General features: G+C 42.9%; 6 protein-coding genes across 6 annotated transcripts; 5 read left to right on the forward strand and 1 right to left on the reverse strand.

Moving 5' to 3' along the window:
- The first annotated feature begins 244 nt into the window (after positions 1-244).
- Positions 245-19,879, forward strand: chrnb1 (cholinergic receptor, nicotinic, beta 1 (muscle)). The gene is made up of 11 exons (XM_079185107.1): positions 245-448; positions 2,693-2,826; positions 4,875-4,919; positions 5,482-5,591; positions 7,834-7,942; positions 8,600-8,744; positions 9,134-9,319; positions 10,644-10,867; positions 13,930-14,105; positions 18,014-18,161; positions 18,410-19,879. Exons 1-11 carry the CDS (start codon positions 388-390, stop codon positions 18,554-18,556), a joined length of 1,485 nt encoding a protein of 494 aa, XP_079041233.1. The 5' UTR covers positions 245-387; the 3' UTR covers positions 18,557-19,879.
- A 2,359-nt stretch (positions 19,880-22,238) lies between these two features.
- On the forward strand, positions 22,239-33,641 carry chrnb1l (cholinergic receptor, nicotinic, beta 1 (muscle) like; the record flags this gene model as incomplete). Its single annotated transcript, XM_079184627.1, has 11 exons — positions 22,239-22,326; positions 24,044-24,177; positions 24,546-24,590; positions 25,088-25,197; positions 25,547-25,655; positions 25,836-25,983; positions 26,120-26,305; positions 26,614-26,837; positions 26,923-27,107; positions 33,155-33,293; positions 33,488-33,641. 11 exons carry the CDS (start codon positions 22,239-22,241, stop codon positions 33,626-33,628), a joined length of 1,509 nt encoding a protein of 502 aa, XP_079040753.1. The 3' UTR covers positions 33,629-33,641.
- A 9,902-nt stretch (positions 33,642-43,543) lies between these two features.
- Positions 43,544-48,242, forward strand: cldn7a (claudin 7a; the record flags this gene model as incomplete). Its single annotated transcript, XM_079184492.1, has 4 exons — positions 43,544-43,766; positions 45,967-46,131; positions 47,309-47,393; positions 48,074-48,242. 4 exons carry the CDS (start codon positions 43,544-43,546, stop codon positions 48,240-48,242), a joined length of 642 nt encoding a protein of 213 aa, XP_079040618.1.
- Positions 48,243-51,293: 3,051 nt separating this feature from the next.
- Positions 51,294-55,595, reverse strand: LOC306714976 (uncharacterized protein). Its single transcript, XM_079185179.1, has 3 exons — positions 55,322-55,595; positions 54,645-54,997; positions 51,294-52,970 (listed from the first exon to the last, which is right to left on the reverse strand). The coding sequence occupies exons 2-3, from the start codon at positions 54,829-54,831 to the stop codon at positions 52,891-52,893; spliced, it is 267 nt and encodes an 88-aa protein (XP_079041305.1). The 5' UTR covers positions 54,832-54,997; positions 55,322-55,595; the 3' UTR covers positions 51,294-52,890.
- A 5,064-nt stretch (positions 55,596-60,659) lies between these two features.
- Positions 60,660-64,580, forward strand: LOC306714458 (placenta-specific gene 8 protein-like; the record flags this gene model as incomplete). Its single annotated transcript, XM_079184493.1, has 3 exons — positions 60,660-60,759; positions 60,920-61,074; positions 64,416-64,580. 3 exons carry the CDS (start codon positions 60,660-60,662, stop codon positions 64,578-64,580), a joined length of 420 nt encoding a protein of 139 aa, XP_079040619.1.
- Positions 64,581-67,534: 2,954 nt separating this feature from the next.
- LOC306714581 (cornifelin homolog A-like) lies at positions 67,535-68,637 on the forward strand (the record flags this gene model as incomplete). Its single annotated transcript, XM_079184628.1, has 3 exons — positions 67,535-67,628; positions 67,868-68,022; positions 68,515-68,637. 3 exons carry the CDS (start codon positions 67,535-67,537, stop codon positions 68,635-68,637), a joined length of 372 nt encoding a protein of 123 aa, XP_079040754.1.
- Positions 68,638-71,680: the final 3,043 nt, after the last annotated feature.

Genomic DNA, 71,680 nt, shown 5'->3' on the forward strand with positions numbered 1-71,680 from the left:
TGGCCCTCGGGGTACCTGTTTTGATAGAGAAGGAGCACAAAGGGACACCTGTCACTTGCAACAGGAAACTGAATGAGGAAAAGGGGCGTGGTCTTTGTGTTGGACCAATAGTGAGTCTCCGTCTGAAGCCCGCGAGGGGGTGAACAGTGACACACACGCGCCCCCCCCCCCCCCCCCCAAGGTTGTAATTGGAGCAGACAGCAGTTGGCCAGGCCGGCCTGACTGACAGACAACAACAGTCCACTCCGACCAAACCACAGCTTACACTAAGGAGTTCAAGTGAGCTGGAATTGAAAAAGAAGAAGAACCAAAAAAAAAAGAAGTTTGGAGTTCTCGACTAAGTTTCTGCTCTGCGGAGGAGAGACCTGTTTGGTTCGGGAGGCCGCCATGAAAAGCCCGGATCTGTTCCTGCTGGCATGTTGTGTGGGCAGCCTCTGCGCATTGGGAGGTAAGGACTAGCTGACACAATACACCATGTTATTTGTATTATACTGTATTATTACTATGTTATAGAACTCCATGTCGGGATGGAACAACGGTACTTCTTAAATACACAATGTCACACGTGGAATGCCACAATGAACAAAATAAAACAGCTGTTAATACCAGCTGTCACTACACAGACACTGTATGGGTACATTAAACACATTATAACAAGACTACAAGTCTTAGGTCTGTAGCATCTCTGCGCTTAACGTTAGCTAACATCAACATGCTAACAAGCGGCTTGTGTGCCAACATGCTAATGTTTACCAGTGTGATAGCATGCTAACATTAGCTAATTAGCGCTGAACAGAAAGCACAGCTAATAGGCCCATGCTAATGCGATTTGTTTTTCAGGTATTTGGTCATAAATTACTTTAGTAATGTTATTTGAATTGATTCTGGATATCTGTCGGCATTAAAGGTAAAGTCAGGGGATCTTTAAATCTTTAAGGACTTATGTCATCATTCTGTCAACCAGCATGTGAACAAATAAATAACTCCTGAAACGAGATGTCATCAGAGACAGCCATAAACAATCATTATTAATCAGGAGGCCTTCAGAGAATTCAATGTCTTTCTTCTATTTCTGCTAATAATTTGGAAACCACGCATTGGTGCCTGGACCAGCGCAGTGCACTCAAACCACTCAGAGAAAGATGTATTTAATGTTGAATCATGTCCTATCACTAATAAACAAGTGCACTCACTGGTGTTGAGTGACGTTATGGTGCAGGATAACAGCTGGAAGCACATTTTAAGTGCCTTTTTTAAAGTAGGAGGACTAGCTTGCTTCTTCTGGCTTTTATCAAAGTGACTTTAAATGGCCATTCAAATTTGCTCTGTATTTTACTGCCGTCAGTTACATTGATGGCAAGCATCCTTCAAGTCATCTGAACTGGGCAGAGATGGGGAAGAGAATGCAAAATGTTCGCCTCCTACACCCACTTCCCAGCCTCGCCCGTCAGCAGCCATGCTTGCCTGTGCCGATAGCTAATGGGGGGTGCCTTGCTCGGTGATCGTTGTCATTTATTCCTGTCGGGTCCGATCCCGCTGGGGCCTCAGCTATGCCAAACGTGATGAATGCTGCATCGCCAGAGCTGCTGATTATAAATGTGTGTAACCTTCCAAACACTGAGGAGGAGATGGGTGGAAATGAGGCAGGAGTTATGTATGAAACTGCTGCGGAGTGTTATCGTTTGGGTTTCGGTACGTTCACTAAAAGTGCTACTTTAAACACGGGGATTATGGTCTAAGGGGAATTTATGACATGGATTTTGACTTTTAATAGAGCTTTCATGTGGTGAGCTTTATCTGTTGAATGGCCGGTGTGTAGGATTTGGTGGCATCTTGTGGTTCGGTTGCAGATCGCAAGCAGCTAGAGACCCCTCTACCCACTCTGCATGTAGATATGAAAGGCTCATTTTGAGCTGATCTCGGAACCCATCGGGGGGCTTTATTTCTGGGGCTCCAGTGTAGGCAGCGGATATCCGGGCCGAGACGTCCTTTTCTTTGTGTGCTTGTTGTTTACACTCACAAGTAGCCAGTTTACAAGCTAATCCTAAACCAATAAAAAAGCTAAATCATTGTCGGACCACAGTCGGTGGGTTCCGAGATTGCAAATCAGCCGATGTGTTTCGCCTGTTCCGCTCTCCACATGGACTGGGGGGGCAGAAGGCGGGACTCTGTCTAGTTAGGAAGCATCGGGAGGATGTTCCATTGATTCCATTGACTAACGCCTAACTTACAGTGGCTACAACTAATCTGGCTAATTCTGGGAAGCATCCACTCACTGCGCTCTTATCGACCACTGAGCTCGAGGGTTCTTTTATTTGGTTGCACAGCACACCTTGCCTGCCAAATCAAGTGAGCTTCGTCCTCACTTGTCACCAGTGTGATGGATTTTTGCACACAGCACCCAGCATAAACTTTGGTTCACAGTGTTTGAGTTCATTTTATGAATGTTAAGCTCTGAGAGAGACAGACAGCGGTTAATAGAAAAGGAAATTATTTCACAAAAGTAGCCACGTCAGTACTATTATCGTCTGCCGATGGATTATGAACAGCTACCAATAAATGAACGATGCAACGGCAGACTCATTTGGCTGATGTCTTTCCTGACTGTTGAACGAAAATAACATAAGCAATGCATTCTTCATAGTCCTTTCTTTATGAAGTCATATAAGTCGTCTACCTATTTGTCCTTCAGGTGCGTCTGAGGTGGAGAAGGCTCTGATGAAGCAGCTCTTTACCGGCTACAACCTGAAGGTGCGGCCAGCCTCCAAACCTGAAGACAGGGTGGTGGTGCGTGTGGGTATGATCCTTTCCTCCTTCGTTGGACTGGTGAGGCACGAGACTCTTGACACTTAACGCATATTTACATACATGTACACGCACGACAAGAATGTTCACAAAACAAGTGTACAGGATATGACAAGAAACAGTCCAAACCATCCACCAGCTCTCCGACTCTAAAATTTAAAAAATGCTCAACACCAAATAAGTTACATTCTTGTCTCAAGGAAAACATGTCGATGCCGATGTTTTTGCATTTGGTCACATCTGCCTTCATTTTATCCCCTGGTTTACAGAAATGCCCAAAAAAATTTGGGCGACTGGTTTTCACGTGACAGTCAAGACACTTAATCTCCTGGGCAGCACCTATTGTATGGCCGTCAATACTGGGCTTCCTATGCCTCTGATGATGTCTCTGTAAAGGTATTAAGCACAGTGGTGGCTCCCCATGCTGAGGACCACTGTACATGACAGGATAACAAAACACAGTTTTTAATTCAACACAGTGAATATATCTGAGAGCCATCTGGTTCTGGATTCAGCGCTTGCCGTCCTGCTGAGTCAAATGGCACACAGAGTTATGCTACTGATGCGCAGCACTGGATTTCTATTCACCCAAGCTGGTAAATAGGGTTTTAGCAGCCTGCACTGACTGGGCTCCTGTCTCTATGTAACAATTGTACACACACACACCAGGTCACTTTATCTGTTCATTCATTTTTCTCTGTCGCACTGGCCGACACACACATTCACACAGTGTCACATTTACATACACATTGACTACAGCGAGCACGCTCCTTACACCTCCGCTCAAGGTCAGTGTCGCTCAGGAGAGGCGGTCACACGGTGGAATGATTGTGAACACTGACCCACTTCGATGCTCTGTCCCTCATATGCCCAGAACTAATCAGCTGCATAACAGCGGTGTTATTATTATTAACACCCCCCCCCCCCCCCCTAGAGTTACCTCCGAACGGTCACAGGAGTAATAATCGGTAAGTGATAGGTCAGTGATGAGACGTGTCTGTGTGAGGGTGAGAGAGAGCGAGATGGTTCAGCCTCCCTCTACGCTCTCCCCCCCCCACCCTCCCTGTTTCTGCCCCAGCTGTCTCCCTGACATTCCTCCCAGCGTCTAAAATAGCAGGCCCAGCCCAGGGAAGCTCCACCTTCCTGCTGGATAGACAATCACACGCACACATGCGTTCATCCGTTGCCTGTAGTGGACACGAGCACGAGCTCTGTCCTGGGTGACTATGAGCTGTTTAGTCTGTGAGTTATGTAGCCATAATGTCTTTGTTTCATAGTCATGGTATGACCGTTCAGCAGCGGTACTGAAACTATATGTCTACATACTGCATGCACATCAACTGGGCATGAAAAGGCAAATCTGAAACATTATTATTAGCAAGAGTTAATTGTTTGGTATTGAAAATATCTCACAGCTCTGGTTCACTTCCTGAAACACATTTTAAACAAAACCTTTCAAATAATCCCAAATAGTTGAGCCAAAAGTGCACGTTGGAGTCCAGTGAGATGACTATTTAAGGGACATTAACAGTCCTTTATTTTAAAATCTACATTCTCGAGCCCCTTTTAGACGTGCAGCCCTTTACATTATTCTGATGGTCTCATGTCTGATGAGGCACCCTGCTCACTTTCACATCATAATCCCTGACAGTAATGTAGTTACATTTTCATATCGCTTCAATACCATCAGACTGATGTAAAGGCTGCAGCAGCACAAGGGGAAGCTCGCTGAACGAGAGGACGAGATACGTGGGTCTTGTTCCGCCTTCTCAGATCACTGGAACATGTTTAATACCTCATTCATCATCTCTTATGCACGCAATCTGCTTTAAACAGGAAACACTGTGAGATAGACCACTTTAAGCTGTTTGATCTTGTCACATCAGATCAGTCTAAAACTATTCCCCGATTCCCAGTGTTCAAAATGTTGGAGGTAAGTGAATAAACTGTTGTCAGAATGGCCAAAAGCATAAGACTGCAGTCGAAATCATCACATAACTGCTTGGAAGATGCCACGTTGTGACAGTGTTCTGTTGTATGAATGATCATTTTCCACATTTTTGTTCCAGAACATGAAAAATGAAGAGATGAGCACCGTTGTCGTCATGAATCTGGTAAGTGTGTGAGTGTGGCTCCTCTCACTACACCTCATGTCTCCCTGTGTGCTGAGGCTGCAGAAGTGGAGTTTCTACATTTTTGCTGGTAGATTTCAAGCCTTTTCTCAGCACACGGTGCATCACAGCGCTCGGTCAGCAGTTTGTTGCTCTACTAAAACACAAAGGTACATGCATTAATGCACAGCGGTTGGAGGTGAATGACTTCCTCGCATCAGTTTGACCAACTCAACTGTGACTGCAAATACCTGTGTTAATGTAAGACCTCTTTGTGTTCAGCTCAGTGTCCGTACACCACGGAAACAACCAAGAGGGAACGCTAGGAGTCGTCCCAATAAGACAGAGCATGTGCCAAATGAAATATTATGTAAATGTTATTTTGTTATGCGAGGACAAATGCACCAGGGAATAATCCCTGTGGAAACTAATTACAGCAGTGATGAAAAATAAAACTGATGAAATGACAAATTTGTTACATGTGTAAATGTAAAGTCCCCCCCCCCCCTTATGTCCCTCTCGTCCTTTTATATGTACGACACATAAACAAACTCTTTCCCGACAGGAGTGGACGGATCATCGGTTGTCATGGAAACCCAAGGAGCATGATGGGATTGAGGTGATGCGTATCCCCGCTGGGAAGGTTTGGCTGCCGGACATAGTCCTCATAAATAAGTGAGCACAAGCGCTGCACTCAACGTTGGCATGAATTAATCAGCGACAAGAGAGTCGGGAGGAGGAAGCGTTTGGTCACTTTCCTCCTTTTTAAAAACTGTTTCTTTAGTTTGTGTGTAGGATGCTTTCTGCGTAGGCCCTGAGGGGCGTTTAGTCTTTACCTTCACACACATGGTGTGGCTGCTGCTCCCTCTGTGAGAGACAATATGACAAACGTCTTGTGAGGACAACCTTTGGCACAACCTCAATAATTCCTTTTTTCTTTCTGCTGACACTGAATTATGATCATGTTTGTCTTATTTATTCAGTCTGAGTCGAGTTGTGCACTCAAGGTCATAATACATCATTTCAGGTATTTTTAGTCTTTTGGTTGAAAGACAAGGTGATGTTGAAGACACTTTAGCATCTTAAATCTGTTTAAAAGATCTTAACCCCCCGTTTTACCCCCATGACTCGTCTCAGCTGGGTCTGCTGGAGACAATACTCCAGCTATCATGACTGGAGTGTCTTTTTAGCAGAGAATCGTGTGCTCATATATCCCATAATCCATCTCGTCAGGCTGGAAGTTATGCGTTTGTGTCCGGTAAGCCAGTGCACGGACCAATCAGTGACCCGTGAGGAGCTACTGACAGCTATGGCCGTGGTTTAGGTGTGTGTGACGCGACACAGAGAGACGGCTAGTTTGTTCTTTCAAAACAAAAATGGCGGCTCCTAAAGAGGTGAGGATAGACGCTGTAATAGCATCAGTTATATCAGAACTGGAGAGTATTTCTTCATTGAAAGAGAGAGCAAAGAACGACACTCTGAAGGCTTTTCTCCATGGAAGAGATGTCTCAATGGACTGGCTTCAGCAAGAGTTTGATTGACAGGTGGTTCATCCAATCACCTGCCAAGTATTTTTGGAAAGTTTCTGCCCTTTTCTAGATAGTTTCCAATGTCGGCTTCTCAGGAGGTTCTGTGTAACAAACCATCTGACGGGCCAGGTTAGCATTTTGCCAGAACCTGCTTGCATTTCTGAAGCACAAAATTAATTAGTGAATGTATTTCATTTAAATGAGTGTAGATTTGAATAGTTATTGACTTATCTTTATGGATATTTCATAAACATGTGTTTTTCTTAATCCTTCAGAGTGCAGGATAAGGATTGCGACAATTCTTCCTCCACTATTAATATCAATATAGAGAATAAGAACAAGACAATGTGCGATTTAAGTCATTAAAACAAGATGATCACAGATGATCTGTTACTGTGCTGATCGAGGAATCAGCAGCAGATTGTTTGTGGTGTGATGGAGTCAGAGCACCACGCGGCTGCAACCAGTGGACATTAGGTTAAAGACCCAGGTACAGTACAGCACCTCTGTAATGGAAAACTCTATGTCACAGCATTAAATTAGAAACTGAAGATACTTGGAGCAGCCCAGTGCGGTCTCTCTTTCTTACGCCCTCGCACACACTCCCATTAACACCGCTGTAAATATCCCCACTGCTCCATTCATCGACACTTTATAGGCAATTAAGCAGCATGGCTCCCTGAAAACTGAGCCGTCGGAACCGCTCACACACACACACACACACACAAATGCAGAAGTGTGTGTATATCCTTCTCTGTGTGTGCGTGTGTGATCAATGCTGATCACAGGGACAGGGTTTTAGGAGGGCCCGGCTTTAAAGACACAAGCCTCTCCTTGTTAATGCAGCAGGGCCATAAAAGCCAAACACTGCACCCTGACAGACGGCTAAATCTGTGTCTAAATGACTTGATGTCTTTGTTGTGCATCGTGTTATGAGCTCGATGGCCAAAACAGCTCTGTATACATCCAGCTTTAGTGCTGTACACTTTGAAGTGTCCTGTGAAGTGTGTTCCTCCGTTTCATCCGTGCCAATTAAAATGTTTTTTAGTGGGTTTCGTGCAGTACGTATCATTTCATAGAGGCAACTTGTGACGAAGTAACTGTGGGTCAATAAGGGACAACGTGCAGACTCTGAACAGAAAGAAGCACAACCTCAAGACAGGTCAGAGGTCCCACACGCAGTCAGTCCGCCTGCAGCGAGAATTCTTCGCCCCCCCCAGTCTATGCTGCCATGCTGTCATATTTAAGCAGCGAGGCAGTGATTTACAACTTATCCAAAGCTGTACGGGGTTCAAGAAAGACGTTTTCCAAGTGCAATCCTATTGTGACGGTAACGTACAGGTGTAAGAAAAGAAAAGTTTCTAATAGTATTTCATTTGTGTTTGCAGTAATGACGGGGTGTTTCACGTAGCGCTGCATGTCCACGTCCAGGCTTACAGTAACGGCAGAGTAACCTGGACTCCCCCTGCACTCTACTGCAGCTCTTGTGGAGTTAAGGTAAACGCATCCACACAAACTTAAACTTGGAGACACTGGGCTTCGTGCATGATTCGATCTGAAATTGTGCGTGAATACAATGTAATAACTTTTGTGGCATTCATTAATACTTGCGACCTTCTTCTGGCCTTAATGACCGATACGCCCCCAAACACACATAAACACGCACCTGTCCAATCGTTAGTTATGACATCACACACAATATGTTAGGATTCTTCACAGTACATAAAGTAGTACGAAGTGGCAATGGCTTATTTTTCCGTCTGCTCCCTGCATTGAGAGGAGAGGAGATTTAAAGATGGAGCAGATTTGTTTGCTGAGAGTGACGAGTGGCTCATAAGCCGTTTTTCGATTACCGAGGCAAATTGCCCCGGCATCCGATTTAAGATCAAACGCAATTCATCTCATACTCAGGTGGGTGAGAACACATTTGGCCGTTAACTCACGTTTCATGAATCCCACGTCGGATTTTCATATTTTCCTCCTTATTGCTTTTTGCAAGAACAAACATAAGAGAAAAAATAGGAAATCATTCACGAGTGAGGCCCAATGTTCTCCGTCTATTCTCCTGCTTTGCATTCAATTGACTGTTTGTTTGTTTGTTTGTTTGTTTGTTTGTTTGTTTGTTTGTTTGTTTGTTTGTTTGTTTGTGTCTAGGTCACGTATTTCCCGTTTGACTGGCAGAACTGCACCATGCAGTTCCGCTCCTACACGTACGACTCGACAGAGATCGACATCCAGTACGCACTGGACTCAAAAGGCAAGGAGATCAAGGAGATCCAGCTGGACGAAGCTTACACTGGTGAGAATTTGGTTGGGAACGGATGGACGGATGGATGGATGGATGGATGGATGGATGGATGGATGGATGGATGGATGGATGGATGGATGGATGGATGGATGGATGGATGGATGGATGGATGGAACAGTGAAGGGAATAGGAGGCTTTTAGGAAGCAAGGGAAACGTTTGATGAGACATTAAGTGAGGGGCTGGTATATTCCTTTGCATGATACAGTGAATGACTTCGCTCTTCTTTTTTTAGTTTTCCCTCATTAGGCCCTTTTGCATCTGCCTAATATCTGAACCAGAGTCACTAGAGTGTTTTTAACGTATCTGCTTTTGGGGTATGGAGATTAGCTGCCGACATTTCGCTGATCAAAAGTTTGTGAAATGTTGAACGTTTCCCCAGAGGGCGGCGAGTGGCACATCACACACAAGCCGTGCAGGAAGAACATGAACGATGATCTGTACGAGGACATGACCTTCTACCTCATCATAGAGAGGAAGCCCCTGTACTACGTGTTGAACATCATCCTCCCCTGCATCCTCATCACCATCATCGCCATCTTTAACTTCTACCTGCCTCCTGACGCAGGTATGCAAACGATGCCAGTAACGCACACAGCCTTCCACTTTGATCTAGCTTTGGTTCGGATCATTAGCCTTATCGTCGCTCTCTAAAACGGCTTCTACCATCTCCTAATTGTGTTCGTGGGGTCTGGTTGAATTGGGCAATCACACATTCGTCCAATTACTGTCACAAAGGGATTCCATTTCAGATTAGATAGCTGCTTCCCGTAGAGCACCGCTGAATCAATAACCTCTAAAATGTAATTGTGGTAATCAGCTTTAAGACTGTACTTTGTCATAGACTTTGCATTCATTGGCTATTCAGTGTGTAGGTGTTAAACTGACCGACATTAAGCTGGCTACAACATACAGTAGAGTTGTGATTTCTGACCAAATAGCTCACAATACACAGATGCTCTGGGGCTCAAAGGGCTGCAGAAAATGGCCAAGAGGCCCAGAAGTACAGCTCCTTAGCCCGTATATACCCCCAGGTGGTCTGTGATCAGCCGCAGACGCAGCAGCAAATTGCACTAGTGGAGGCCCAAAGAATCAGAGGAGCAACACAGGCCATTTCATCCTGCAGTGTGACTCCAATAAGAACCTGCTGAACCCTTCACACACACACACTGCCTGATGTGAAATGACTCATTTCAGCTCATAGAGGCATATAGAAACCATACAGCCTACAGCTATGGGGAATTGGTAATAACATCAGGAAGAGTTTACATTCTACAATTTCACATAAATAACACTTTTTTAAAAGTTGATTCCAATGCTGTTTACATATTATCTTTGATACTGCTCCATATTATTGTATAATATATTTTTATTTATTTAAATATATATATATATATTTTTTTCTTTTACACTGTACCTCCCAGAGATCACCTGGCAACCTAAACTCTCGCATTCTGAGCTTGAGGTGAAGAACACGCCTCTTGTTTTGACAGTTGCTCAGTGAGGGAGCATGCACTGCCCTAATCAGTTTCTCATTACCCACCAACTCCAGCCAATCTGTGGTAAACACAGTTTGTAAGTGACCACTAAATCCACCTGGGAGGCCCGGCTCTACTGATCAGAATCACTTAGAATGGGAGATGAATTTTCTATTAGAGCCATTACTGGTGAATTACATGGACCAGCTGCGGCTAAAATAGTACATCAGCTGAAGGAGGAACAAACCATGTGCTGGTAAAACTAGAAAGGAACGTGTTGTAATTGTAGAATAAGAGTGAAAACGATTAGCAGCCCAGTCCCCAGGAACAAAATGTTGGGCATTGTACGTTTTTTGCAAACCACAATGTGTCGTCCTAATTCGTAAGAAAAGTCTGCTTTTTCCCCTCCACCAGGAGAGAAGATGGGTCTGTCAATCAACGTGTTGCTCACCCTCACTGTGTTCCTGCTGCTGCTGGCGGATAAGATCCCGGAGACCTCGCTGGGCGTCCCCATCATCGTCAACTACATCATGTTCACCATGATCCTGGTCACATTTTCTGTCATCCTCAGCGTGGTCGTCCTAAACCTGCACCACCGCTCGCCCAGCACCCACCTGATGCCCATGTGGATCCGCAAGGTGAGGTCCCCGGATTAGGGTACACCCTTCCTCTCCATAAAGAGACCATCAAGGCTTCATAGTGTATGCTTGCTATACAATGTCAAATTTAAAAGCTTTGTTCACCGAACTGTATTCAACAAAACTAAGACTGGTTATTAATACCAACAAGACCTGAATAGACTCAAGGTAATCCAACTAATTATAGCACCAGTGACATCTAATGTATACGTTATTGTCCTGTAGGGACCTTCTTATGAGCACGCAAGCATGTGCAGACATGACAATGTGCTCGTGATGAAGAGGAATAAGTGAATATACCAGAAAATAAATGAAATAACTTAAGCACAGCATTCATTATTAATGTAGTAATGGGGGGCCTTTAATTAATTAATGCCATGTTAATTACTATGATCATTCTGAGATGTAGGCAGTAGTAGTTTGGGTCCAGGCAGTATTAGGTCGACAGTCCTCAACAACCTGAATGTCATGTTCTACCATTGGCCCCCATCAGTGGTTGTTGCCCTCGATGTACATTATGGGAAGCTAATTACAGGCCTGAGCAGCAGCTCTATGCTTTGCTCCAAGTTCTGTCACGCTTTCAGGGAATGCTCACCTCCGAAAGGCTTGTATCATACACAGGTGATTCGCATCGTTTAATGAAACTAAACCGCTCGGTACTGGATTGATGGGAGAAAAGAACATGACAGGTTCTGCTTTTTTTCACTCCTCCTCCTTCGGACGACCGGTGCCATGACATGTGAAAAGGAAAGATTTGTGCACAAAACAGACATTTTAAGAATGTTCAGGTGTGTGTGTCTTATTCCTGACCCCGGAACTCATTGTAATCCAAGGCGAAAAGGAGCAACAAGTAAGAGATAATATGCACACTTTAATGTACACTGTTAAAAGAAAAGTGCACTCAGCAGAGTGCAGACCTCCGCCAGGTGTGTCTGCAATGACCACTGCTGTAATGGCTACCCCTGGTTTATTACTACACAGACTCTCCCTTCCCTGTAGCCCAGGAGATGGGAAGCAAGACACCAGAAGTTTATGGGTATTTTTTGCAGTGTTTATTCGTGGGCAAACTGTAATCAACCCTGTGAGTTTACGGCCACTGGACGACTTCGCTGCTCACCTGTTCTTCTGCTCCAAATGCCCCCCGGCTGTCTGCCACGAGCACAGTCTCCCTCTCACGCTCAACCACACACTCGCTGCGCACATTTGACCCACAATCATGTGCCTCAGTGTTGATGGAAAAATAGAGCCGTTTATACCGCTGATAGCTAAGAGCGCACATTGAAGCAGCTGTTGATCACTAAGAGGAGTGAGGAGTCAGCAGTGTATAAAACGGACAATTAAATAGATCAAGACCAGACACTTAATCTGGTGGAGATAATAATAATCTAATGGCATCTATTCATACTCCTAATGCAATAATTATGATCTGAAAAGTAATGGAAACATTGATTTTTCTTCTCTTAGCATTCTTTTATTCCAGGTATTGTACTTTAATGGCATCACTTAGAAGCTGGTGCTGCCATTTTTCAAATGAATCCTCAAAGCCAATTATCTTAAATAAGGGATGTCTTTCTAGATGAAGGGGAGCTCTCCAGAGGGAAGTCTTATAGTCAATGATGTGACGAGCTTTGGGAAGTATAGCAGGTGGTCACATGGGGTCAGTGAGGAACGTGTATGAAAATGTTTTCATCCTAATGGCTGCTGTTTGTGTTGTTTTTCAATCACATAGTCAGTGTGAAGTGACATTCCCTGGATCCTCTCACAGTTGAGCGGGTGTCACAAGCGGAATATTCCAAAAGCAGAGCCAATGTTGGGGATACTGGAAGGTGCTCTGGCTCACCATTCATCAGTCAGATGAGCTGGTCTGGCTGGCTTTCCTTAGAATGTGGGGAGAATCAGCCAAAAACTCACCAGGACCACAGCCAGGAGTTTGCACATCGTTTGTAGTGTTTTAATTCGTCCTTCAAATATATTATCCTCTTTTATCCATTGTTGATAGTCCAATTTTAACATGCAGAGTATCCTTCAGAAATATCCGTTAAGTGTAGCCATGCTAGCATCGTATAATGTCTTGGATCTGCCTCTGTTTGGCTGCTCTTTGTTGCTGCGATCATGTCACTGTGTGTGACTCACTGCCCTGCTGTCTGAGGGATATACGACAGGTGTTGCAGAGTGCTGGGAAACGGGAGGATACAAAGAACGGTCACATAAGGACATGGCCGTGTTTGATTCTGAATGATGGCTAAGTCATGCTTTTTTTCTTTGAAACGATAATGCAAGTCAAGCGGCCTCAACTCCCGTTTACACTCTCCACTGAAGCTGCAGTGCAGTATGGTCCTCGCCGATGGGCGTTTATTGACATCCATCTGTCAATACAGGCGAGCCAAGAGTTCTTTCAAAAGAAGGATATCCAATCACGTTAACAGTGTAGATAAAAGAGCCGTTAACGGAGCCAAACAGCGTTTATGATATTGATCAAAACAAACATTTGGCTCAATGATTTAATGTTTTATCTGATTCCATTGAAGAGCAACTCCAAGTCTGACAGCCAGGGAGTACTCCGGTTTTATTAAACATGTATCTCTGTTTTAATAACATCTGGGAGCTTCCCGGTACAACTGAAGCAGAGCTCGGTCTTTACTGAAGAGCTCCACTGGAGTATCCAGACTTCACGTTTCCTCCTTTGCTCAAAGACACCTTGAGGGTCGACGTTGAGGAATTGGAAAGCATTAGCGATTTGGTTCCCCCACCCACATCGTTCAGCAGCAAACTGTTCTCAAAGGTTATCTCACTGCTAAATTCAACATTTTCACTCATTCCTCAGCCTTAATAGGCAAATACAGGGCGAGTACATTCCAGCTGCCCAGTAAATCACCAAACAGGAATCCCAACAAATCTGTTTTTATTACCAGACCAAGACGATAGCGTTTGGAGGTCTGGGAGAGCCAACAAGCTATTCACTGAAAGTGGAAAGCACAGTTAAATAACACAATCAGAAGAAGTGGAAGCTGTAAGAAACTGATTATATTGTAAGTTGTTGAGCCAACGCTCTGTCTCCCTAGATCTTCATCCACCTGCTGCCTCCTTACCTGGGCATGCTCAGGCCAAAGGTTGAGACCCCGCTATCCCTGGAGATGATGCCCCGTCGAGAGAAAAAGGTGTTCACCATCAGCAAGGCGGCTGATGAATACTTCATCCGCAAGCCCGACTCCTCCATCTTGTTCCCTAAGCCCAACAGGTGAGACCGCAACCCGCTGTGGAGCCTCAAGTGTGTGTGTGTTAGTGGCTGTGCAAGTTCCATCCATGACGGAGCCTTCGGTTCGGGACGCCGTTATTGGCAGTGACTGACGTTTGAGCTCAGTGCAGAGCGGTGGCCGCGAGCTAGCCGCTGGGGCTAACAGCACGCACGGGTAGCCCGGCGATGTAAACAAAGCAGAGAGAAGCTTGGATTACAACACACAAAGAGGGAGCGTGACTTCATTCTCTGCTCAGATGGACATGACTCCACTATATATTTACATAGTGAACAGTTGTCTGCTGCTATATTAATGATCTAAATATGGAATTTAGTAACCAGACGCAACTTCGATGCTCAGACTGCGATTGGGAGTTGAATCAGGGTCCTTAGGTTGAATGGTCCATTACTACTGAAACTACCTTTCTATAAGTAATAGATGCACATTTGTAACGATATGAACTGTCAGATTTCTAAGACGTGTCATTATTTACACAAAGCTCTTCCAAATATAGAGAGCCATTCTTTTGCTTTCCTCTTTTCTTATAGAGGACCTTCAGCCATGACCTCCTCTATGACCTCAGCCCATGCAATAGCATCGCACCGAAAAGCTTTCATTTCCATGCTTAGTATATCCACTTGTAATACATAGTGCATATCTGGATCTCTTCAACATGGGTTGTATGCAAAAGGAGTGACACTAAATGTGTTGGATAGCAATCTGAAATTACATTCACGCGTTTACGCATCGCCTTCTGTGTTTAGGAGTTTCAGGTTGAGGTCTGCGTAGGATGTTATCTTTGAAGTCAGCTGGCCAGCATTTCCTGTTTTCTGAAAGCTTGCATTTTTCCTCATGAAATCGAGCTCTCAGTCTACATTAATAAACATTATTATTATTATAGCAGTTACCGCAAATATGCAAAGACGGGAGTTTTAGTGCACGATGCCACACTTCCTGCCTGTACTGCAGTCGTTGTTTAGATTTAGAAATGGAGATGCACGAAGAGCTCTAGGGTTAAGGTTGCACTGAGGTCACATATCACAGGTCCTGTGTGCTAATAGCACTGTGTCATGTTGTATATGCTTGCAGTCAAGGCTGCACTTATTGCCAAAATTTAGGCTGCCAAATAAAATTAGCCTCATTTTTGGAGCCATTGCAAAGTACGTTAGCTCTTAGCTTTCTGATCTTTGGTTTTAAATGTGAGAGGTGTTTGCACCAGGGCAGTGCTTAGATTCATATGTAGGGAGTACCATGCTAAATAAAGTGTATATATAATTTAAAAAAGCTATTTTTCTTGTGTCAGATCCAGCTGTAATTTTAGTTTGAAAAAACGTTGAAGGTACGGGCCTGTCTATGCTTTGACAGACAGGCAGAAACCAGAAAATGACTTATATTTTTGTATTTCATAAGCGCTCTTATCAGCCTAGTCTCTATACCTGGTTCTCAGGTAACGGCTGACCTTGCTCAGGTGAATTTGGTAGAACGAGGAGCTGTACTTCACTGTAAATCAGCGACTATGTGACACCCTTAACTATCCGGCCTCCCTGTTGCTCCATTAATACCTCAAAGCTCCTCCTCACAGTGTGTAGCTGTCGCTCCCTCTCCATCCTTCGCCTCCCGTGAGAAGTGAAATATGCCTGGAGGGAAAAGACGGGAGGCGGCAAAGAATCGTTGCTAAAATAATAATGACCCCTCACAAATCGACTCTTGACGCATCAGAGCAGGACGCTGCGTGTCTAGGTGAGAGAAGGAGGGGGAGGGGAGGGGTGGGGGGGGGGGGGGCTCTATTAGAGCAATTTGATGAGACAGCAGTATCTCTCTTGAGCCCACACATTCACACTCTCCTTCTTAATTGGGTTTAGTGCATGTCTTGGCACCAGACGCAGCCAGTTTTAGTTGAATTAGTCTCCTGAATAGTCATTTACTTCTCGCTGATGAAGTCCTACTTTGAGCCACGCAGGAGGAAAAAGTGAGACGGGGTTAAAAGGCCAAATTGAGTCTCTCTCTTCCTCCCTCTCTTATCTCGCTCTCTCTCTCCATCTGATGAGGCTCCACCTCTCTTAGGTCTCAGCCTCTTCACGTGCCACACTGGCAGCAGCAGCAGCAGCAGCAGCAGCAGCGACGGCAGCGCTGCATTGTAAACCACCAAACTGCTGCACTGAATACCAAACAGCTCCGTACTCAGTCTGTCAGGTTACACGTCTTTAATGATTTCTAGTGAGAGAGATGGCGCCCTACTGCCCTCTGGTGGTGCGCTGCCGGGCCTGCAACTCATTTCATCTGAGTGTTTTTGTTCCTCATAGGAGCGAGAACATGTGAGGTGTTTCATATTTGAGGTGTTTCATAAGGAAACGGCAGCTGTTCCTGCAAGGAGAGTAACGTTACTTGGTCAGAGTGTTATGCGTTTGGACAAAGTCGTGGCAAGGACCGAGAGTAGATGAGTTTTTAGTGACTTTATTAAAGGGGAATACTGCTGGAGAAATAGAACATTATTTACGGTTTAATTCATATGACCTTTACAAACAGTATATGCAGGTTCACAATCAATGTCTCATAATGTTCATTTGTGCGCATATGAACCACGCGTTTGTGTATTTCTGATTCTTTTGAATCTAATGTGTCCAGAAATGTCATTACATTCATTTAATTTCATTTCTTATAGTCTTATGTTTAAACCCTTGATTCTATGCGCGATAATAACGTTTGTAAATTAAAATAAAAACGTCTGAAATGCCGAGCAGCACATGCAGTTAGACAGGTTTTTAACGATCCCATAGCGAACCTTAAATGGAAGAGAAAAGGGAGATGAACTGTAAAATCATTACCTGAACATTTCAATGTGAACATATCACAGGCCGACTTAAAGACCACCTTTCTGTTTTTTGTTTTACGCTTCGACAGTCACAGCGTAGAGAGAGACAGGAAACACGTGACATGAGACCGAGTAAGCTGGAGAAACTAAACCGACTACACCTTTATAAGCCACAATTATCCTTTAGCGGCGACGTCCTGCACAGCGAGTCGTGCTGTATCACTTCTTCAACTTATTTTAGTCTTGACGCTCGACTGGAGGCGACCAAAATGAAATCCGTGTGTCATTTCTCAAGGACACCCTGTACAACTATGAGCTCAAATTCAGCAGGGAAATTGCCAGCAGAAAAGGTTACAGCTGGGTGTAAAAACAACACTACAAAGATTTTGACACAAGAAATAACCTCCTTAGAAAAAAAGTTAAATTCATAAGCAATCAGTTGCCCCTTCGCCTTATTCAGTACAGTCGGGTGTTTTTAGCTGCTACTTGGTCGGGTATGCCCGGTAGCTAAGCTAATGTTCTTTGTGATGATTTTGGTAACGAATGAAAACAACTTTGGCCTTCTGTTAGACCTGTCGCGTGAAAAGTTGTGAGTGACAGCAGAGCTGCGCAGACAACCACAGCAACCGCTGGCACGCCATCGCAGCTGACGCTTGGTAACTGAGGGCAACAAGTAAACACAGCAGCACACACACACACACACACACACTCGCAGGGTTTTGTCAGCCGGAGCTGCCCAGTCAGCAGATGCAGAGCGGCGACTCCCACGCTGGCAGAGCGAGTCCGGGGAGCTCCTCTGACCTTCTCTTTATTCCTCTCTGAACGACATAAAGTAGACGTGCAGCCTGCCCCGTAAACGCTTTACTATTCCACAGCTTTTAATTAGTCTGGACCGACATCTGCTCGCGCGTCGCTCCGTTCTGCACTCTTGTGTGTGTGTGTGTGTGTGTGTGTGTGTTCAGTTTGGATGGCGACACTTCACGTGCACTCGCTACATACTCTCCTGAATCAATCCCGAGACCTACGTGTTGTACCAAGTGTTCTGTGCTCTGTGGATGTTTTCCTGTGACATGACTGCTGATGCGTGCCTCCATCTAGGTATCAGCCGGAGGGAATGTGTACAGATCTGAGGAAGTTCATCGACGGCCCCAGTAGCTACCTCACGCTGCCTGACGAGCTCAAGTCAGCCATCGAGGCCATCACCTTCATCGCTAAGGCTCTGCAGGCGGCGAAGGACTACGATGCGGTAGGTTTGCCGTCCCGTGTTAGCTGTAATGCTCCTCAGTCTTTTATCACTTCTATTCATTTTGTTTCTTGGTTCTTTTGAAGAGCAATCATGCGGTTTCTGAACTCTTCCCTGTTTTTCTTTTCATCCCCTCTGTCTTCTCCCACGCTCCACACCGCTCCTATCTTACATCCTCACTCCCTCACTTCCCATCCTCTCCTTCTCCCCCCCTTGTATGTCCTCCCTTTCATCCATCCGTCCATGTCCAGCTGAAAGAGGACTGGCAGTACGTGGCCATGGTGGTGGACCGCATGTTCCTCTGGATCTTCGTCGTCTTCACCACCGTGGGCACCTTGGCCATCTTTACTGACGCTAGCTTCAACCACACACCCACCGACCCCTTCAAAGCCCCCTGAAGCAGCGGGACATTTGTTCTCCTTGAGCTATACCCTTCCTCATTCACCGACTCAACAAATAGGGGCGAAGAAATCACTGTATTCAACTGCCAAATGATTCCCTGGGTGTAGTTCAACATCCCTCTTGTATGTACGTGTTTATCAAGCGCTGCCAATTTACTTTACTTTCTCTGACCCTAGATGTTCATTTGCCTTTAGTGTAGCCAGTGTCAAGTGTTGAAACACGTTGTCATTCTTGGCAATATGGAATGATTTCAAACTCCCAAGTCTTGGACCCTTTAAGCATAAGTCCTGTGCAACCGGTTCTTGACCCTTGGCCTCGTGTATCTTTCTGTATCTACCCTTAGAGGACGGCATGTTGTTTGCTGTCAAGAATTCCTGCATTCAACCTCATTTTTGCAACAGGCAGCAACCTCCGGTTCTGAAAAGTGAAGCCAACGCCGAAGTGCCTTAAACCTGCGTTCTTTCTACTGGCGTCTATGAGACAATGACCCTACTCCTAACTTGATTTATTACCTCAGTAAACGTCGTAGTTTCAAGTCTTCTTCAACACAGCGTGGTGCTCATTTAGTAACTTACGGTCCCATTTAGAACAACATGAAGCTGGAAATGCTTTCGGGCGTGGCTACCATGTGATCCACAGGTCAACACTCAAGGTGTCATGGGTGACGTCATGGTGTTTGAATGCAGCTGATTTGCAAGTAAATGAATTGAATGAACTTCTCACCCTCTGTACTGTTGCCTTAATCATTTGGACATGGATATTCGGACACATCTCTTGGCATAAATCATTTATTAAACTAAATCTAAACTGCGTTATGCGTATAAGGGCATTGATTGCATGAAATATTCTAACCAAGTCAATGTTAGCGCATCTGGCGTGTGTGTAAAGCTAAGCTACTGGTGTGTTGCTTTTGTGTGTGTGTGTGTGTATTAGCTACAGTAGGAATCTAGGTCTGAGTGTGGAGCCAGAGTTGGATATTCATATGTGGTGTTCACACATAAACACCAAGACAAACCAGATGCTATAATGAGCAAGCTGTATGCCTTTCATTTCCCCCCGTCAGAAGGTGCCGGAGCGCGGGTATTTCTGCAGCCGTAGTAATCCTCTTTGTATTTTCGGCACCGGCGTATGTGTGCGTTTGCACGGCGGCTATTCTTATGCCGAAGTGCGGAGCAGCGTGCCCACTCAGTTCACCAGCTGCACCAATAGCCTGTGGAATTCCCGTTATATAGGAGACCTGTGCCTCTCGGTGTCTCGCTTTCTCACAGCACACGTCCGTTTCATCCCACGTGACGTAAACACAAACCTGCCCTTTTAATCTTTTGTCTCATTTTGTGTCTTGTTTATTTAAATAAAGATCTGAAGGGAAGATATCAAAGGCTCCATCTGTTGTCACAATGCTGCCGTGAGAGTTGCCGACCCTCTGCTCTGCTACACACACACACACACACACACACACACACACACTCTGGTGGCGGTTACCGGACCCGGCTGCATGGGCTTCCCTGATATTTCTATGTGTGTATTAACACTCATGCATATCTGCGGTGTGAGCTGAGCCGTTTGAAGGGTGAAAGTCTGCAGTCAGTCTCGACAGCTCATTGAGCCGACGGTGCTGATTGAGCCTCAGTGTTACAGACCTGGCAGCATTAGCGGCGCAAATTGTGTTGCATTTAAATTGCACTCATTTCTATCTTCTATCTTAATACTTTGACCTTGCAGGAAACTGTAGCATTGAGAAGACAGATACACAACAACACACGTTGGTCATTCTGACTGGTGGCTTGCAGGAGGGCGAGGTAGAGACGTTTTCTGATGTAACACCTTTATGTGCAGAGAGGATAGTATGACCTCAGAGGCAACAGAAGGAGGGAATAGAAAGTAGAAACAGAGAGGTGATGCAAAGAAGGTAAGCATTTACTTATCTTGTGTAACAGACAAAATAACTCCACGACCCTCGAAATACAGACACAACCTTCATAAAAACCAACATGAAGGATCCAAGAAGCAGCAGAATCCAGAGTTCGTTCTCAGGCCTTCACCTCATCGATCATAACACTCGTATTCTTCTTGTCTCAGAACTTCCCTCACCATTTCTATGGCAACAACATCTCTCTCTTTATATCGTATTCAAAATGCTTCTCTCTCCTTGCCTCAAGCTCACCTCACACTCCAAATCAGCGAGGCTGAGGTGTTCTTTCTCAGCTCGAGTCAAGTGAATCCAGTAGAACCCCTTCAGCACTATTGACAACACCTCACTACCAAGAAGTTTGGTAACTCTGGACTCTACTTCGGCAGCTTCTTCCTGGAAGTTCTCCCTTCGCAGCATCTGTGGAGCCGAGGCTTTCAGCATCCTTCATTTAAACTCCCATACATATATTAGCCGTAATGGCTTAGAGACATATTGAGTCACACCAGCTCTGCTCTTCAGAATGATGTCTTTTATGCTCCTGCAATTTCTTCACATCTCCCTTTCTTTTACCACAGCTCTGATATAGAATAACATCAGGGCTGTTACTTAAAGTCACATGACTGAGTCCAGTCTATGTGCTGCTTTCAGACCATTTATCTCCGTGTCCCAGGTATCAATATAGACAAAAGAAAACCGAACAATTAGCATCAAAACTTCAGTCAAACAACACCTGCCTTCAATTTGTTTGTACCCAGATCTAGAAGACATTGTTATTATGTATGGTTTTGCTCGCAGCCAATTGCTGCTAGCGTTCTTCGATTAAATGTGACGTGTGATTGGCCCACTACCACAGCTGCTAATACGATACCCGCACTAATCCTGAAGATAACTGTTCTTATAGCTGTATAAAGGACTTCAAATTGGTAGATTGAGTTCCTTCGGTAAACTAATATGACAATCAAACCCACAACTCATCAACTCAATTCTGTTCATTTGTTCATTCTGTTTGAAATAACACACAGCATGAATTCCACCATTGTCGCCAGACACAACGCAGCCCGTTGGGAATGATGTCACTGCACCAAAGGACCGAGGCAGGAGACCAATGTGTGAAGGGATGAAAGGTAGAGGAGATTTGATTTATCAGGGAAGGAATGGGGGGAGAGGTCAACTGCAGGATGAAGAAGCCATGGAAAGTGAAATAAGCAAGAGCACCACCCATTAACCACTGCAGCCCCAAACCGCCTCCAATCATTCCTTGGCCAGACAAAGTGAACTCCGCCAACTTGTCCCCCCCCCCCCCCCCCCTAAAATATCTCCATTGTCACAGCTCATTGACATTCCTCTACCCCGTCCCACCCCCTCCGCTACCTCTTCCTCCCACCCACCATCCCCACAGTGCAAACCGCAGATTGGCGAGCACCAACAGGTGCTTGCCCCGCAGGCTTCCCAGTACAAACACATTCCGACCCTCTCGTCACTCCCAGCGTGCGCACCCAATCAGGCTGTGGTTTCACCCATGGAGCCATGGCCCCAAAGAGACGACGGCGACAGGAGAGGGAGAGCTGAACAGTGTGTGCTGCTGAAGGTGCCAACTAGCTGCAATCCTGCTGAAGGTGTGCGTGTAGCTGAGAGACAGAGAGGTGTGTCTTTTTTAGGACCCATTGAGATTCCAGGTGAGGGTCGCGGAGGGGTCAAAGGGCCGATATAGCAGAGAGAGGGGCTTCTGACTGAACATAAAAGTGTAAGATGTCACGACTGTCATGATGGGACAAATGAAGATGAGCACGGTCATTCATGCGAGGATGAACGCATTCGTCATCGTATGCAGCTGCCTCTGTCTCACTTTTGCCGGTAAGGACATTTCATGGAACGCTCGCTGCATTTGTGTGGATTTTCCTTCACGTGAATTTGGATGTGAGGCATGGTAGCCTTTGTTGGCACTAATATCAACTTCTTTTTACCTGTAAACAAGCAGAAATATGCTGCTGCTGTGAACTGCACAGTGGCAGGAAGAGATGGCGAGAAAGGGGGAGAAAAGAACAAATATATGTCTCACTGCCTTTGACTTTGACTTCTGACCCTATATCGGGCTTGAGGAGCTGCCCTGTGCTTGTTGGCTACCTGTCCTCCCATTCCCCCGTCTGTCCTAACACCTCGACCCAGAGGGGAATCTTTTCCACCTCCGATTTCAAGCATACACGTAAAAATGTAAGCATTTCTGCACTCAGGGTAGCTACAGTCATCAGATCAGATAACACGCGTTTGAAAACCCACTGCACTGTCAGCTCAGTGAAATTGGTATTGATTCCACCTCCCCTATTTGTTGGTTTTTGTGTGGATAAAATCATAATTAGAATCGAGTTGGGATGACTAGTTCTTATCAGTTGATGGGCTTTGACTTTGACCTTTCGCCCCCTCAGTGGGAGTGTAAAGGAACCCTTCCGGTTGTTGACCTCCACGGGGGTTGTCGTGTGTTGTTCCTCTCCGTTCGTGGGGCGATTTTATAACTATTTCCCCAAAGAGAAGGAGCAACAGCAACAGAATAGAGAGAAGAGGAACACGGGGGGGGGGGGGAATGCCATGGAAGTACCAAAGAAGTCCATGTTTAACTTGATTAGCTGGAAAATCAACAAAAAAAAAACAAGACCGCCTTATTCCGGAACATATAATGAACCATATTAGCACACCATTGTTTGTTAATCAGAGTCTATTTCTGTCCCCGATGGAGCCGGTATCCGAGACATGCCTTTGATGCCGTTCCCCTGCTGCATATCAATTACATTAGCTCAGTCACCTTTGCTACCCGTCGTACGCCACCAGCACCTGGCCTGCTGACTGCTTCTACCGCGTGTCCTGTCTGTCCTTCTCTTGTCTTTTCCACACGTCGCGCTGTCCCATGTGACAGCCCGTCATCAGTAGGTACGAACACACATTTTTGGAAGCGGAGTGCGAAATACCAAATTCTGTTGCTGAGGTTCCTCTGCAAGGTGAACAGAATCGTACTGAACAACACATTTTGTTTTCTCTCTTCTCTTCCACATATCTCCAGTGTTTATTTCCATATCACAAAGTAATATTATATACACTATGCTATTTGCGCGACACTATTAGAATCAGTCCACCCATACTAAGTATACATGAGCATGCAGTATATTTTTAGCAGGCATCATCCCTGTAGGAATTGAACCCCTAACCACTGGAGGCCTGGCCCACTGATCCGCTGAGGACACACATGCTCTGGTTGAGCTGGACTTCATCCCATTTTAACAGCGTTGGTCTTTTACCTTCATTTACTCTTGTCATAGCTCTTCTGCTTTAATCCACTTTTTGTGTGAGGTGTATTCATCAATCAATCAAACTTTATTTGTACAGCAATAATAAGACAATTTGACATGGTAAAGATATACAATAAAACAATATGAGACACTTGCACACACAAAGAGTAACCTCATACAGATGTGGGATGTGAAATGACAGAATTATAATTACGGGTGGTGGTGGCACTAGATTCGTTAGGTATCGCTTTCCCCTCATCATTTCTGTCTCTTTGCATCGTCCTTTCATCCAGGAGCCTCCGAAATGGAGAGGAGGCTCCATCAGAAGCTGTTTGAGAACTACAACATGAAAGTCAGACCAGCTCCTAACTGGGAGGACAAGGTGATGGTTCGAGTGGGGATGACCCTCTCACAGCTCGTCAGCCTGGTAATCACACACACACACACACACACACACACACACACACATGCACGCTCATACATGCAAATACTTCTGTACAAATTATTTGAGTCCTTGGACCTTTACTGTATATATCAAGTTGTTTTTATGAAGTCATGTTATGAAAATGCAGTGCTACCCTTCAGCAGTCCAATCCCACACACACACACACACACACACACACACACACACACACACACACACACACACACTATTGGCCAGATCGCTGCTGGGTGCAATTAGTTTCCATAGAGCAGGATTGAAAGTAACAGCACTGTCATATACAACAAGGTATGGTGGCATCACTAACGTATCTCCGCGTCTCTCTTTCTCTGTCTCTCTCTACGTCGCTACAGAACGAGAAGAACGAAGAGATGACAACCAACGTGTACATGAACCTGGTATGAGGATGAAAGCATTCGTCTTCATCACTGAGCCGCTGCTCTGCCGCTGCAGCTCCCGCCTCCTCTCTCTCTCTCCGCTGCTCGCTGTCGCTCTGGTCCTCAAATGGACTTGTCACTTTTTATAACCAGAAATAATTTCTTGCTTTATCTCTCTTATTCTCGGTCTCGCTCTTTCATTTCTGTCCCTCTCCCTCACTAATTACAATTCAGGACTGCTTGTGTGTGTGTGTGTGTGTGTGTGTGTGTGTGTGTGTGTGTGTGTGTGTGTGTGTGACCGCGGTGTGTCTGTCTAGATCAGTGGGATTTAAATGACTTACCAAAGACAAGATAAAATAGGATGTAGATGGCGGGGACATCGGGGCACCGTAGTAATGATTTCACCTCTTGTCTGCTCCTTTTCTCACTTTTCTTTTTTTCATTTTTCATGCTCTCTACTGCCTCCCTTCCGTGCTGCCTTTCTTCCGTCCTTATGTCCTTCTTTCCTTCCTTCCCAGGAATGGATAGACTACAGGTTGTCATGGAAGCCAGAGGACTATGACAACATTCAAGTTTTGAGGATTCCTCCCAACAAAGTGTGGCGTCCGGACATCTACCTTATAAACAAGTGAGTGTCCCATTTACATCGTGAAGTAACTCACAGAGGATTTGCCAGCAATGCAATAGCAGCGTGTCTCTAGAGATGTCAGTGTCCGTCTGACAGTCGGTCGCTCCACCACTCGGTCACACTCCAGATTGAAATATTTAAAGGACCAGTGTGCCGGATTTAGAGGGATCTACTGGCACAAATGGAATAGCACTTTAACAATATCAGGTTTTCACCATACGATTATCGTGTCCTATATAATTCGCGATATAGATAAAATTGCAATATCTATAGAAAACGTTGTTTATTGTGTGTGTTCATTCATACACTTAAAATACGAGTGTATGAAGTGCTTTGTCTCTCCCCACAGTAATGACGGTCAGTTTGACGTGGCTCTCTACGTCAACGTCTTGGTTTACAATGATGGGAAAGTCAACTGGCTTCCACCAGCTATCTACCGCAGCTCCTGCTCTATAGAGGTACTGTCTCTAGTTGTATGGCAAGCTGGGAAGGACAATTTATGGCCCGATTGTACTACAATAATACCTCAGGTTTAACTTCATCTCATATTTTAATGAAACTTCATCCAGAAGTCCATGAAAGTGTGAAAATGCCCCTTTAGAAAATGATGAAGCGTTTGCTAATGTCCACTCCCACAGGTGTCGTACTTCCCGTTTGACTGGCAGAACTGCACCATGGTGTTCCGCTCGTACACCTATGACGCCTCTGAGGTGGAGCTGCAGTACTTTCTGGACGACGAAGGCAAAGAGATTCAGGAGATCGTTATAGACGAGAACGCTTTCACTGGTTGGTGCCTGCATCGATTTTATCCGGAAGCTATAGCCCTGTTTCTTAAAATGTCTTTATCACCATATTAATGCATGCTCAAAATATTTATAGTAATAATAATAATACATAGTATTACCCCCCCCCCCCTCCACAGAAAACGGAGAATGGGCCATCTGTCACAAACCCTCCAGAAAGAACGTGAAGGAGGACCTGTACGAGGACATCACCTTCTACCTCATCATAGAGAGGAAGCCTCTTTTCTACATCATCAACATCATCGTGCCCTGCATCCTCACCGGCGTGTTGGCTATATTTGTCTTCTACTTGCCTCCTGGAGCAGGTCAGCACGTCGGACATGTTCTGATACTGTGACTCCACATCACCACCGAGATGGAATGTAGGAAAGGGGCGACTGCCCGTTGATACAGTGTCTCATGTCACGTCTAATACAAACGAGGCAGGGCAGCCTATATACTATAGATTGAACATTTGAAACATTTTTAAAGACAAAGCCAACTCATCAATGGCCACAGCAAAAGGTCTTGTAATCATGTCTTAAAGTTCCCCCTTTGTCAACATGAAATAGAAGCCAGCAGAGTAATATTTGCTGCTTCACTGTTCTAATGAATTCTCCCTTTATGTCTGCAGGAGAGAAGATGACTCTCTCCATTTCCGTCCTCATCGCTCTCACTGTTTTCATGCTTCTGCTGGCTGACAGGGTCCCCGAGACTTCCCTTGGCATCCCAATCATTGTCAACTACGTCATGTTCACCATGATCCTGGTCACTTTCTCTGTCATCCTCAGCGTGGTTGTCCTCAATCTGCACCACCGAACGCCCAGCACGCATATCATGCCGACCTGGGTTCGAAAGGTGAGGCTAGGTTTTAAAAGGATTCACTGTGCACCCGTCTTTGAGAAACCTTGATGTCTCTGAGTTCTTTACCTCAACCGCACAGGTGTTCATTCACTTCCTGCCCAAGTACATCGGCATGGCGAGGCCAAACCCAGAGGAGCCTCTGTTGAAGGAGGAGGAGGAGTCTGGTGATGACTCGCCCATCCGAAGCTTCAATGGCCGGCAGCCTGGAGGAGAGTACTTCTTTCGAAAGATCAACCCTGATCTCGTCATACCCTGGAGGGGCCGGTAGGTCAATCGGCTTAACCATTCCAAGTGTCTCGTTTGATCGAAATGAAAAAAAGTACATCGGAAAAGCTGCGAACTGGCAATTTGTTCCGTCGATAAGGTGTTTTCCAATATCTGACTAACTGGGGAAAAGTTATTCTGGTCATCTGAGGAAAGAACTAAAAAACAAACAAAACACATAGAACAAGTAGAATTCTATACAATTTAATTTACAATTTACAATTTAATACACATATTTAAATATATAACAAATTTAAACTAAATTTTAATTGTGATCTGATGATATTGAACCTCTAAGGCTCCTGAGACCAAGTCTGACTGAAGGCCGTCACACTAACAGGAAGACTACAGCATGCACGAGGGTGATACGCAGACACAGATGTAATATAAAATGCGTTTTGCTCTGCCTTCGTAAAAGCACGGTAATAAATGTGTCACATTCATTTATCATTCCTTGTGTGCGCAAAGAAAAGAAAATCTGTATAATAAACCTCAAAATACTGAGAATAAGCAAAGGCTCCAAAGATGAACCAAGCTCTTGGGTTGAGTTATTGGGAGACGTTAACTGCCCAAAAGGTTATAGTGCCTATATTCTTACCTGCCAAGACCGTTAAACACCACCGACCTGAAATAAAACCCATCAGAGTCATTCATCCGGATTCAGCCGCTTTCCACCGCTAAGATGTGCTGATCCTGACGTTACACTAGCAGAAAGACATTTCTATTAATGTTAATAAAACCCAGCGCTGGGCATGAATCTTCTTTTTAGAGTGCGCCAAAGTGTGAATGTTGTATCCGATGCCAGGTTAGCTATTATAGTAAGGTACACGGTGTGCTAGACCTGAAATACAGCCATCTACAGCTCAGGCAATCTGTAAAGACGGTAACAGTACGTGACCTTCCTTCAGCATCACACATTGAATACAGCCGAATACAGAAGGTTTAATGATTCATCTGCATAACACAAGAAAGAAAGTTAATAATTATCGTTAATAACTATTTATGTTATTATTCATTTGTTTTGCTATACCCAGATTTCTGAGTTCTAGTGTTGGCCCAGGATGTGTAGGATGTTTGAGGTGAACTTAACGCACAGAGCTTATTTTTCATGCTAGAAGCGTGACAACAATGTTGGACCGTCATAAGTTGGTTCACCACTTCTATTATTTGATGGATTGCCATGACTTTGCTGATCCTCTGACTGTTCCTCTAGCACCGCCATGGTGCGGTTGACATCAGTGGTTTGGAATGAAATGTGTATTTGGTCCAGCGTGTTTAGTGCCAATTAGCAAATGTTAGCATGCTAACGTGCTAAACTTGGTAAACATTGTCCGCTAAACATCCGCATGTTTACATCGTCATTGTGAGCATGGTAGCATACTGACATTAGCATTTAGCTCAAAGTGCAGCCGTGCTAGCGAGGTTTTCTTTCGTTTTTTTCAAGATCGGCTGTTAATTAAGCAGCGTGTGCAGGATGTCTTTTTTACTATTTTCTGTTCATGGAATTGGAGTTTCTGTAGCTGGTGATCTTTCTTTGTCTGTTCTCAGAGCCTGGGTGTTCAGAGCAACACATCTTAAAGGAACAGCGTGTAACATTTCGGGGGATAAATGGGCAGAAATGGAATATAATAGTCATAACTATGTTGTAATCCGTGTATAATCGTTATGTTTACGTTAGCTTAAAAAACGCCATTTAATTATACATGGAGTATACAAGACGAGTGGATCGTCCGCCATGTTGCACTGCCATGTTTCTACGGCAGCCCAGAACGGACAAACTGAACACTGGTTTACATTATCTGAAGGTAGAGATGTGAACTGAAACCCGCTATTAAACGGGTCCCGGCGTATTGATAAGCCCTGACGTTACTGGTGTTTTTAGTAGTACTAGAGCTTCTCCAGCTACACACACACACATTGACACAAACACACACACAAGGCCGTGGTGGAGACAGTCAAGTGAGGATTACTGGAGTTACGGCAACTCCGCTCATTACATTCGTTAGTGAAGAGCCCAAACTTTATCAATACATCTGTTCAACACGCATGAGCATGTAAACGATGGCTGAGACCAAGCAGCCGAAATATTATTCATTTCATTTACATTTTAGATTTGTTTCCACTGAGATATTAATGACTTTATATATCGTGACTCTGCTGTCGTAAACAAATACTGTTGTTGCTTTTTAGACAATATTTAGTTTTATTTAAAATATAAATAAATTATAATCCTGTTCTGAATGTATTCATTTTTAGAATTATATAGATGTTTTTAAAAGCAATTACTTGGTCATGAGAAAGAAGTATTGATGAGAGTAGCTCCTTGTAGTGATAAGATCCCAAAGATACCGATCCCGACCTGAAGGCCACCGTAGTTCTCGGGAAAGGAAGGAATTATTGTTGTTTTTATTGTTATTTTATGTGCAGTATACATGTGCAGTGGTAGACAAGTAAATCCTAGTGAGGTGGACATAGTGCAACATCAATTGCAATAATGCGTTACTTACCGTGTTGTGCCTCTAACCATGCTGACTTCACTCTGGCTAATCTGCCAGTATAGCCTCAGCCTTGCCACCCAGCGCTGGCATCATGAACGGCTCCACGGTGCTCTGAAGCAGGCCCTTTGCTGGGCATCTCTCATCCCGTTCCAAAGGCATCATATTCAGCCCCAGCTAAGCCCCACACCCGCGTCCACAGTCGCCAGCCACTAAGCCTCTGTTTAGTTTGGACATTAGGGGGTAATCCCGCAGAAAGGAGGCGGAGGGAGCGTGAGCAATAGATAGGTCTAGATGAGTGGAAGGGGAGGCCGGCGATGAGTGATCGGGGCAGAGGAGGATTTAGTCGTTCTTACTGTGGATGAGATGGTGGTCGGGCAACCATCACTAGTCCGTGTTGTGTACTCTTTACCTTCATTCATCTCTCTTTATCTTGTTATTCTGTCAGAGACCTGGTTAGAAGCCAGCTGCTGTCCTTTAAAACACATGTTTGCTTACATACATCACTGTGTGTGTCCTTGTTTCTGCTGTACATCACCCGTTGGTGTGTGTTTATGTCAGTCGATATTATCAATCATTCTATTACTCGGTGCCCAGATGTAAATGTATACACCTATATGCAGCAACAGTGCTGTACATGTGCTGGTGTGTGTGTGTGTGTGCTGGTGTGTGTGTGTGTGTCGGAGTGAGAGGGGCTCCGTGTATCCGCAGTAATGAAAACAAGCCGTGGAATGTGGGTGGCATGCAGCATGTAGAGCGCCACATAGCTCAGCCCTGAGCTGTGGCCACACACACACACACACACACACACACACACACACAGCACCATTCCTACGGGTGCTCATCGGTCGCTCATTTTTATTGTCCTGCAGTCCATCTGTTGTCACGCTGTCTCGCTGTGACTCTGATAACTTGTCCCACTTCTTCACTGACGCCTTCCCCTCTCTGCTGACAGAGGCCCTGCGCATTAATAACATCATGCACACCCTGTGTACACTATGCACGGACTGTAGACGTGCACTGAAGGGCCACTCCGGACAGGTGCACTGTGGGGTCTGGCCAGACTCCTTCAGGAAGGTGACACACAGAGTTCTATCTGCCTTTAATGTTTCTGTATTCTTAAAAGTGTCTTGTACATTTTAACATGTGAGCAGATGAATTGGTAACTGAGCAAAGCCAACAGCTACAAATGAGTGAGCAGAACTAGAAGAAAGCAAAGAACATACATGTAGACATGAGGAACGTAATGCAGTCGAGACCAAAAACAAGTCAATAAATCAGCAGAGATGAAAGCTCTTTATTTACTTGTTGGGGAGAAATATATTTTGATAGAATGTATTAAGTTACTAACTTTGACTTAAAAGAAGGCAATATGTTGTAAAGCCTGTTTTTACAGAAATGTATGTTAAAAATGGAGAAAACAGTATTCGACGGGAAGTGTGACAAATACAGTTATATACTGTATATATGTGGTTATTCTACTCCTCTACTTCTTTGTTTACTGTATGTTACATTTTCTCACGTGCTGCATGTGCAATGTTGATGGATTAATCAGGTTGTAATGTAAAAGACATAAGTACGTAGTGTTCAAGAGCTGCAGAATACTCGTGCAACAGCCGAGTCTTCCTGATCCTCTCACGATGCGAATTAAATATTTTTTTAAGTTCAATTCAGTTTCGTTGTGACCAGCGCAGAGTGAAAAAACAGGGCTAGCATTCACTTGTGAATCAAACTTGAAAATACACAAAAATTACGCATGAAACATGTAAAAAGTAGCGATAACACTTGAGAGAATGCAAAATACATCCACGTTTTACAAGAGGCGAGGGGTGAACGGGGGGATGGGACGCACAGGGCAGCGGGAGGAAGTGGAATCTGTAGCAAACGATTATCACTCTATTTAAGTGTTTGCTTCAACCTGTGTAACTGTGGTCAGACACCAGCGCCTGTGACCAGACCTGCTGTATAAAAACAGTGTATACTGTTGGGTCAAGTGTGCATGAATACTGTAAATGAAGGGTGAGTCTGAATCTACACACAGGCTACACATACAGTATAGTCTGTTACTCTGGTTACCAAAGACTGACACAGGGTAAGACGTGTATCTCGTATTAGAACTATTTGTATTATCGTTGTTATTGTTATATTTCCCCTTTTCTGATTTCAAGGATACATAATTGTAGAGATTCTTTAAATGCCTCAGGTATATCATCCCAATCATTTATTTATGGTGGAGCAGTTATGCTCGGAAGCATGAAGGCACTACAGGAACGCTGCCTTCAAGACTCTCGCTCCTGGTATGTTTTGCTTTGTGGAGCAGCTGTGCGAGGGGAAGAATGAAGGGGTCAGAGGTCACGGCTTCACATGAATGTCGACCCAGTGTTGTGTCGGTGTCACCCCTGCGTCAGTGCTGCCGCTGTCACTCAGCGCTCAGAGGAGCTGCACGATCTTGTCAGGACTACGTGCTGCCCGCTAAGGAGCGCCGACGCTGACATCTTCGTCTGTACCGGCGTGTCCTCCACCGGACAGCTAATGTCAGCGGGGGTTTGTGTCAGCGCAGGTGAACAATGCTGTGCTAGTGACTCCTGACATGCGCAACATACATCTGAGCTCATTGAGCATTTGTGAGGGCTGTTCTGTAACGTCTTCCAGAGGACATGCGTCTGAGCGTTAGCGTGACATTCTCAAAGCTCAATGTTTCTTATGGAAACGGCTTCTTGCTTTGTCCATATGTTCACTGGAATGAAAACTAATAAGACTAAATATTAACCATAAAATAAAAATCAATGGATGAATAATGGTAAAAATAAAACTCCAAAAATACAAGTTTTCTATTCATACTTAATGCCTATAATTTCTAATATTTACAACATGCACTTTTCTGTAAGTTATTCTTTTCAATCAATCTTAAACACCTCATTTCTAATAATTCATTATTTATTAAAGATAAAATAGCTGGGACCTTGCACCATCATTTGTAATTTGCACCTCCGTGTATCTATATTTCTTATATATTATTTTACACATAATATAAAATACTAAAATACAATATGATTGATTAAAAAAGAAAGGGAGGTAATGGAAAGAGATTTGATACTTAAAAGCATAGACGTATTAAATATGCAGTTTAATACTAAACTGAGGTCGGTCTACAGCTAAAGAGAGATACCAAACCTCTGTTTAACGGTTCTGTTTATTCACTTTCTGGAAGAGTTTGATCTGAAGACTGATAACACTCTAATGTCCAGATTAGCACAAAGATCACTCATCATCATCATCATCATCATCATCATCATCATCATTATTATTATTATTTCCCAAAATGCTTCCCAAAATCTTTCATTTAAAGCAAATGACAATAGTGTTCGTAAAACTAGATTTGACTATTGCATTATAAAGTATTGTGAAGACAGATGTTTTAACAGTGATATGTTAAAGCACCAGCACATGGCGTAGGTGTAGAACATTTTGGGGAAACTTGGAACGAGGTTTGAAAGACTCATTTCCTCGTTACCCATCTTTCCATCACCGTCCCCACTTCTTTTGTTTCAGGTGCGACAGCACGGTGCACCTCCAGCGGCTCCCGGACACTGACCGCTACTGTCTGATCCTCCCTCCCAACCTGAAGTCGGCCATCTCTGCCGTGACGTACATGGCCGAGCAGCTGAAGAAGCAGGACACGGACGACACGGTGAGAGACGCGCACCACCCGCCGCGCGCTGTCAGGGCTGCTCGTTGTTTTCCGTCTGTCTGCAGCTCTCGAGCACAGAGTGTTCCAGACATGCCCCGACAATGTTCATGTGCCATTGCATACATACAGCACATTGCTGACTCAGTGCTTCCAGTAAGTGCTTTATTGTGTGCGTGTGTGTGTGTTTCTTCCAGATGACAGGGGACTGGCAGTACATCGCCCTCGTGGTGGACCGTCTCTTCCTGTGGTTGTTCGTCATCATCACCACTCTGGGCACCCTGGCCATGTTCTTGGACGCTAGTTTCAACTACACGCCCGACAACCCCTTCCCTTAGAAGACGAAACAACAACTACTCTAACACAGTCGGAGCTCGATCCATTGTCTGGTCGTCACTTCTCTCTTATCGGTGATTTCTGAGATCACCGGATTTGACTTTCCATAAAACACCTATTCCATATTTCTGTGGTGAGCGTATGAAATGTTCTGTAAGGTCATATCTGCATAAAGTAGAACCATGGAGACACAACCTACATAACAGAGTCCATGTGTAGATTTATAGAAGGTAAATGTGGTGACACTCATGTATTTAACACATTGTGATAATTGTTTTTGTTTCAGTCTGAAAGCTTGAAATACATTTTGTTCTCGTAAGTGACAGTGTTTGTGCCTTCTGTGTTTTGTGGAACTTTGTCCTCTGCATGAACAGGTTACACTCAGTGGTTGTTATGTTGGGCTGTGGGCAGTAGAGGGCAGTAACATTGTTAATTCAAAAGAGGAGAACAGTGCTGTTGAAAGCGCTGCCAAAGGCAGACATTTCTACCTATACTATATGCAGAGGCAGCAATAAGTATTTGGTCAGATGATTGTAAACGCCTTGAAGTCTACAATGTTCTTGTATCTTTGGGTCAATATAGCAAGGATTAGTCCTGGCTTAACTTTACCTGGTGTCACCGATCAAATTCAAGTTTGCTTCCCAAACAGCTCACATCTCCATGATAGGATGAACATCAGATTTATTTCATCAGATTCAACAGCAGCAGAGAAATCCCCATCACGCTCTTAAGATTACAAAGGAAGAGTAAAGAAGTGCAGTTTTGTTGGGTCCCTGCTCAGGTGGGTGTTAAAGGCTATGAACAAGCAAATGCATTGACAAAGAAGGCTCTGAAAGTAAATGACAAGAAAATGATTGAAGTAGCTTGTGGTAGGAGCCAAATCATGAATTAGAACAGCTGTAATCAACACTTGGCAGAAGGAAGGGGATCAGCACAGAGAGGAGCTGGAACACATGATCATGCATTGGAATAAATATAATTCAGAGATGGGCCATTAAGAAATATAGAACATGAAAGGGGGCAGGAGTAGAGTTTAAAAACATTTCTGAGCACCGGACAGGTTGATAGTTTATATAATACAGGTAGGGTTAGGAAATAGGGTGGATGTCTTTCTTAGCCTACTTACTGGACTTACTTACGTACTTTACTTACATACCTTACTTAATAACTTTACTTACCTTACTTACTTTACTTACTTCCTTACTTTACTTATGTACTTACTTTACTTACTTATCTCCCTTACTTTACTTTTCTTTACTTACTTAACTTTTCTTTACTAACTTACTTAACTTAATAACTTTACTTACTTTCTTTACTTTACTTCCTTACTTTATTTTTCTTTACTTACTTACTCTACTTCCTTACTTTACTTTACTTACTTCCTTACTTTACTTACTTCCTTACTTACCTTAATAACTTTACTTATGTACTTTCTTTACTTTACTTACCTTCCTTACTTTACTTTTCTTTACTTACTTTACTTAATAACTTTACTTACGTACTTACTTTCTTAACTTCCTTACTTTACTTTTCTTTACTTCCTTACTTTACTTTTCTTTACTACTTTACTTTACTTACTAACTTTACTTCCCTTAATAACTTTACTTACATACTTTACTTACTTAGCTTTACTTTTCTTATGTACTTACTTTACTTACTTACCTTACTGCCATGACTCTACACCCTCCCATACAGTAGGTGGCGGTATGCAGTTGTAGTTAGTTTGTGATCCAATAAAGACACAGATGAAGAAGACCAATCAGAAGACCAATCAACGCATTAATTGGATACATCCTGAGCTCAATAGGCTTCGGCTAACGACAACAACAACTCCTTTGAATACGGAAAAGCAGATAACTAATCAATCACTTAAGACATTTATTTATTAATATTATGAACTCACTACAGAAGCCCCCGTTGTTCCAGGCTGGATTATAAAGCTTCTGAGAGGGGCACGCACGTGGCACCTGGAGTCCTCGTTAGAAAACTACAACGGTGAAGGAGCGCGTGGTAATGTCAAAGACATGGCTTTGAGAAATGTTACCTGTGACCTCTTATGTATACAGTCTATGCTTGCATGCGTTTATATGAGTCTATGCTTATCACAACTGTGTCCATTAGTATGGGATTTACATATTCTAGGCAAAAGAATAATGTTAGTTTCTGATATGTGCTTGGTATGTCTAATAGTCTTATATTTGGAAACCAGACTGTATTTATAATGATTCATAATTTTTCGGTTTGTATTGCCCGTCTTAAAATGACCAACAGGTAAAAGACTGGGTGGGCTGTCTGATATAACGGATTAAATAAACCAAGTCATTTTGAGACATAAATAACCTTATTATGAAATGACCACATGGTCAAGTATATTTTTGTATACTCGTGTGAATTCAATAAATGAAGTGGAATTATGGAGAAAAAAATATATATAGTCCTGGCCAAGGGGACAGCAGAACTTAATATAAATCAAAAACAGCTGATAAATGCATTTTACAGCAACATTAAGGCCCATCAGGATGATTTAGTCTGAATCTACTGCATGTTAATCGTACGGCCTACATAACCTCACTGATAATTATCATTAGTTATAGTAACTGAGGTTAGCTGTAGAGTAAAGGACATGTACTGTATGATAGTGTCAAACATTCATACCAATAGAAAACGCACTACTATGCATTAATTATGTTTTCGAGGGTTGTGCATGGCTTCTTGTTTTATATCCATTATGATACGAGACAAATAGTAGAGTTATTGTGAGTAACATGGCGTATTATTTAGATTTTGTTACACTTTTCCTACTGCTATTGTCACTCAGTCATTATATCCACATTACTGATGATTATTTATCAAAAATCTGTGACTGTGTAAATATTTTCTGAAGGCACCAATAGTCAACCCAACAATATCGTTGCAGTATTGATATTGAGGTATTTGGTCTTTCATTTTCTCCACGTCGCCCAACCGAAGTCGAGACAAACACGATCAAAACAAAGTCACAGCCGCTCCTCTCCAGTAAGATCTGGAAATGAAACAATTTATCAGAGCAAATATCCACTTTCTATTTCATACAGGCTGGTTTGATTGTGTTGTTTACACAGTGGGTATAAATTGTGTAAAAGTGTATTATTGTTTAAAATTGTACTTACTGTTAGTTGTGCTGCATGTTAAGACGGTTGCTTTTATTTGTCACACACTTGTAGATATGTGGCTCCATGGATGTGATGTACGTAACTTCAGAATACCTGACACTGAAATTATGGCCTATTTAAGGAGCTCATCGGTCTTATTTCTCATTAATATTATTATTAATAATATCATACTATGGCATGCTATGAAGGAGTTTAAAAAAAATGGCAGACAAATATATTGGTATAGTATGCAAAACATACAATTCAGAAAAAGTCAGTGTATATCATCTTATAAAAGTCATAAAAATATGATAAAACTATCGTAGTATAGTATCATTAAAAGTAAAACAAGTCATAGTATGTCATTAAGAAGTCATAGTAAAGTATTCCATGAAAAACATGTCGTAGAATAGCATCCCATAAAAAAAGTTTGGTATGTCATAAAAAGTCATAAACTCCTTCATAGCATGCCAGAGTATATTTTTTCACAGCACATCATCCAGAATCCTAAATAACCTCCAGTACATCCAGAACTCTGCTGCTCGCCTGCTCTCCCGCTCACATCACTCCTGTTCTCCAGAGTCTCCACCGGCTCCCCGTCCCACAACGGATCCAACACAAAGTCCTTCTCCTCGCTCATGAAGCCCTCCATAATCAGGCCCCCTCCGACCTCACCGACCTGCTCCACCACCACAGTCCTCTGATGCCTCCTGTCCCCTCCACTCAGGACCAAGCACCGGACACGGACAGAGCCTTCTCCATAGCTGCCCCCTCCCTCTGGAACTCTCTCCCCAACACACATCCGAGACTGCACCGACCCTCCATGTTCAAATCACAAGCCAAAACTCACCTTTTCAGAACTGCTTTTAAAGTGTGACCAATAGTGTGTTTTACGTTTAGTGAGAAGCTTTTTTTATATGATGATTTTAATGTAAAGTGTCTGAGTATTCTGAAAAGCGCTCTATAAATAAAATGTATTATTATTATAATAGCTTAGTCATAAAAATGTCAAAACATATTATAGTATATTATGGCATGAAAGACAGAAAGTGTGAAATGTCATATAAATTTGCTATTATAGTAATAGTCTCGTAGTGCTTCACATCGCTGCTTTTAATAATCGCCTCTGAATATCTGAGACATCCTGGTTTTGAACTGCCCGCGGGCAGAATTAACATAAGAGTCTGTCTATTCTTGGTTACAGACTCTGGTCTCTCTGAACACTTTGCTCTTTTTGGAAAACATGTGAAATAACTTTTCTAACTCACGTTATTCTTCCACTCTTTGTTCTCTCTCCTCCTTTCTCTCTCTCGTCTTAATCACTCGAGTCGGGAAACTTGTCATAAAACACATATTTGGCTGAGCAGCATCACGTGATGTGATTAACAACGCATGTAATTGGTCGGTGTGTTTCCTGGACTGCTGAACGAGAAAAGCTACGCCGGTAAAATGTAATAATTCTCATTTATCTATTGGTTTTATGTCCGGATACAGCGTCAGGGTCCGGATCCGGACCGCGGTCCGCATATTAGTGACCCCTGGTATAGTGTGTCGAAAAAAAGTCATAGTAGTAAAATGTAAATTGGGTAATCTTTTCTTCCAATCAGAGCAGTGAAACGTGCCACGCAAACAAAAAATAATTAATAGAAAGTCTTATTATTTGTCTTAATAACTATTATCCACCAAAGCATTTGAATATGAATTTGCAAACATAGACAGCTTAACAATGTTAAAAGGATCATTTGTGGAATTACTTGCAACAGCTTCAACATTTGTTGTGACTTGTATGATTTAAAATATCTGCAATCTGCAAAGCAATAGACAATGTTTTTTGTATTATACAGTGTTGTGTCATTACTGCTAATAGGCCATAATGTGTGGAGTTTTGTGAAAACGCTGGACTAGCAAACAGTGAATTCATAAAAGGAGACTTTATCTGCCCTTGAAAATAGAACGCTGGATGGAACTGGGTCACAGCCGGGTTCTCCAATAAATTAAAATGTTGAGGTGTCATCTTGAGTATGAAGCCGGGTGCTCCACAGAGGACAGCTGGAGCGCTCTGAGGTAGGCCTTCGCAAAACTACTAGTCATCATTTCTAGTTAAGTGTTTTATTTGATTTGACTGTGGTCAGGGTTCCTGTTGACGTGAAGCTCTATCATCTGGCTAATTGGCTGATGATCTTGCAAAGCTTTTCAACCTATTTCAGTCGGGTGTTGCCCCATCATGTTAGCAGATCCATGCTCACTGCGTTGAGCTGTTTGGGGAGTGTTCTACAGCACATTTTAAGAACTGCATTCTGGGAAGACTAGGGAGTCGACCCAGGTAGTAGCCCTGGCTTCTCGGAGCCAATCCTGTCGGTGGACTGTGGGGAAGACCCAGTCGCGCTCTAAGCCCTGCATGGTGATACGCGTCACTGTGTGGGGCCCATGATGCTCACTCTGTACCATCCCCGAGTTCACGGCAAAACGTGATCACCAAAATAAAGGTATTTGTACACATGCTGCTTGCCATGTTGTCATTTGTTCACTCCTTTTGAATTATGTTGATATGACATTTTTTGACATTATGTATTATATATTTGTTTATCATACTATACTATTACCTTCATACTTTTTTATGGCCTATATACTATATTATTATAATATATAGTATGACATTTTTTGAGATACTGTACAATATAAATGAGATTTCCATGCTATAATATAACATATTTGTTGTCATGGCATTTTTTTTAAGATGGATGACTTTTTTATGACCACTACACCTCAACAGCTCCGACAACAACAATTACTACTCTTACTTCTACAACTACGACAACAACTACAAAAGCGACAACTACGACCAATTCATTTATTTTACTACTACAACTAATAATTGATTTCATAGTTACCAAATCTTTGTTCCTTGCGCTCCAGTCGTGGTCTCCTCCAGGTCGTTCAAGTCCCGTTGTTCATTCAGCAGTCTGGATGGAGAACAGACATTTACACAGACATCAACGAAACATATCAGTTTCCATATAGATCTAAACCTTGTACAACACAACACAACACAACACATAGGTGGGTATATTTGGTAATACATTGATAATTTGATCACAATGTGCGTATGTAATGATGACAAGGGCTAAAAATGATTTAAATCAAATGACATTTAAATCATTTTAAATCACAAAATAACTCACAATGGTTAAATGGAGACCTTCACTGTCTGTCAGTCCAATAAGTTGACAACAAAGGTGACAAATAGTAAAATAAAATACAAAAATAAAGGAAAAATGCGTGTCCAGGTCGCTAAGTGGTTTCAACACACACCCTGCATCTGCAAAAAAAACAAATTAAAAAACGAACAATCATCAAAGTATCGAGACAATATAAGCAATATAAGCTAATAAGCTTGTTTGAAAATCATTAAATGTCGCACGGTCACAAACGGTTTGCTCCTGCTTACCCAGCAGCACCTGCGAGTGTCCTGATCATGTTCACCTGTGGCCGGACTGAAGCGCCACTCCGCCCCCCAGTGGTGGGAGGTTGTATGAAACAAAACAATAACAAAAACGCTCTTAGAACACTACTTACGCAAACTTTGAGCCTCACATTTGAAAGTAGTGGTGATACTTCTCATTATTCTCATTTCTCACTAAACGGTCGAACATTGTGTTTACTCTTTTCACGTTCAGACAGAACTAAACACACAAATTGGCTTGCCACGCAATCAATAGGTCGCCATTTTCTTTCCTAACGCGCATGCTTCCTTCTCTTCTTGATAGCTATGTCGGCTGGCAGACCTCGTTACGGCTCATTACAGCTGGACTGGAGTGTGGATCGGTAAAATGCGCATGCGCGGAACTCCAACGCAACACGGACCCTCAAACGTAGTATGAACGGAACCGCTGGCGCGTCGGCAGCTGTCAGCGGACGCGGAACGCAGAAAGTTTGTCCGAGGTTTACAGTATAATACATTCCACAGCTACACTGTAGCCAATTTCATGCTTACTGAGGCGCAGCATAAAGCCACAGAGTCTGTCATTGTGTCCAACTCTCTTAATATATTTCCACCCTGCATGTAGCACTTGCCAAGCTCTTGGGAGAATAGTGAGTCCACAAGACCAAGAACACAATCTATCGGTCCCGTCCTGCTGCTGCGGCACAAAAGCCAAGTATTGTTGCATAAGAAGACTGAGGGGGAAAAAGACAGGGGACATGTAGAGAGGGGCGCCATCCCCCTCATTTGTGCACTCTGAGCTTTTCAGGGAAAAGCCGTGGGCCCAGCGTGTTTTATTGCTAATGCCTCAGTGACTTCCAAGGGCACTTAAAGGACTTCAATCATTGGATTTGCACTCCACTCGCTCACTTCAGACCCAGAGGAGGCCTCAGAAATGGGAGGGAGAGCCCCCGAGAGAATGTTGTTAGTGCCCCTCTTTGGGCTGATTTAGCTGTTTTCTTTCTCCAGCTCCTATCGAGTGTTAAGCAACGGCTAAACCAGCAAGACAAATGTGTGTTTACGCTTTTAAAAAAAGAAAGTAGTGAAAGGGAGCGGGGGGAAAGAGCAATGTTCTTTATTGTGTTCTTTGCAATCCAGGACCTGGGTGGAAAGGCAGCCAAACGGCCATCAGATAAATCAGGTTACCTGTGGCAACAGCACTGGTGGGGCTGGGACTGCCCCTTGATCTTCTTCCTACTCGTCTTCCCCTTCCACATCTCACCCAGCGCTGTGTGCTCGCCTTTCTTCAAATGTTCTTCCTCGTCGCCGTTCCTTCATCTTTCACATCCTACCTTGATCCGAACAAGCCTTTCAACCCTCACACCATCGCCATCCTCCTCTTCCTCCCCAACCTCTGCATCAAAGTGAAACAGATTCCTTGAGCGATGGGGTCACTCCTCCCCAGCAACAAAGGGGCATTTGTTGGCCTCAACAGCTAACGCCTATTACCCAGGCCTCGACACAGTATAAGGGAAAAGAGTTATAGTGAGAGAAGAGGTGGGTGGAGGTGGGGAGGGAGGGCAAGAATGTGAGAAAATGAGGGAAGTGAGGGGGTGGAAGAGGAAAAGAGGGGTAACAGACCTGTGAGACTAAAGCCTCATTACATTCTAAATTGGAAAATCCAGCCAGTAGGTGAGCACATTCCCATTAACCTGGCAGTGGGGATAACTTCCACCAGGCTTATAGGTTATTACTTCCTCTTCCATGTAGCACTATTGTTGAGCCACAGTGTGAAGTCACACACGCTGCAGCGCTAAAAAGCCTGACCTCTGATGTGAACAATGCTTCCTATTGTCTCTTAGTGTTTGCCCGTTCATTGCAGGGAAGGGGCTAATGAAATAAATATATTGTGAAATATTACTCAGTAACAAAAGGTATAAAATGCTCCAGAAGTTTGACACATAAAGCATGGATATAATTAAAATAAACTATTTTAGATCGTATGCAACTAAAGAAGTAAGCACTTTACATTTCTGCTAACTGTATGTTCGGAGGATGTGCAACTGTTTTCTGTGTTCACTTGTGTTCTTACACAGTAATAACAATTTGGTCTGCAGTAGAATCACTTTTCCAGATATGACTGAAAAGAACAGTCTTCTTCTTCTTCTTCTTCTTCTTCTTCTTCTTCTTCTTCTTCTTCTTCTTCTTCTTCTTCACCACATTGCAGTTAGAGCTCTTAACCTGCACGGGATTCCCCAGAATCCACTGAGGTCAGAACCACATTGTTCTGTAAGGTGGTAAAACTACATTCCTGGAACACTGGTGACCCATCAGGTCACCTGCTGCATACCTAAATGCCACTAAAAGTTTTCAGCAGGTAGGCAGAAATGTGTACATCCCACTGCTGAACATATCTGCTGCGACATTCATGTGGCTTGACATTTAATCTTTCGTTTCTTGCCCGGCAGTTTACCTCAACCACATTACTATCAACAGAGAGGTCATGAATCTGCTCAGAGCAGTGATTGGTGATCTGAGGTAAAAGGACGGTTGGGAGTTTAGTACTTTGTGCTGTGACGGGGACCTGAGTTACAGCATCAATCTGGGTCAGTGACTGTAGACTGCATTATGTACACACGCACATACACACACATTTTTAAGGTAGAAAATAAAAACTAAACGAAAGAATATTAAGAGTCACATTTGATAAGAAGTGATTTTCTTTTTTGTGAGTTCCATTGGAGGAGAAAGAAAGAAAAACACTTAAAACCTCTTCAACCATAATTTTCCCAAAATGTACCATCTTTAAATAGCCTCATAACTTTTTGTTTGCCTGAATTGTGCATATACTGTATTAAAGCCTGTATTTTTAAATATATTTTAAGCCTGTAAATTAAACCCATGTTTTCAATGGTTTTACCATTATATTTAAAATGGGCATATCTTTTCAGACATGCATATTTGCAGTCATAGGTATACATTTGAAGAGAATTTAAAAAGAAGTAGAGAAGGAGCCACTGAAGAGTCCTTCACGGCTGAAAAGGTTAGAAAAATGTGAAAGACGACATGCTGAGTGGAAAGACGACCTGTTGCTTTGCTGGAAGCGGAGGGAACATTTCCCAGCAGCGACCACAGAGCATTGCAACTCCATGCATCAGCAGGCATGATAATTACACACCCACTTCACACCATCACCCACAACTCGGACGCCCATCCCCGCCTGAAGACCCCCGGTACACTATTCAGGACGGACACGGACAACACCAGCGCCTTTCAAAGAGACATTTCTGGAGCTTCGCGGTTTGCAATAGAGGAGAGAGTAACAGGATCATTTCAGTTCATTTAGGGACTTTATTTGAAAAACGATGGCGAACTCCGGTATTCAGCTGCTGGGATTTTTCTTGTCGTTAATTGGCATCGTTGGACTGATCATCGGGACTATTCTGCCGCAGTGGAAGATGTCCGCGTACATCGGCGACAACATCATCACAGCCGTGGCCATGTACCAGGGACTGTGGATGTCATGCGCTTTCCAGAGCACCGGGCAGCTCCAGTGTAAAATCTACGACTCCATCCTGCAGCTCGACAGTGAGTAGTCCTCCTCCTAACTTAGTGACATGTCAGTCCTCAGTGGTTTTAATGCAGCAGGTGGTTGTGCCGCTCTTCGCGCGGTCTCTTTGCCCACGCGTCTGCACCTGGAGACGCGCCTGAGTGAGACCTTCAATGGGCCACAGTGACCTCAGGGTATTTACCTGCTCATCACGCCGTAATTACTAACAGCAGTCACGGTCCACCTTGAGCTGTCGCTATAGTGGGACTTCGTCTTCTTCAGGCTGATTGCAGGAGGAAAAAAAAGTTTGAAAGGATTTGGAAAGTTTCAACTCTATTCCTATCACCCCCCCCCCCCCCCCCCCCAAACACACACGCAGTCACATTTTGGGAAACCCTCCCCCTCTTAGAATTTCCCAATGCACTCACATTACAACTCATATACATACAGTAGATGATGCCATATCCACATTTCAAGAGATGATTTAGTGCTCCTTAATATGAAATCAGACTTGTGTTTTTCGTCACTATGGCCGTGGCTTCGTGTCACTGTGGTGACAAAAGGCACAACTCCGCACCTTGTTTTCCCCAAAACAAGATCTAGGTGGCGTCATAAGTTCGTAGGACAGGCTTTTGTTCTCTTTCGCCACCATGAACTGGAAACTATACTGCAAACACCACAACAGCTGCTTGCTTATTAATAAAGATGTTGATGAAGATTAACGGCTTCAAACCTTCTGAGGAAGGGTGACCATGGTAACTCCAGTGCTGCAATACAGGAATCTGAATATTCTGCTGTACATCACCCAACACACACACACACACACACACACATTTTTTCCCATGCAGAAATGCACATTCATTCTATGCACACTGGGAGCTCTGGTTTCGGGTCGTAGGTAATAGCAACCGCTCAAGAGTCCTGCAGACTATCGGCCTCATTTGATGACAAATTAGAAAATAGTGTGGCTTGGCTTTTTAACCCATCTTTTGTAATGAACAGACACTCTTAAGTTTTATTTTTTTTAAATGTAATTGACATACTATCTACTGTATCAAACACACTGCTGAATATAGAGCAGGCTTAATGCGGAGCTGGATGACGAACCAGGAATTGCTGGTAAACAAACTCGGGCCTCAGACTCTCAGGGGCCCCGAAGGTTCCATGTCCATCGGTCTGTGATAATCTGCTTATGTGCACATTTGTTTTGAAACGTACAATAACATCACTGAAGACAAATATGAGTTGAAACAATGAGGGTCTATTTAAAAGAAATAGATCGTTTTACCAAAACAACCACAAACTTTTATTTGGGACCCACAGGAGATTTAACCAGTGAGCCGTGGAGTACCTGTGGTATCATGATAGTACAGTTGCATGTAACTGCAGATTTACATACAGTATGTCAACATTTTTAATCTCATGTTCGTTCTCTACAGAGAATGGTATCCGATGTGCCACATTTGTGAATCCACTGCAAAGCAGCAATGAGAGCAGTGTGATATAACTCCAAGCCAGGAAACTGTGCATCCTGCTCTCCATCTGCATTTACTATATAATCCACCCTATTGTTCCCTGATGTCGCAGTGTTTTATAGAGTTCACCCCCCCCCCCCCCCCACTCTCTCTCCCTCTGCACCCGCCTCCCCTCTCTCTCTCTCTCTCTTTCTCTCTACCCGTCCCTCCGTCCCTGCTGGAGGGTTGTTTGTTTGGGCAGGGCAGGGATAGACTGGCACAGACTGGTTCTAGGTGGACAGAAGGGGAGAGACAAAAGGGGGGGACTCACCCTGATAGGTTTATAGGGTGAGGAGGGGGGGGGGCGCTGACAGATGAGGATCCGCCACAGGGAAACAGAGCGTGTGAGATGAGGTTTTTCTGTCTGTTTGTGTGTTCATGTGTATCCCATGGTTTCTCTTCCAGGAAAAGCTCACATCCAAATGTCCTGACAGGCTACTGTGAGTGTAATTCACAACCTCTGGACACACGCACAAAGCCTCACTGATAGGTCAAGGCCGGTTTATCAGTCTTTCCTCATCATTTACCAGTTTTTGCTTCAGTTTTCACTCTATATGATCTTTTTTTGTTGTTGTTTTTGAAGCCACACTCCCACATTCCACAAAACAAAAGGCCGTCTGTTTACTGCCTCCCCGCACACAACCAACACACTTTACCCGTACTCCTCTCATACATAATATTATTTTCCCCCTCTAATCATTTCCCTCCTCTCTGTCCGCCCCAGGTTCACTTCAGGCCACTCGTGCCTTGATGATAGTTGGCATCATTGTGTCCGTCGCAGGTCTGGGTGTGGCTTGCATGGGAATGAAGTGCACCACCTGCGGAGGGAACGAAAAGCTGCGCAAGTCCCGCATCGCCATGACAGGGGGCATCATCCTGCTAGTGGGAGGTGAGGCTGACACACGTTGTTAATGGCGATCACCGTGAGTGGAATTTGATTACATGCAGATGGATGACAAAGGGGAAAACCAACATGGAGGTGTTGTTCCACTGCAAGCTGCAGGAACAGCTCCTGCAAGTGGAACTCTACTGGAGGGATCAGCAGCATCAAATGATTCTCATCAAACCATTCAAACGACCCTAATAATTAGCATAATCTGTGTCACTGCCTGTATGACTGAAACACTGCCAACCACAGACTCAGTGTCCATGCTAGCACCTCTGTGAGGCTTTGAGCAAATACTGTACATTGATAAAAAACTGAAAAGCTACATTATACTGTATATAATATATACTTTAAGGAAGCGGTGAGGGTTTACGGATACGGATAATCAACTGGGAACCATGAATGTCTATACAAAATTCTTACCGATCCAACTTTTGCAGTAGATGTGGAGATGTTTTATCCAAGGGGAAACTTTAACCTGCCTGCGGCGCTAAATGTCAGCGAATCACCAAAGTCAGTAGGATTCATTTTCTGGGCACAATAAATATCTCTACTAAATGTTATGACATATACGTCCTCTCTATGTTGTGATGCTACGGTGCGGACCGATGTTGCCATCCCTAGTATTACTCTACTAGTGTTGCTGAAACGGTAATATACACAAGAAAAGGGTAGTGACCCAATTTCAGTCCCAACAATTTCTGCTGAGGGGCTCGGGTGAAATATCTCTCGCACAATCAACTGAAACTTGGCTGCCCACAAGCCCCCATATGGGACCTATGCTAATCTATATTATTGTCTATGGTACACATTATAATCAATACAGACCCGGTTACATAACATGTCATCACAACTCATCTCATCATCACATGTTTGCTTAGATCTTGTCTACATCATACAGTGGGTGGGAGGACGTTTGATCCCTAAAAAGCTTTCCTCCCACTCCTCTGCTGCAGCCCTCCAGAGGTCATTAGACTCGAGGAGTCCAGTACTTCTGGCACTGATTCTAACATAAGAGGTCTAACTGGCTCTGAAGAGAACAGAAAACCCTAAAAGCTAATGGTGCCGGAGTCGATAGCTAGCCGCCTGGTGACTATAAAGGGGGTAAAAGCATGTCCACCCTCTCAGGTTTTGATGATGTGCTGATGGACTGAGTGATCTTTGTTGTCTCTCCTCTCAGGGCTGTGTGCCATCGTAGCGTGCTCCTGGTTTGCTCATAATGTGATCCGGGCTTTCTATAATCCCTACACTCCAGTCAACACCAAGTAAGTAACCCCCCGAAACACAGTGGGTTCAAGTCCCGTAACAGTTTGACATCTTGGGATAATTGTTTACTCGTTGTCTTACTGATAGTTAGGTGAGGAGATCTATTCCACTCTCACAGGAGACAGTTAGCTCAGCTTAGCATTAAGAGTGAACACAGGGGGAAACGGATAGCCTGGCTCCGTTCAAAGGTAAATTACACCTCTAAAGCTCATTAATAAACACATTATTAGTTTAATTTGTACAGAAAACACAAGTGCAGTTACCACACAATGTGGTTTTACAATAATACTGCAAATCTCACGATAAAACTTTTGATTTGCTAATAATACTGTAATTTTACTGAAGTACAATTTTTTTTAACCTTCATTTGAAATGATTACATTTAATATTGCTGCTTAAAGTGACTTCTGCTCAAAGAAATAACACATTCCTGTTACGCACCCTTGAACGATGTAATACACTACAGTCTAACCTGACCAGAAGCTTTTTGAGGCTAATCTTAGCTAATGTTATCAAAGATAGATATTCCTGAGTACATGATCATCAACTGAACTGATGAGATAGAAACGTTGTCTTCGCTAAAATGGAGAAATCTAATTTCCCTGGAGGTTCAATTGTCAATGGAACTCCAAATTTGTCATTTTGAAATGACTGAACAACACGATGTTGTGTTCCCCAGGTTTGAGTTCGGCGCTGCCATCTTCATCGCCTGGGGCGGCTCCCTCCTCGATGTCCTAGGCGGAGCCATGTTGGCCGCTTCCTGTCCACGAAAGAAACAAGTGTCCAAGTACCCGTCCATGGCCAGCTCTCGCTCCGGTCCGCTGAGCAGCACTAAAGAATATGTCTGAAAGCACCCCCCCCCTACAGAAGCTGACAAAGACACCCCGTCCTTTCTGCAGCAGTGGCGAGGAGTAAAGGTGTGAATCATAGAGGCAAAGAATTGCTGAAATGGGACTTTCTTTTTTTATTTTCTTCAGGCACACCTTTGATAACCCCTTGATTATCATGTGGCACTCTCAATTGTTTCATGAATGATGTCTCTCACCCCGTCCACACATTCTACAATTGTTTACAAGTGATCTTCACAAATACATTATAATTAGATCCCCTGACTCCGTAGACGAGCCCTCGGGGCGTAACCTCTTGAATTGTAGCCTAAATGGTGGATTAAAGCCAATCCTAGCACCTCCATGTTAGAACCAGCATCTATTAGTGTTTGCCATGTAATTGAAAGTAATCAATTCCAGTTTGATGTCTAGGCTGCGACTCAGGGGCTCTGTACAACAGAGACACAGGGTGACAATACTGTGTTTTATATTAACGGTTGGTGGTTCTAAAATAGACGTTACGATGAGCAAGGTGTGATTTCACACACAGGGCTGTGTGTGTAGGGTGGCCGTATCACACAGGCCTTTTACTACAACACTCACTACAGGCCCTGCCGCTTTTCATACCGGCCTGTTACAAACCCAGCTCCGATATGAAATATTTGATCATGTAGTCACTGTGCTGTAATCACTCTAATAGCTTCCATATCAGCCACTAGGATATCAAACTGCCACTATTTATTTTTGACAGACCTAGGATAAGGTTTTGGCTCCTGTGTAGGTTTATATAGGAAGTAGATCACCGTGGCCCAGTTCTAGCTTTCAGAGATTATAAAGTCATATTTTTATGAAGATGTGTTGTGCTCTGAACAGTGTCTGCTCTTTTTTTTTTAAATGTCATAGTTTTATACACCTGGCTCATCGTGAAAAGTGAAGGGATTTTTAACATGTCCGACAGTACTTAAATAATAAAGATATTGCAACATTCTTAATTGTGTGATGTTCATAGTAACTGATTAGATAGTACTTCTTCTCCATTAACACAAACACTAACACCGAAATTACTTTTGCCAAAACAGCAAATGCTTTCTTCTCAAAACTCTCCTTAAGAGTCGATAACAATAATTTACTTTTATTTTTAAAAGAGAAAACAGTGGAATCCTCATTCAGGATAGCAAAAGGAAAAACAACACATGTGTTCATTAAAGGTCCTCTACGACAGCATTGATACAGCAGCAAACAAACAGCTATTTAAGATGTAGTGCAGTAACGTCTACCCGAGCAGAGAATGAAGTCACTCTCCCTCTGTGTGCTTTGTTTACATAGTGCTGGCATTTTATGGCATTTTATGGCATTTTAGTGCATGCTAGTGCATGTGATGCTAGTGCATGTGATGCTAGTGCATGTGAGCGTGCCCCACTGGAGGTCTCATGGCCGCCGCTCTGCACTGGGTTTATACGGGCAAACCGCCAACCTGCAGTTCCCCTCAGTCTAACATCGGTTACCTTTACATGCACACTAATATTCCACTATTATTCTGAATATGACAATATTCCATATTTGATCAGTGTCATGTTTTTTTTGCTGCTTTGACTGTCAAAGCACTTTGTGAACTCTGTTTTTAAAGGTGCTGTATGAATAAAGTTATTATTATTATTATTATAAACAACATATTCCGTTTGGATTATTTGATGAAGCCCTTATTCTGAATGGGGCTTTTTCCCATTACAATGTGGGATATGCCGATATTCTGGATTTAGCATTTTACGGACATGTAGACAGCGCTTTCGGAATATGCGTATCACTTGGGTTTTTATTGCAATTGGCGCCGCATGGCCTCTTACCTGTTTCCAGCTCTGTGTGATGAACACAGACCAGCTAGCCGACGGTTTGCAGAGAGGCATGCCCCAAAGAGAGTCACGCATTTCTGTCCAGGAAGGAGAAATAAACCTACTTTTAAACATTGTGAAAGACTTGGTTATCAACAGTTTTTTAATATGCACAAATATTGTAAGGAATGAAAGCGGGAGGCTGCGTTCACACGGTCAAACAAGTCCACCCTGGGTCAAGTTAATCGGAGTGTACACGGCTGCATGTAAATGTTAGTGGGATGATCATTTTCATTAGCCACATTAGGAATATTGTTTTTTTTTTAGAATAATTAATAAACCTGAAAGATCGTGTGCATGTAAATGTAGTCACTGGTAGCTCTGTTGCTGCTGTTAGCACCGTTAGCCGTTATCCATTTGCTCTGCCGTCGCCATGCTGAGAGCAGTGTAGAGGCATTAGACATGCTCTGAATCTAAAATGTAGCATTTGTAAAGAGCGTCAAACATAAATAAATATTTTGTTCGTCAGAAATGTACTTTACTTATTGTTGCTGTACTTGCATCTTTGATTCTGACACGAGAGTCGTTGTCATTCATCTGCTGAAGGAGGAACATCTTTAGTATTGACATGCTATATTTATACACATTATGAAGTAATAACATGATGTGACACCTTGAGTACAGGTAGATAGAGAGAGGACTGTTCAGTAAAGTAGTTCAGTAGCATTTTGAAAGAACACATATTTGCATATTCATAGATTCTGGATTTGTAAATGAGGAAGGAGCAGATAATATTTTTTTAAAATATCATATCAGACAAATTATTATTGAAAGCAGAGTGTGTTTTAAAACATGTCTCTTTTAGCATACCTTATTTAAGTCTGTTTACCACTCCATATTGGGCCTTTCATTTGAATTCGGCCACATCACACGACTGTAATGTGCAGCTTGAAACGCCCTGACATTAGATAATAGTTTAATAGATAAGTGACCTAATTGGGACACAGCATGGTGAAGCGGGGAGAATATTCTACATATAGTGTTTACTTAAAGTGATTTAGATTTGTTTAGGTGTCTATAATACATGTTGCTGATGCCCCCCGTCTACAGCAGTACATTGCTTTGCTCCAGTGCTGCTACTCCATCTCTTTCTCCACTGACAATTATGTAAATGTCTTCTGAAGTTTCGGAACACAATTGGAAACAAGTGCATCAAAACAATAAATTCCACAGAGATTCCACAAAGATTTCATCTTTAATTTCCCGAGATGCATTATGAAAAGTGGACCATTTCCATGCAAATGGCAGCCACAGCCCCCAAAGACGATCTCTGAGTCAGAGAAACGGGCTGTGGAACGCAGTGCTTCCTTGATGCAAAAAAAGGTTAAAGTGAACGAGTAACAATTTCACAGCCAACTAAGTAACATGACATCAGCATGAGCCTCTACCGACAATAGCATGTCATTTCAAGGTCCACTGCAATCTTTAAAAAAAAACAAATAACCCCCCCCAAAAAGCTTCAGTGTTAAGATTGTCTCAGCGGTGAGAACTAATCACAGAGAGCTGCTTGTTTTCATGATCTCATACGGTAATTATGAAGTAAAAGGTTGACATTATCTTTAAAAGAGTTCACTCGAACCTGAAAGACACTCTTGACACCATCTGGGTGTAGCTCAAGCAGATTACTGCTGTAAATATTAATACAAAGTAAGTGTTGTTCATTATCACATGTGTCTGTGTGCCAATCTATTTCAATCAGCAATCTGATACAGCGTCTAATATCATTTGGCAATTGATTCAAAAGAACTAGGGCTGTACATTTTTGATCACAGTTGTCTGGCCAACTGGGAAACCCTCCCTTTGAAAGCTAACACAACCTCCATGAATCTGTTGTTGTTTACGAGATGTTACTGCTGAGTCAGCAGCCCGAGCCGACAATGAGCTCAGGAGAGTGTTGACTCTGCGTGATCTAAAGAGCATAACGGCGCTGCGGTTTTGAAATACTTCTACATTAGCCCTTAATAACAGGATACCAGTTACGTGTTTTGATGCTTTAAACAGACTCCATGCATAGAATTCTGCAACATGTCACTGCACATAACAGGCATTCCCACAAAGTGCACCATTTGGAAACATATTAAATCTCAGTTCTAGATGACTGAAGCAATTTCCATTCAGAAACGAGTAAAAAACATTTAGAAGCCATAACAACACAACAAAAGTGTTTTCTTCTCATTTTCCTTTTTTTTAAACAATAAATATTTAGCAGTAGTTTTATTTTTCCTTCAGTAAATAGCGAGCTTTCGTCCACTGGATAGTACACCACTTGCATCGGTGTGAGAGTAGAGAACGATAGTCATTGCACAACCAAAGCTTAACATTTCACCTGTGTGTTAGACATTAACAGGGCTGTGTTCCGTCACACAGCCAACCCACAGACTCAGAAACCCTCACCAGAAAACAGGCAGGTGAGAAGCTGCTTTTTTCACCAAACCATTTGCTCAGTGCAACTTTAGAAATGTAGCCCTTGTTAAGAAGCTCTGAAAAATAAAGACACTTCCTTCCCTCAAGTCCTGATAATCTACTGCCTACCGAGGTACAGAGTAGAGAGCGATGCAATAAAATCCATTCACAGTCTGACCAAAAGGTAAGATAAATAAACACTATGTACAATCAGGGCCTAGGCTTCAGCTGCCGCTAAATGAAGCGGCTTTTTTTGTGTCTGGTTGAGCCATCAGAAGCTTCAGTCGGACACATGACAGGATCAAGGCCAAGATCACTGACGGGGAGTTTTGGCATCCTGGGGGGGATTTCTTTTTTTTGGCACTTCTTGGTGAAGTTTAGGAGATGGGCGACATAGATACAGGACACTGCCCGTTGTTGTTCATGATGTCATCCAAGTCTTCATCGTCCAAGTCCACTGAGGAGAAAAGGTCAAAGGTCAGCATCGTGTGCCTCTCAGTGAATGCGTTGATATAAGATGGTGTGTTTACAGCTATTTTGCCCATTAAGAGAGACGAATTGGATAAGTTATCTTACAGGTATAATATGTGACCTTTACGTATTAAAACGACTAAACATAACTATGTTATATATTTTGGGGTTTTCCCAAATATTTTCCTCCCCAAAAACCCTCGTAAAGAAGCTCCTAACCGGGAGAAGCTGACAGCAATGACGGTAATGGTCGTGAAGACAACAACTCCCATAATCCCATACTTCACGATGTCACCAAACTCTGTCTTTTGTTACTGTTTTGATTAAGAGACCTCTAGCAGCAGAAAATTCCTTTTTTTGTATTTAATGGAGTAGTTTGACATTTGAGGTTTTCATTTGATTGGCCAGGCTGTTTCCTGTCGTTTTTTTAATGTTAAGCTAAGCTAACTGGCTGCCGGCAGTAATGGACAAACATGACAGTGGTATCAATATTCTTGTCTAATTCTCGTCAGGAAAGAGCAAACAAGCATATTTCCATAAATGTCAAACTATTCCTTTAAAGATTTTAGGACTTGTGATTACCATCCGTGCCTCAGAGGCTGGAGTATCTGCGGGTCAAGTTTACCCGATACTCAATGTACTCGCACACAGCCTTGCTGACATCTAGGGATGCAACTGTCAGCCACGTTTTCAAAAATCAACCGAATATTCACCAAATATTCTTCAAAAAACTAACAATCAATGTGTGTCTTCTTGCTTTCCGAGGAAAAGCAAAGTATGAAGGTAATAAAAAATGCTTTATTGTTATATCGTAGAAGTAGTGGTATTGCACTCCGAATGGTTAGATCACCACCGCAGCTTTATAACCTTGCATGTGACGAACATTGAGTGCATCAGTAGGTGAATTCCTGCGTGGTCTAGGGTAGATTTCACATTTCTTTTATTATCCCAGAGGGACATTTGTTTTTACAGCCAGTACAACATATAGGTTATTCATGGTTTGTTCTAATAATTGTGTTTTTCAGTATACAAATGTATCAAATGTTTCCTTGCTGGACAGGGCTTCTCATAGACTTTAACCCCAAATTAAAAAAGTCTGCCTTAGGTGCCCCGACATGAACATGCATTACAAGAAGTATATTGTATTTCCTCCCTTTGGTTAATCTCCCCCCCAAAAAAACCTACGAATGACATCCCCCTCTTTCTCTCTGAAGAGCCCTGCTGGTACTCAGGCATGAATTTAGGGAACCCCACGATGTTCAAAACGGATCAGTTTATTCATGTATTAAATCAGAAATAACTTGATACCAGAACTCAACATACTGTGATGTTGGAATGGAATGAACTCCCTCCAAAGATCCCTTTGAAAGCAGTGTGTCTAGCTTCATTATATAACTAAAGAAGCATCTTCTAAAAAGAAACTTCTCAAAGAAAATGAGCTTTTAGTCTTTGTCATTAAAGTAACTGCGTATGTAAAGTGGCCTCGTACTTATTCGTTCACAGTTGTGTCGATTTTGTTTTTATTTGATACCATGTCATTCTAATGAATGAAGCAAGTGTTTCTGTGTGTAGCCTGTTGGATGTTGTCACTGTCATGTGCCTGAACCAAACAAAGGAAACAAAACCTAGCCTAGAAACAAACAGCCCACCAGTCACCCACCTTTCTTGGTTCGACCAATCTGTCCCAGCTTGGGTGCCCTCTGCCCGAGTCTCTGGGGATTGGCCCCGCCGCCGTCTCCGTCGCCGTTGACCTGGGGGTGTCCCGGGTTGTACTGCCCTGCCGGACCCGGCTGCCGCGGCGGCCCGCTGGTCGGGATGAGCTCCGGGATACCTGATGCTCCGTACATCTCGAGAAGGCGCCTTCTCCTGATCGGCCGCTAGATGTCCGCACAGCACAAGCTTCTGTGTCGTGTCGAATAGCTTCTCACTTCCGCAATGGCATTCAACACACGACGAATGTATTAACAACACACGACAGAATGCTGGAGATAACAGACGGAAAGTCCTCGTAGCCTGTGAAAGAAAGTAAATACGTCTGTCAAAAATAGCTCTCCTGCGTCAGAGAGCGGCCGGCTCGTAACAAGTGCGCACAAAACACTTCCCCGCTGTTTATGCTGAAATAAGCGATGCACTCTAATGTGTGTGTCCCACTCTATTACAACTAACAGGTGTAGCGAATGCCTCCCTGGACATGACAACAGCTGAGCAGAACAATAACGCGGCTACCGTTTGACACACTGTTATGAACTGCTTGTCCGCCCGCTTCTAGAATCAGCATTGATCGCTTCCGCTTCAATCCTTCAGGAATACGGTTAAACACAATACATGTGACCTCACCTCTTCTTCACCGAGGCCGCAGTAAAGAGCCGAATCCGGTAAAAGCGGCTTCTGAGAAGAACAGTGTTGTTGTTGATCAGATCTCTCTCTCTCTCTCTCTCTCTCTCTCTCTCTCTCTCTCTCTCTCTCTCTCTCTCTCTCTCTCTCTCTCTCTCTCTCTCGGCACAACACCGAGGAAGCGTCGATTTAAAGGGGCCTCTCGTCGTTTTCTCGGCCTTGGGGATTTCCTCCTATTGTGTCTTGACTCATAGCGCGCTCGATATAAGTGACAGTGCTGACACTTCGGATTGTACAGCGGAGGTGTGCCAAAGTTTCCGAGGGGCCCAGTGCGTAATTACGCACCTTGGGTAATGAGAGAGTGACTCAGGCGCCAGCCAATGACAAGACACTGCTTGGTAATCCCCATACACAGCACATGTAATGCTTTATGTCGGAGGCAGCAGCTTTCGTCCATATAGAAAAACATAAATGTCCAACCTGTGAAGTAGATTAGTGACTTATTGGCTATAGATTATTTGCTCATTCATTCATTAGTTCTTTGTCAACAACAGCTTGTTAATATCTCTGAACCTTACCCTAAAGTTGAACCCACCCAGGGATCTCTGCATCACCTAACCACGACCTAATGTATCCAGACCACAGGTGGAAGAAAGTCATTTTTTAGTGTCAGCACTCAGCACTCAAGTCCCAAGTCAGGGCTGACAAATCTTGAGTCAAGTCCTAAATCCTAAACTTTGAGTTTTGAGTCCTAAACAAACCATAATGAGCTCTTCACCCAATGGATGCCATTAACGTCATCACGCAGTTTTGTATAGTGCAATTAGTTTTTACTCACTTGTTTTTGTACTGTAAATGAAGTTATCTTAAATCAAATGTTTTCCAACTGGCGGTCAGCAACGTAATGTTAGTCCTTCATTGTTCTCTCCTGCAACTATCTTGGACGCTGTCGGAGAGGTTCAAAGAAAAATGGATCTGAGGAATGAAGGGCAGACCTGCTGGGAATGATTCAGGAAATAATAAGGGAAATGAATTGAATCATACTACACATTTTTCATAACTTTGGATTTGACGAAAGGTATTAAATATTTTCAAGTAAAAAAACTTGAGTCCAAGAGAAGTCACAAGTCCTTGGTGTTTAAGTCCAAGTCGAGTTGCAAGTCTTTTAAAAAAATGTTCAGGTCTAAAGTCGTCTAATTTGTGACTTGAGTCTGAGTGGTTAATCCTTAGTTGAGATGAACAGCCTTCAAATGTTTCAGGCTTGACTTTTGCATGTAATTATGATGGAAACATTCTCAAAATGTTCTAAACCAACAACAAACAAATTCTTAAACCCAATAGAAACTTCATCACAAACTTGTGCTGTTCAGACAAACTCTAGCTAATTAGTGTGAAGCTGATTTTAGAAAGGTTTATTGTCACTAAAGTCAGTAACCTTCCACCTACAATAAACCGACTGCAAAAGGATAAAGTCTTGGGTAAAAGTTCAACCCATATTTTGACGTTTTCATTTGTATATACCTGTTGGGAATGTGCTATCTCTGTTATTCATCACAGGAATCCATGCACAGTTGAGAGATTACCTAAAAGAAATACCCCCTGAGACTTGCCAAGACTGATCTGCCCGTAGATCAAACTCTGCAGACCCACATATATAATTGTCGGTGTGTCTCTTCTCCTGTAGAACAATCGAACACTTTGTCGTGAGCGGAGCAAAACCCACTGCCATCATGTCCAGGATCATAAGTCTTACTCTCCTGCTCATCATTCTGGTCGACACCTTTTACGGCAGCACAGGTACCATTCAAAGAGAATAGTTTCTGGATAAATGCATCTTATGATGTTGCCAACATCAGCGACACAGGAAATGGGATGAGGCGGTTGATGGGTAATGTATTATTGTTGCCCATTAATGATTTCTTGCTGTTTGTCTTTTTCCACTGTGTAAAGCTTCACAAGCCGGACCTCATGTGTCCAAAGTGCACATCCGCAAGTGCAGGTGCAGAGGTGAGTGTCCCCTGGTCGTTCATACATTTTGGTTAGAAATTTGAAATGGTGAAAGTCAGCATGGAAAAAGAGTGTGATCATCGGGGCTGTTAGCTACTGTCATGGGGATTCCTATTGGCTGAAAAAAAGATTGTTTTTCTACAGTCAGCAGAGAAAATGTCATTAAGAGGGGTTATGATCTTTCTATGGTGTTCATTTCAATGACCACCTCTGTTTTCACTGCAGTTTTTGCCCCTGGAAAAATAAAGTGTCGCTACCCACTGTTTCCCACAAACCACCAAGAGAAACAGAATCTGATCAAATGCTTCTGCAGCAAAACAAACCAACACAGTGAGTGAACTGACATTGTATGTGGGCGTGAGATGGATTCCTTTTCTCTCTTCTGTGCTAATATTCAGTGAAGATGCTTAATTTGTTTCCATTTGTTTCTCTAAATGTGTAGAGTTTCCAGAGTTTAAAGCGGCCTGCAGCACATGGCATCCTGGTTTTCCAATCTCCCTGGTGTGAATCAATGGATTTCAAAGGGGGAGCGGGAGAGAAGGACCTTGAACACGACTCAGTAGGAATCATATCACAACACACGAGATAAAATCGTCATCACATGATGTTAGCCGTTACATCCCATTATGTCAAGTCACAGAACTGTCACAACATGACACACAATTAACTCCCATATGCATCACATCATCCTTGTAATATACTATAGATATCTGTGACCTCAAATACATTGTAAATAAAAAGAATGTTTTACAGAGACTTTGTTTTTCTCCTTTGTTTGTGTATGTTTGAACGTAAGCGGAGCTTAGCGGTAGTTTGACATTTTTGGGAAATACGCTTCTCCACTTTGTAGCCGAAAGTATCGATACAACTCTCATGTCTGTAGAGTGAATATGAAGCTGCAGCCAGCAGTGAATTAGCCTAGCTTAGCACAACGACTGGAAACTGGAAGACAGCTTGACTGTCTCTGTCTGAACGTAACTCCAACTTACTTATTCTGGTTGTAATGTGTGCAAAAACCAAAGTGTAAAAGCCAAACGTTAGCTGTATTGTGGCGGTTATGTGCCAGATTACTTCTCAAATGAACTGAGCCAAGTTAACCGACTGCTTGCCACGACTTCGTTTACCAAACATATGTGAGTTTGGTATCAATCTTCTCATTTAACTCTTGGCTAATAAAAGCAAATATTTCCCAAAATGTTGAATATTGCCCTAATTCCCTTTTCAGCTGAAACAGGTTTGACACATTGGTTGAAACATTCATCACACTTTCAGGTATTTGGACAATATTACAACAAGTTCTGATTGTCAGATCTTTTTAATATATATTCCTCTTTTTAAATAATAAATCCCTAGAATTTACTTAATTTAATATACTGTAGAAATTGAATCGTCATTGTCAGTTTTGACCGTGAATGATCAGGTTCTGTATTTTTGGGTGGATGAGATACTCTCTCACCCCCCATGAAGGTCCCCTTTGTTAATGTGATCACCTGTGTCAGCTACAGCCCTTATGGAAGAGGAGGCAGCTTCTGCTTGATAGGGGCAGGATTCACTCCACTTTCCTGTTTCAGAACAATGAGAAATCGGATATTACGGTGAGGATTTATTTCTATGTTGCACAGCTTCAAAGAAAACCCTTCCATATGATGCAATTTCAAATGGTGAAATTCCCCTGCTTGTGTAAATATTATCATTTGTTTTGATGTATTTTTAACTGAGCAGAATCCTAAAAAGAGCAAAATTAGCAGAGCTCACTTAAAAAGAAAAATAAATAAAAAGAGAATCTGTAAATTCCTGTTAATACTCTCAATGATATGATACACAGTTTTACCTATAAGTGCTGCGTGATGACATTTTGTGATTTCTTCGTGTCTCTTACTCAAACTGGTACAGATCAGGAGTGTCCAGTGGTGGAACTCAGAAATGTTTTTAGACATCAACTTATCTCTCACCGAGGTCTCTGAACAAAATACTACAGGTCAGCAGAGTTAACTGTCATGGGAGCACATTGCCTTGTTTACCCACCTTTTTTTCATATTTACCCCAAAACACTGCAGTCAAGCGAAGAGCACACACACACACACACACACACACACACACACACACACACACACACACACACACACACACACACACACACACACACACACGTGAACGTCAAAGTGAGAAGACAGAAAGAGAGGAAACGTCTCATAGTACTTAACAAAAGTGGCCCGTACTTGTTTTTCCTGGGATTTTGACAACTAACCCCTCAGGCAGGTAAGTCATCTATTCTTTATAAAAAGAACCCTGGTTACATATTTTCAGTTCAACTTCACCGATAGTAAACCATTCTTCAGAGTACAGCGGGCTGGCTCTGAGCCACGCGTGTACCAGAAAAAGGGAAAGCTCTGGAGGAACCTTGCTCTATACTCTGAGTTTGGAGCCGAGGAGCAGAGCTAAAGAATAACTCAGGTCAGGAGACAGAGGTGTTTAATCCGTAGTGAGTGAGGGGCGTGGACGTTTGATCTGAGCAAGCACCTCACTGGTTGGTTGAGCTTAACTTTTGACTGGGATAATGGTTTCCTGTGGATGTCGGCTTTGGTCAGAATTATGGGTCACGGATGCAAAGTTTGCTGCCTTGTATCCTCTTTTTCTTCTAACTGGTGTTAATGTGTAGAGTTATTTAGATCGCAGGGGGCAGATAGCAGCACTGCAGGCCGAGTATTCACTTGGATGCAAACTAGTAGATCAGATAGCAACTCAATCTTATATTAGCAGTATTAACTAATTATTTATTTTGCTAGATATGTTTTGGAGGAAACATAACTGTCTCCTCCTGGTAACCTGTTTTTTCAGTGTTGACGTCAAACAATGTAAGTGATGCATTCAAATGCAAATAGTAAAATGTTTTAGGTACTTGTACTGAACTTGTTCCTTCAAATTACAAAATGATAATATATTCTTGAGAATTCTCACCAAATACAATGTATGCTTGAGTTGGTACTCATTAGTTGGATATTTAGCTCTTCATTTGAAGTTGAATTCAGGGTTACATGCTCTGAATTGGCTCTGAATGCAGGCAATTTAAGACTGATGAATGCATCTAATCACATTGAATTAATAACAAAAAATGAGTTGATCTTATTTGATTAGAAGACTCTACAATGTTAAACCCAGAGTGGAATAAGCATTGTACGTGAAAAGTACAAAATATAAGGGGAACTCAATGGTAACTGAGGCCTTTCACAAGTTAGAATGGATGTGTTCTTTATGTGAACAAACAGTAGGAATAGCATCACAACCAGAACATAACCCCACCTCTCCTTCATGGTCGTGGATGGCCAGCTCAGCTATGTCTCGACAGGTGGTCCAGGTCCAGCCGGAGAGCAGGGTTCGGGAGAAAGGTCAATGGAGTACTGGCCTGTGTGAGTGCCATAAAGACATGGGAGACTGTAAGTGTCCAAACATAATGCAGTATACAGTATGATATGAAATATGATGAGATTTATACATTTTCTGTCTATGCTGAATGCAAAAAAAATGCTTTCCTGAAATAATACAACATTAGGTGTTTGAGTACTGTGAGTTAATCTAGTGTGTGTGTGTGTGTAGGCTGCTTTGCCCTGTGCTGCCTCCCAGTGTTTACCTGTAAGGTGACCAGTGCAGTGGGCTCCTGTCCCTGCCTGCCCCTGCTGGACTGTATCGGCTGCGTACCACCGGCCTCTCTCGCCATGAGGGCGTCTGTCAGGGAACGATACGGCATACCGGTAATACAGCACAGATAGGATTTGACATCTTGTGGGGGAATGTATGCCTGCTTGAGACCCAATAGATTTTTAGGCATTCTGATATCACATGGCTTATGAAATAGTGCATGCTGTAAATGGGAAAAACAATCTCAGCGAGTGAGGATGCCCCCAGACCCCCCCCCCCCCCCCCCCCCCCCCCCCCTTCCCTTGGTTTGGGCTGAGCCCCGAATGTTAACACTTCTGGCTCCGCCCCTGCCGCCACTGTCTTTTTTGTCCTCAACGTTTATGAGGACGCTGCCATCTTGTTTCAAAACTGAACTTCGGGTGAGGCATTTATGTCGCGTTCAATCGATCAGAGAGGGTGAAGAAGAAGTGACTGTGAATAGACGCGTGTTTTGCTGAGAGGTTTCTCTGTAGCTGGGGTTGGGAACGTGAGAGTTAAATGTGAGACTAAATTCTTTCAGCCAAGTGGAGTGGCCCCTGTCCCTGTGATGTCGTGAACAATGCAGCAGATTGCGTACACCGTGTACCCAGCTCAATAACACAGAGCCGCTGGAGCTTTGGATAATTAGGATTGCTGCTGAGAAGACGAAGACGCTTTAGTGATGAAACACAATTACAGCACGCGGGGGAAATAGCTGCAACATCACGCAGGTGTGCCTAATGACACAGGTTATTACTTAAGCAATGCAAACAATGTTTGGAGTCTGTGACATCAGATGAAGCTAAAATATATGCAGAGGATGCAGTGAAATCAGGACACGTTTATTAAATGTATAAATTTCCACTAGAGCCATAAATAACTTAATGAATAAACAACTAGCTGTTAGTGCATTTAAGATACAGCAAGCAGCTCAGGCTGCCCACCCACTGCTTGTCCACACTAAACACTCACACACCTGCATGCACGACCGCAGATCTCAATAGACATCGGGTCACTGATCACTGCACGTAACCAATACCGAACAGATGTTCCACATGCAAACAGCACATGCCGGCGCCAAGTTGTGTGAGAGTCTGATGTTGGATAAGCGGAGCGTTTCTGGGACAGTGAAGAGAAGAAGAGATAAGGCAGGAGGTGGGAGTGGTTGGAGGCCAGGCAGGCAGAAGCTGGAGCGCTGCCATCGGAGAGAAGGAGGTGGTTGGTAATGTTGGCTTCTCTGGAGGTGGAGTGGGCCGTGGATCGCTGTCAATACTGCAGAGCATGAGCTAGGAAGGTGCCAGAAGTTCTTATGAAAACAAGTCACAGCATGTAGGCTGTTTGTAGCGCAAACTCTCTCATGAGTGGAGGGAGACAATGCTGTAACAGTGGTGTATCACGAGAATAAAACCGTGGATTCAGTCAGATCACTTCACTCATTTGCATATTCATTAAAGGTTGTTTGATGAAACAAAATATCTCAACAACTATTGGATGGAATGCCACCAAATCGTACTGATACCATTCTCGCGTTGCAGGTTTTCCGTGGATCCTGGTTATACCTGGACCACGGTCGTACCTCCTGCCGTGGTTCTGTCATATGCATTGAATGTGTCGTAACTCTGTTATGCTGTTCATGCTGTACACATGACAGCTATGCACTTCTGTCCATCCTGGAGAGGGATCCCTCCTCTGTTGCTCTCCCAAAGGTTTCTTCCTCTTTTCTCCCTGTTAAAGTTTATTTTTGGGGGAGTGTTCCGGGTCAGAGGATGTCGCATGTGTACAGATTGTAAAGCCCTCTGAGGCAAATTTGTGATGTTGGTTTGGGGTTTGGTGCTTATCAAACTAGAATCAGGATGAAACCTTTGCTTGCCAACGGGAAGGCCTGATTCTCTTTGTCTCACAGCACATGTCGAAGCCACATGGTCTGACCCCAACAATGGGAAACTTTGCACTTGCATAATACCAGCATGATGGCATCATGTCTGAGCCTGTTGTCGTTAGCGTTTAGCTTGAAGCACACACGGTGATGCGAATCCTTAGCTTAGATCACAATTAACTACAAAATCAGTGACTACAAGTCTTTGAACTGAACTGGACAAAAAAGTGTTCTAATCAGCAATGTATTCATCACTTCATTATGAGTAGCCTATGTTAGCATGTTGAAGTTAGCATTAAGCTCAAAGCTCTGCTGTTTGTACATATATACGGCACAGAGCTGCCAGAATGGCTTTACTTTTGGTGATTTTTCACACTGAACTTTGCTCCTTTTTAATTTAATTTGAGTTTTTTTTCTTTTAATGTTTTATTTTGTACAATGTAACAGAGTACATTATTTGATTGCGTAAGCTGCCCGTGTCAGGGTATTTTAAGACACTAAATAAACCAACAAATAACTCCAAACTTATATTTGAGACGATACCTTTTTGTTTGTTTATGTTTATTGTGGTACTTCTAATCCCAAAGTTGCATCTTGCATTCAGATTTATAGACCTGTAATGATGTTTGGGGGCGTAGTGATAATTTTAGTTGTTAACGTTGTCACCCTCCCACATTGAATCCACGAGAGAGCCAGCGCAGCAGAGAGAAAGTGAGCTATTGAGCAGATCCCAGGTCTGTTGCTCAAGAAAGACATGCATGTAAACATTAAGATAGTTTTTGCTACTTCTAGCACAGTTGTATGAGACTCAACAAGTTGCAGTGAGATCCTCAGACCTGTAAAGATACTTGTCAGGTAGAGAGATTATTTAGTAGATTATGTCACGATTGCAATGCAACAATTGATGTTTCTGACATTATATACTTATTACATATTACGTAACAATAATGTTTGGACTTGACAGCAATGATGCAAGAAGTAAGACAGAGAAATCAAAAGGGACAAAAGTTGCGATGCTGAGAAGTCACATGCTGAGGCTGCACATGGATCTGCCTTCTCGGTGTTTCTCAGACTTTATTGATTTATCAAATCTCACCCACTAACATTTCCATCTTGACATTACTGACAAGCTCTTTGTCCTGGTTGCTGTTGCTAAGAGCAAAGACTTGGCTGCAAGAAACTCAGTGTCCTCAGGGAGAGGATATTAACTGAAGCAGAAGAGCTGGATTATTACTGTTACACATATTGCCTTCTATGAACTTCAAGCTGCCGTATTATACATTACTGCTTTATTGCTAATTTGGTCTTTTGAAACATAAAAAATGAATGTTAAACTACAACTAAACTACTATTAAATTATACTCCAGATTCTCTTCAAACTAACTTAATAACTTAATTACTGCAAATTACAAAGTGTATCATAGTACAACAGGCAAATGAAACACAGACCTGCTGCATTGCATATCAGTAAAAATGTATTTTTTTGCACCTAAATGCAAATGTTCACCTTTTGTTCGAGCCTCCCACCTGTGTTCAGGCCGCTCTGCGTGTGTCTTACAGGGGAGTGTGTGGAGCGACTGCCTGTATGGATGCTGCTGCTATCCGCTATCTTGGCTCCAGATCTCCAGAGAGCTGAAGAGAAGAGCAGCATCCCACGCCTCCTCCTCCTCTTCCTCAGCCAGATACACTGCTCTGACCTCCCTGCAGGGGGCGCACTTGGTCTAGACCATACACGCAGCACTCCTCTGCTGCAGCTTGCCCTCCAGTGCACAGGAGGTGATTTAATCACACTTCCTCTGATCTGCAGCCACTCCCTGTTGCCTTTAGAGAATTCAGCAGGGACCCGATCTGTCCCGCAGAGAGGAAAGTTCAGTTTCTCCCCAAATGACGTGATAAAGTCATTTGAATATTAGACTCGAGGCTACTTTTCCATGTATTTTTGAGTAGCAGAATGAGCATTCTTTCATGGTAGGTAGTAATTAAATACATTTACTCGTGTACTGTAGTTTTATTCTACCTTTCTACTCCTACTCTACTTCATTCCAGAGGGAACTATTGTACTTTTTACTCGGATTGACATTTATCAGATTAAAATTTTCCATATAAAAATAAACATTCCATAATTTTATAAAATACAATTCATTGTATGAACCAGTGGTTCCCAACTTGTTTGCCCTGTAACATATTACAAGAAGCATTGTCTAGTGGAGGCCTTTTTGTCAATGAGTTGTCAGTCATTTGAAAAAGAGATGGAACATTTTGAGGCCCAAAAAGCTAAAGGATAAGAAAATCCTATTGTTCACAAAAAAGCTGAAATTAGACCAAAGTCTGAAAAATGATTACAGATTTGTTCAGCACAATTTAGTTTTTTCTACTTTCTACTCCAATTAATCATCTCATGGCCCCTCAGATGTATCTTGTGACTCCTTGCTGGGGGCCCAACCCCACGTTGGGAACTACTGGATGAACCAGCTAACTCCAATCTAAACATCTCGTGTGTAGCTAAATATCTGTCACGGTGGCCAATTTTCAGCAGAATGAGTACTTTTACTTATGATACTTCAGTATAATACATTTAGTTGATAATACTTCTGTACTTTGACTTCTGGAGGAGTTGTAGTGCACGACTTTTACTGTAATGAAGTATATTTTGTTGTTTTATTGATGGTTAAGGCAAGGAACAGTTCCACACTGATGATTACAAACAGCAGCATCACACAAAGTCTATAGAGCCTCCATCTTTAAGTTTGATCTTGCCACATGTTTACAAAGACAAATCATTGTATGCAACTTTCTAAAGATGATTAACACTTGTGCTGCCTTTCTTTTTAAGTATACTTGCTGCTCCTTTACAGTTTGTTTTTATCGCTAACACACCAAAAGAAACATGAAGGACAATTATTGAAACTGACAAAGTCTCCAAAGCTCTAAACGCATTGTCTGCTTTGTACCCGAAGTACAAAAGGCCAGACTCATGGACCAGTTGGCCAGTACGCGTGTCACCTGGCCAAACACCTGGTTGCTTGATTGGCGAGTTATCAATCAGGACGGAAGCACTATGTAAAAAGACAACAGGTGAGAACCTGTTCACAACAACAATGGAAGTCAACATAGCAGCGACAGACATGTAGCAATATAAAAAAAAAAAGTAATTCATGCTTTCTTTTATTTGTTTCCTTAAATGTTTAGCTGTGTCTATGTTCTATATTGAAATTAGAATGTTTGATTCTGATTTTCAGTGCAAAATGCAACCTGTGGAAATGCATTGATGTATTGATTGGTTTTACAATGTGGAGAGAAATAAATATTTTCATCAGTGTGCAGTACTGCTAGTCTTGTTTTATGTTTGGTCAATATATTAATTTACTTTACTCCAACAATATCTGTGACAAAATCAAACTCAGACTATATGATTAGAAAAGTTGACATGTTAAAGTGTTTTAGATTAAGCACAGCTGCGTGTAACCGGTCCAAACCAGTATGAACCGTTTGTGTGCCACACATTGACAAAATTGGGTTTTCACACTGTAAAACGTTGCACAGAGGTTTTCAGAAGTCATTCCAAGAAGCTTTTAGCCTCCTGCATGACGACAGACGGTCAAAGAACGGGAACTTTATGGAGAAGGAAACATTGATTCTTTTCATAAAACAAAAAACAGGAGAAGTTTCTCTAATGCTTTGAAATTGTTATTAAAGACAAGAAGATTAATAATGACAGGAATTTAATAAAAGACATTGTAAATAAACAAATGCAGCTCTCACTAAGCTGAAATGTAACATTTGGAATCCTTCAAAAATAAAACTGTAAATTGATGTGTTAGTGCAGCATGTTTAAAATATGTAGTATGTCTAAAATATCCTCTTTCAGAGGCAACTTAGCAAGTTGTAACATTCAAAGAAAGGCACAGAGCCACTGTGTGCCTCTTTTGTTCTTATCACTCACCTCTGCCTAAGAACAGAGTTGCATCCTTTAAAGATGAGGTAATGTGCATTTTGTGGCGCGATGACGTCTGAGATTCAAAAGGATGCGTGACGGTCAGATTATCTGATGTCTGACTGCCAAAGGTATGGACACAAGTCAGACTGGACAGACCGGTCAGTGACATGCATCCTGTGCTGTCCTGTCACGTTCACGGCTCTGCAGCGAGTCTATAAGATGCCACGCTGTTCTGAAAATCCATCCCTTCACTGAATTCTGCTCACAGTAAGGTAAGACAATCCACTGAATTTATTCCGAATTGTGTCGTACTTTAAGCAAAGAAGAAGCCCTGATAATAATTTACTTATTGAAACAAATTTATCGTCATCATCATATGATTTCCATGCTCTTACTTCAGGAGGATTGCGTGACCCCGAAACTGTCAGGAAATTCTGCAACCTGACTGGGATTTGTGAAACTTTTCAGAGGTAGTTGAACTCCAACCTACAGACCTGTTCACGCACAAGTTTGTTCATCATGTCACCTGAAATGTCAAAGATACGGGGTGTTTGCTCAATAAGAGCAGTGTGTAACTCTCATGACCCTGACCAGTTCAGTTTACTCCTGAGTGTGTACTTCTCTTTCCCAAAACAATGTCATCAATGTTTTATGGTATCATATTTTATCTCCACAAAGATTTGGTGTTGACAGTTACCGTAATGTGTGTTTTTTGTCAGAAGCTTAAGTCATGTCTGAAAGGATGGTCGTGTCCCAACCCAGGCCCTTCATCATGACCAGTGGATCCAACCAATGGACCTCTGGCATCTGTGATTGCTTCCAAGACCTGCCGCAGTGTACGTGCGCTTCTTTTCATACAGTTGCTGTCAGACAATACGAGATATCAAATCTCAAAGATTAAGATCTGAAACAGGTTTTTCTTATGTGCAACAATAATGTCTGTACACCTTTAAGAGGCTTCACAGCCCAAGAAGAGATGTTTGGCCATGACCTCAGTGACTGATGTTGTCCAGCTGTGAAACCTTTCAGATGAGCACATTCCTACTGTTGAGCTTAACTGGGATTTTTATTTCAGGCTGCCTCGCCTTTTGGTGTCTTCCCTGCTTCAACTGTAAGACAGCACATGAGGCCGGGGAGTGTCTATGTTTACCTCTGCTGGACGCTTTTGGACTTATCCCTCCTATGACCACAGCCCTCAGGGTGTCAGTACGCCAACGCTATGGCATTGAGGTATGCTATGCTATGCTAACCTAACTGTATTCTTTATATAGTACTTACAAGCATCGGGTTAACCCGCAGAAAAGTCATCATTCATCTGATTTATTGGACAAAAAAAACACAGGACTTTGACCCAGGAGGCCGCTGTTCGTGTCGCGTGAGAGACTAACAATGTGTTGCTGTCTTTGTGTTCGCAACGTTTCACATTCACTTTTCAAACGCAGTAATTTCAACACTAAACACAATGTTTTCCTGAACCAAACTAAGTGGTTTTGTTGTTTGACACCCTGGACTACCCAGTGTTAGAAAGTGACGCCTAGGGGTCAGTATGTGACAAGCTGGCAATGAGAACAGGTTAGTATTATACAAAACTAGTGCAGTGCTTGGCTCCTGGTATCGCTACTTGCACGTAGAAAGCATTTGTTTTTGTCCTTTCACTGTTGCATGTCTAACCCCTCTTATCTCCTCACCCAACCGTCCCTAACTGTGTCTTTGTCGCCACAGGGTACAGTTTGCAGGGACTGTCTGTACTCCTGCTGCTGCGGGCCCTGCACCTGGTGTCAAATAGCAAGAGAGATCAAAACAAGGAAGAATCCCATAACCTTCATCAGCATGGCCGCCAGATAAGAGCAAAATGCTGAATTCGCCACAGCATCGTCGCTGCGTGTGATGCATTGCTGGTTCAAGCATGGCTGCCTCTGTGGAATGTCGCTGAGCAACTGATTGAACATCAGCACATGAGGGTCATAAATGTTGCATCACTTGATGACGGAAAGAAGAGATAAGCACACACTTCACCTCTGTAAAATCCATTAACAGATACAGTATAAATGAGAAAATAACAGTGACAGTAGTGGTATGAACTGAACTGTACTTTATACAGTTTTTTGGGTAACTGAAAATTGCACACATATTTCACACACATCTTTAAAATTATATAAATAATGCTTTTGTTTTTTTCCTTCACTTTCAAGGCTTTCATATCTTCCTTTTGGATAATTGATTACTTTGTCTTTGTATTGGTTGTTGTCCTTCAGAAGTATATATATGTTTGTATATGGGCTCATTTTCACTTGTTACATGAAAAGACAAAGACGGCGGCCGTACTGAAACACAGCTCTTCATAAGACATAATGTGTAGGCATGGATTTACAAATTATAAAATGATGATACAACTTAGGGTCAAGAGATACTAAGACTGGTTGGTTGGGGTAAAAAATAAAAACATCAAATCAAAATGGGTCAAGGGGTGACAATGTTGAACTCTCGTTCAGTCTCCCATTTTGGTCCAGACGGAGATTTCTCAACTATTGGATAGAAATTTGGTAGAGGGATTCCTCAAAGGATGGATCCCTCTGACTTTGGTGAACTTCTGACTTCTCCTAAACTTTAGGAGAAGTCAGAAGTTTACCTAGAGGTGTGCGAGGATCACTTTTCCTGAACCACTGGTTATATTGTGTTACTAACTATTATAATATACTCTAATTCTTTGTTCCATGAAGTTGTGCTGTAGATGCATTTGTGATAAATCATACATTCTTCTTATTTATGTCCCTGAATCTTTCAGTCTGTTCCTAGTATTTGCATCACATACGAGTCAACAGTGCAATAAAACTCAGTCTGTCTGAAGTTCAACACAATAAATCTCAATGCCGAGAAGTGTGAAATGCCAGCTTTTGCGCCATGCAATCAAATCTGTGTCTGACATCAGGCGAGTGTTTATTATAATAAAGTTAAAATTAAAAAAGTACACACTGTCGCACGAGAAATATAAGAACAATAGGCTTGTAGATGAGGAGGATGTTTTGATATAATCGTGAGAGTACATGCCAGGCATGTGAGTAAATGGTGTGAACACTGTCATGAGGACTGAAGTGAGCCGTGTCATGACACAGAACAATCGAAGGAAGGAAAGGTTTTGAACCAGCGAGCGTCCCAGGAGCATTGTTTAGATATTTGGGCTTGAGGTCAACTTTGAAAAGGTGCACTGAACGTAGAAAGACTCCCATGAGGGAAAACGGTAATAAATGTTTTCAATCGCAGGCCTTTCCGTATTTGAGTTATCACCATGGCAATGCATGCATTCATCAGCAACCGGCAGCCTCAGTCTGCGACTCTGAGTGCTGTCCAGCCCAACCAGTGGGGCGCCAGCATCTGTGGCTGCTTCCATGATTTAGATGTCTCTAAGTCTGTTATGTGTGTTTGCCTTCCACTGGTGCATGCAAATGTTGTCAAAGTCACCATTGACTTTCAACATTTAACTAGGGCTGTAGTCAAGACGTCAACACGGAGCAGCTCTGAGACAAATGTGAGTGAGTTGAAATGGGGTCAATTCAGTTTTTAGACTTAGTAGTCTGTTATGATTACATGTCACACTTGACCTTGCTTGACCTAGCTTCCATAAAGGAGGAGCTTAAACACACACACATTGACTTACATTCATTTCCCGGTGACTTACCCACCACTTGCCTAACCTTAACCTAACCTTTAACCCATTGGGTCCAATCAAATTCAGAGACTTCCCGCCCCCTTCTGACACAAAATGCTTATTTGCCAATCAGCTGTCGATTGAACAGGTTGCACTGCAGTGACACAGTAACATTAGGCAATGATAGCAGAGCAGCAAGTACACACAGCCGGGCAAGTAAAAGGCAAAAACATAGCATTTCCGTCAGGAATGGGTAACACAGACTTTTTTTTCATGTAGGTGAATGACAAATATGTTTAATTTGTGATGCAAGCATGTCAATTCGTAAAAGATGTAATGTTGGAAAGGCTGCAGCTCACTGATATGACTGTTGAACTGTGCCTCTTGCTGTTGTTGTAATCACCAATGCTTTATTATTCCCTCTGCTGTGTGACCTTGCTGCTTCCTCCTTCCCTCGTTCCCTGCCACTCCCGTCTCACACTCTGACTGACTGTGTCCAAGTTTGGATTGTTACCCAGTTCTCCCTGAAGTTTCCTCAACAAGCCGATTGTAAAGTAAGTGCATTGAACTTGCATGTAAGAGTCCGATAGAATCTACAAGGAAAACATCATCCAAAGATGTGAAACTAGCAGCGATCTGGAGCTCAGCGGGAGTAAACTGATGAGTCACTTTGCATTGAGACACAATATGTTGATTGGACAAAAAACAGCCATCCATATGATAACTTTACTTTGCACAGATGTTCTCATGTCAAGAGAAAGACATTAAATGACTTGAACCAATTACCGTTAAGACAAATGCAAAATATCGGATCACTCAAATTACAAATCCATCAAAATGCACTTTACCATACTTACGTCATGCCTTTACAATTGACCTTTGCTCTAAATAACAATACACATAACTTTGGTAGTAACTTATAACCCACACTGGACTTTGACCTGTTAGAATAGGGCCTGTGTGTAGAATTTAAGCTGTGTGGAAACACAGATCTCACACAGTATCCTGGCTCTCAGAGGACGTGGAGCTGAAGCCAAACACAAACCAAAAACCAAATACAACAAGAACTAGGTGAGACATTTGATTAACTTTTAACTTAACAATTTAACAACAAAACACTTTTGCTAAACACATTTTATTACTAGTATTTTATACAGGACAATTTACAAGATATATATGTTCCAGCCCAATTTACAAACCCAGAATTTCCACTGTAAAATATGTAAATATTTAAATATATGA

The sequence above is a fragment of the Pholis gunnellus genome (assembly GCF_910591455.1).
Source record: "Pholis gunnellus genome assembly, chromosome: 23".
Lineage (NCBI taxonomy): Eukaryota > Metazoa > Chordata > Actinopteri > Perciformes > Pholidae > Pholis > Pholis gunnellus.

What these genes read in the sequence shown, in the direction of transcription:
- LOC306714976 (XM_079185179.1), bottom strand. Translation starts at nt 54,831, where the DNA reads ATGTACGGAGCATCAGGTATCCCGGAGCTCATCCCGACCAGCGGGCCG. An exon ending in GATTGGTCGAACCAAGAAAG is followed by an intron (nt 52,971 to 54,644) that starts GTGGGTGACTGG and finishes TTTTCTCCTCAG; the next exon opens with TGGACTTGGACGATGAAGAC.
- chrnb1 (XM_079185107.1), top strand. Translation starts at nt 388, where the DNA reads ATGAAAAGCCCGGATCTGTTCCTGCTGGCATGTTGTGTGGGCAGCCTC. An exon ending in CCGTTGTCGTCATGAATCTG is followed by an intron (nt 4,920 to 5,481) that starts GTAAGTGTGTGA and finishes CTTTCCCGACAG; the next exon opens with GAGTGGACGGATCATCGGTT. An exon ending in CTACCTGCCTCCTGACGCAG is followed by an intron (nt 9,320 to 10,643) that starts GTATGCAAACGA and finishes CCCCTCCACCAG; the next exon opens with GAGAGAAGATGGGTCTGTCA.